Source organism: Babylonia areolata, chromosome 4 (genome assembly GCF_041734735.1).
Source record: "Babylonia areolata isolate BAREFJ2019XMU chromosome 4, ASM4173473v1, whole genome shotgun sequence".
Classification (NCBI taxonomy): domain Eukaryota; kingdom Metazoa; phylum Mollusca; class Gastropoda; order Neogastropoda; family Buccinidae; genus Babylonia; species Babylonia areolata.
The window spans coordinates 35,697,547-35,769,635 of NC_134879.1; the positions used below are offsets into that span (position 1 = coordinate 35,697,547).

The 72,089-nt window shown below is 40.4% G+C and overlaps 1 protein-coding gene across 2 annotated transcripts; it reads right to left on the bottom strand.

Moving 5' to 3' along the window:
* Window positions 1-12,648: 12,648 nt before the first annotated feature.
* LOC143281119 (regulator of G-protein signaling 7-like) lies at window positions 12,649-57,635 on the bottom strand. 2 transcript variants are annotated; one of them, XM_076586098.1, is made up of 16 exons: window positions 57,180-57,635; window positions 53,317-53,413; window positions 52,796-52,846; window positions 51,041-51,147; window positions 50,473-50,524; window positions 48,384-48,525; window positions 47,920-48,001; window positions 47,425-47,499; window positions 46,846-46,932; window positions 45,582-45,643; window positions 38,432-38,545; window positions 32,354-32,485; window positions 32,081-32,155; window positions 31,478-31,592; window positions 27,626-27,718; window positions 12,649-14,882 (listed from the first exon to the last, which is right to left on the bottom strand). In XM_076586098.1, the coding sequence occupies exons 1-16, from the start codon at window positions 57,318-57,320 to the stop codon at window positions 14,850-14,852; spliced, it is 1,458 nt and encodes a 485-aa protein (XP_076442213.1). In that variant the 5' UTR covers window positions 57,321-57,635; the 3' UTR covers window positions 12,649-14,849. The 2 variants fall into 2 exon arrangements, with proteins under 2 accessions (XP_076442213.1, XP_076442212.1); XM_076586097.1 differs by lacking the exon at window positions 12,649-14,882 and having other exon boundaries at window positions 18,573-27,718.
* Window positions 57,636-72,089: the final 14,454 nt, after the last annotated feature.

Below are 72,089 nucleotides of genomic sequence, written 5' to 3' on the forward strand. Positions count from 1 at the left end.
AAAAAATCAAAACAAAATATATATGATAAATGAGTCAGAACTTTTGCATAAACTATTTTGGGGACAATCTAGAGGGAACCTCTGTGTGTTGAAACATCCTGGGTGGATGGCTAGCCAGTATGCTACAATGACAACATATTGAAGCATTTATGGTAAACTTTTCTTGGTCATCAGCTCTGACTTGATATTCAATTACTGACCTGTAGGTCTGCAACCCTCCCAGTGGGTGCAACCTTGCCGCGGTTGGGGGGCTTGCGTGTCTCAATAACCCTGAGAGCTATGCTGGCGGGAGATTCGTCTCCTGGTAGGGCCACCCAAGTCAGACAGGTCAAAGGGTAGAGACCAGACGAATAGTACCCACTGGTCCTCCAGGTTGGGGGTTTGAATTAGGCTAACAACCCGGTTCTGTAAAAAGAAGACTGTTACAGAAACTGCAACAACAAACTCTGAGAACTGCTTGGTCCAGGAGGAGTACTCTCTGGTAGAGCCCATGACGCGAGCTGGTGAAAGCCCTTGGGAAGCCAGTGCGCCGACAACTCTTCTGACGACCAAGGCCAAAACCAGGATAGGGACCTGGAACATCAGAACCCTATACGAGACAGGCAAAACAGCTCAAGTCTGTCGTGAGATGCAAAGATACAACTTGAAGATTCTAGGCCTATGTGAGACAAGATGGACAGGATCAGGAAGAACGCAACTAGTGAGTGGAGACACCATCATCCACTCTGGACAGGAAGAAGGCCAACCCCACACCCACGGAGTAGCGTTGCTGATGACACCCGAAGCAACACGAGCACTGCTGTCCTGGGAGCCTATGTCACCAAGGATCCTCACGGCACGCTTCAATTCAAAGGGCAGGAAAGTTACCATCATTCAGTGCTACGCCCCTACCAATGTGGCAGTCATCGAAGAGAAGGATGATTTTTACCAACAAGTCCAAGCAGTCATAGACAAGACACCCAAAAGAGATATGAAGATCCTCATGGGAGACCTGAATGCCAAGGTAGGCGCCGACAACACAAATAGAGAGCTCATCATGGGCAGACACGGCACTGGAGTGCAGAATGAGAATGGAGAACTTTTCATGGAGTTCTGCACCTTCAATGACCTGGTCATTGGAGGCACCTTGTTTCCCCACAAGACCATCCATAAGACCACGTGGGTTTCCCCTGACGGCAAGACCGAGAACCAGATCGACCACATCACCATCGGTCGTAAGTGGAGACGAAGCCTGCACGACGTCAGGGTAAAGCGCGGCGCAGACGCAGCATCGGATCACCACCTGGTTGTGGCAGCACTCAAAACCAAGCTGAAGGCCTACAACGACCAGGCTGCAAGACCATCGCACAAGTACAACGTGCACAGCTTGAAGGAGAAACCCAAAGCAGAAGAGTTCAAGATTGAATTGAGGAACAAGTTCAGTGTGCTTTCCCAACTCCCAGAGGACTCAATAGAAGAACATTGGCACAGCCTTCGAGAGACCTGGACAACAACTTGCAAAACAGTCCTGGGCAAGAAAACGAGGAAGCACAAAGAGTGGCTATCAACAGACACCTGGACACTCATCACTGAGAGGAAGCATTTGAAAGACCAGATCAACTGCACGCAAGATCAAGCCGAGAGACATGAGCTACAAGCACAGTACTGGGAGATGAACCGACAAGTAAAGCGAAGTGCGAGAAAAGATAAAAGAACCTACATCGAGGAACTGACAGCAGAAGCTGAGAGTGCAGCAGGTCAGCGGAACATGAAGCGCCTGTATGAGATCACCAGGACACTCTCCGGGAAAAACAGCAACCCAAGCCGGCCCGTCAAGGACAAAGACGGAAACACCATCCTTGGCGAAGAACAGCAGAGAGCAAGATGGGCGGAGCATTTCAAAGAAACGCTCAACCGACCAGCACCACCCGCCCCACCAGACATCCCGCCACCTACCAAGCTCCTCGACATCAACACCAACCCTCCCAGCAAGACCGAGATCGTCAAGGCCATCAAGTCCCTCAAGTCAGGAAAGGCAGCTGGCCCAGATGGAATTCCACCTGAAGCTCTGAAGGCCGACATCCAGACTTCAACTGAGATGCTGCACCCTCTCCTTTGCAAGATCTGGGAACAGGAGCGAGTGCCAAAAGACTGGAAAAGAGGACATCTTGTAAAGCTGCCAAAGAAAGGGGACCTTTCATCCTGCAACAGCTGGCGGGGAATCATGCTGTTGTCTATTCCGGGCAAGGTACTGAGCAGAATCATCCTTGAGAGACTGGAGAACGCTTTGGACAAGACACTTCGGGACGAACAAGCAGGCTTCCGACAAGATCGCTCGTGCACGGATCACATCGCAACCATGCGCATCATCATCGAGCAGTCCCTGGAGTGGCAGACCCCCCTGTACACAGTCTTCGTCGACTTTCAAAAAGCTTTTGACAGTGTCGACCGAGATGTCATCTGGAGACTGATGTACCACTATGGATTTCCACCAAAGTTTGTAACCATCATCCAGCAGATGTACGAAGACGCCACCTGTCAAGTGATCCATGATGGGAAACTGACGGAACCTTTCAGTGTGCAAACCGGCGTCCGTCAGGGTTGTTTGCTCTCACCGACCATTTTCCTGATGGTGGTTGACTGGGTCATGAGGCAGTCTACAGCAGATCGGAGGACAGGCATCCAGTGGACTTTTACTAAACAGCTGGAGGACCTAGACTTCGCAGACGACATAAGTCTTCTCTCCCACAGGCAGCAAGATGCGCAGGAGAAACTATGTCGTGTGGCAGAAGAAGCTGAGAAGACTGGACTCCAAATCAACATTGGGAAAACAGAGGTCATGAGGGTCAACAACAAGAAGCAAGATCCAGTGCAACTACACCAAGAGAACATCAAGGAGGTTGACAAGTTTGTCTACTTAGGCAGTGTTGTCAGCAAAGACAGGGGGACGGACGAAGACATCAAGAGCCGTATCAACAAAGCAAGACACGCCTTCAACACCCTTCGACCAATCTGGAGATCGACAGCCCTCTCAATCCGCAACAAGATCCGGATTTTTAACACCAACGTGAAGTCGGTTCTACTCTATGGCTCAGAGACGTGGAGAGTGACAAAGACCAGCACCCACAAGCTTCAGACATTCACCAACAGATGTCTAAGAAACATCCTGAACATCAGATGGCCAGAGGTTGTCTCCAATGAAGAACTTTGGAACATAACAAAACAGGCCCCACTGGAGACGGAAATCAAGAAACGGAAATGGGGATGGATAGGCCATACACTACGCAAGCCTGCAACAAACATCACAAGACAGGCTCTTGATTGGAACCCTCAGGGGAAAAGGAAAGTTGGCCGTCCGAAGCAGAACTGGCGGAGAAGCATTGAGGCAGAGACAAGGGCGGCCGGAATGACGTGGGCCGAACTGAAGAGGACCAGCCAGAGCCGGGTGCGTTGGAGGAGTGTTGTTGCGGCCCTATGTTCCCCACGGAATCAAGAGGAATAAGTCAAGTAAGTCAAGGTCTGCAACGGTCCATGTAGTGCCATCATCCAAATAAGGCACCAACATGTGCAGGGTCACTGGAGCCCAAATACAGCAAGTTTGGTTTCATATTTTCAAGTTTAGACCTTTTTGGTGCTCTATGGTTCTGGCCACAACTGATTACCTCTAGGTATCTACATTTGTGATGTGTGGCAGTACAATGAAATCTGATTTAAAAAATGAAAAGGAAAAAAATGATCTGGCAGGGGAAATAACTGTGAAAGAAAGAAGTTAGATGACAACCCTTCCATCATCCACCATTTACTGTCAACCCACAGGACATGTCTTGCTTCTGGATGTCAGAAAATCACTCTCTTTTTGTCAAATGATCACCTGAAGAGGAATCTGAAGGATTATGATGACTAAAACACCAAAGACTGCCAGGTTATCAAGTTTTCTTTTTTTCCTGTTAACATCAATCATCACTTTTGCCAAATGAACGGATCAACTAATTCTAATGTCACTAACAATGATGAAATGATGAATGATGGTTGTCAAATGTAACGAGATCATTTCTTTCAAGGAATAAAAGGAACAAAACACATTTTGTGTCATAGGCCAGTCACGCGCGAGACAAAACATGGAGGAAAATATTGTTTCAACATGTACACTTTCTCCTAAAAAAAACAACAACAGTTTACATTTATCTTCAATAGAGTGCTTGTGCTTTCATTGTAACATTGAACAACAAGCAACACCAGGAACTGTCAGAACAAAAACTTGAAACAACACAGTTGACCAGAGGGTTGAAAGTCCACACAAAGTAATCCGCACTCACTTCAGCACACTTGTTCACTTCACTTACAAACACACTCTTTAACTGAACACCAACAGCACTGATAAATTACTAACAGGCAATGTAACAGTCAGCCCAGCAACTTAACTTTCAAGTTTCTAACAGAACAATTCCTTTATAGTATGGATCATCCAACCCTCAAAAGTTTGATCCAGTCATTACCCCCCCCTCCCCCCCCAACCAGTATGGGACTGATTTGTCTTAGATCTGTTATTATAGTTAATAAATCCATCAATTCAGAGCTAAATATCAATAGCTAACTGTCACTCTGATCTTACTCACCAAATGGCGCTGCTAGTTGGTGCAGTAAATTTCGGTACCCTCCCCAAAAAATTGCTGCTGTCTGGGATTCGTTATCTCAGAAATTGTGAGTTGTATCCTAGGCTGGAGCATTTTCCCTCCTCCTTCATATTCATTTTATGGGAATGTTATGACCCCAAGATAATGAACTTTTGCTGCTTGATACTACTTCCACTTCTGTACTTAATGTACAGAAATGTACCAGGGTTGATCAAAAAGGAGTGTTTTGTATGGACAGAACCTGCCATGACCGGCCAGTTTCCCTGGCAATGTTTCTGTTAGACTGCTGTGTTAATGTGAGTGCCTACAAGATGTCCTACCAAAAAATGTTGCCTTTGTGCCTGTAAGACGTCCACTGATGTCCTGCATCTATTCCAATTTTTTCATCATCAGAGTTTGTTTCAATGAGCACAAACAGAATCTGAACAGTTAGTTTTATGTGGACTATAAACATACTAATTAAATGAGCATACGTCAGGTTGAGGACCCCTTTCTTCTCCATTATGTTTAATGAACTGGATTTGATCAAGCATGCCTGAAAAGTGGGTTTGCATCAAATGCAAAAATAATAAAGCTAAGACAGTGGTTCCAGTCAATGGATTTACACAATTGTGTAGGTATGGTAATAATGATGAGAGATACATCTATCTTGTGTGATGATTGGCTATAACTCGAAGGTGATGATAATGACAGTGATGAAACTGACAGCAATGTTGGGCGCTTTGTCCAGTCCATCTATCTAATCAAACAACAATTTATAGCAGGTCACAATGACTGACGATAAGGGTGCAGTACTTTTGCTTTATTTGAGAAGAGGGGGGAGGTGAGAGAGTGGAGTGGTGAAAGACAGCATGGCTAATCGGCGTGTCCATGACTTTAGTAAACTGTCTTTCAAAGTGTTCATTTGGCAGGAACTGGACAACAGCAAATCATAAATGATTTTCATGAAACCTACGAGTTGACAGATAGTGGACAGGAATCTCATAATTTTATTTGTTCACAATTTTGTCACTGATTTGTTGAGCAAACACTTTAAGGCTCAACTGCAACCAGGAAGGAGAAAGTATCATCATGGAGCCTCTTTCTCAAAACGGGCAACACTCTTTGGTGTTAAAAAAAAAAAAAAGAAAAAAAAAAAAGCTTGACTGTTCATTATCTTGACGGAACCCTCATTTGTCATTGTTCAGTTATTCACATACAATGTTTACAAGCATTGCATTTGTTATCATAAGCATATTACCTGTTTTATTTTCTTCTGAAATTCAAATCAAACTATAAACCAGTTATCCTGTTGTATTTTGTTTGTCTTCTTTTTGGATGTCATTCTATGGAGGTGGAATTAGACTTTTTGGGGTGCATAAAATTATTAACATCCCTTTGAAATACCTGAATAGTTATCTACAATAAAAAATAAATGGAAAAAAAGCTCAGATTCAGAATCCATATTTATTTTCCATCACAAAAACGTTTACTTTGTTTCTGTATCTTGTATAGTTTTTGCACAAGAATTTTTTTTTATTTTAAAAAGAGTATCATTATTGAATCCTCAAAATTTCTGGCAAGGGGATATATATATATATATATATATATATATATACACACACACATACATACACACACACACACACATACATACATACCTTTTTTTTTATACAAAATTCTCTGGTACTAAACAGGTTAACTGTTGCCATTGCTTTAAATGTAGCACTGGAATTTGTCCTTCAAGACTGTGGGTATCTTCATTTCATGCCAGAAAAAGATGTCATTCTCAGAGATGGATTCTGGTATTTTCATCCTCTTCTTCTGAAAAGGGCATGCTTGAACTTGAGACTTTAACACACACCATCAGCAAAAATTAAAAAAAGAAGTCACAACAGTCTCCACCTGTGATAGTAAATGCGCTTTTGCTTTCATGTTCAACAATGAGAGATGATCAGTTATCAACAAAAAACACCTTATATTCCCGCACACAAGCGTGAAGATTCATGGTATGATCAATTCAGTCAACAGATATGCACATGTACTCATCAACAACAACACAGGCAAACACAACAAAAACAATAACACAAAGTATGTCGCAGCTAGCCCACCAATGATATCACAACTACCCTTTTGCATTCAAACATATGGTAAATACCAAACTTTTTTTTTCTTTTGTCATCAACGGACGAGCAAAAAAAGAAAAGTCAACAACCATGTTTTTTTGTTGTTTGCAGTATCAAGTCTGTACACTAAAAAAGACCAACACAGCAAGCATAATTATCAAAGTGAAAGACCTCTTTCTGGGCCAGCAGACATTTCTGTGCAACACGGAGTCATCAGAGCGCAAGCAAGAACTCACTCGGCCTTACTGTGTTAAGAAAAGTATCGGTGAACCGTGCCATGGATACCAGGTGTACCAAAGTGCTTCATGGATCATGTGGAATGCTATCAATGAAGTACCTGCGCGTCTGAGTCTTTAACATAAATAAATAAAAACAAGTCTACAACAAGAGATCAGCTCAGGACAGAAACAACAGAACACTTACAAGTATATGTTATATATGCCATCTCTCTGTTTATATATATATATATATATATATATATATAAAAGAAAAAGAGACACTGGATATGAAAATTTGAGCAATACTGTGCATTCTTACAATATGGTTACTTACACCTATACACAATTTGTTTTACTATATCAGTTTGAACATCAAAACAAATTATGCTCCTCTTCTTACCAGTATTTTAAGCATACTGATTGTATCAATGGAAGGACTCCACACATGGGCTTCAAAGACAAAAGAAAGAATATTTTCTGGATTCCTTGAGTTCTGAAGTGAAATATGTTGAGTCTGATATTGGCGGCTGCATAATCTATCATGTATAATAGACTTTAAAAAAAAAAAAAAATATATATATATAAGCATTTCAAACTGTGTCTCTAAAAAGCTCCAGGCGTAAGTCAGACATTGTAAACAGGTACGCGAGTGTGGAAACCTGTAGGGAATATGGCCGTACATTTCACCGAAATGTTTAACTGTGCCGCATGCCATTCCAAATATTGTTGATGTTATCTGAGTCATATCGCTAACTGCACTGACACTGAACCGAGTAATCAATACACAATCAAGAATGACATCCTCCACCGGTGCTGATTATTAATAAATTACAAACTATTATCAAAAACAACCACTTTCACAATACAAATTCATAACTGACCAGCACAACTGTAGTCAATATTAACTGAAAATAGTGGTTTAAGTAATAGTAAATCCTTCTACAAAGATGGATTACATGAAAGAAAGAAACAAGTATGCCAAATAACAGTTCTAATATGTTCATAATCAATCAGCAATGATACACGACTTCTGCTGCTATGTAAACACTAAATTGAGAAGCATTGTCCCTTATCAATTCCATCTAAAATGTAGCTGCTACCAACCCACTTAAATACATGTGCCACAAAAAACAGATTCCTGAGCAGTTAACACTTACTATCTCTAAGCCTCGCACACTATGAATAACCAAGTGCATCACTGATCAGCTCTGCTTTGTGAAGCAAACTTTTAAATGCAGCACTTATATAACACCTCAGAAATAAACAAATAACAAAAAAAAAAAAAAAAAAATGGATCCACTGGTGAATTTAAACCAAGCTGATTTTCTGTCTAACATGCTAAATCCAGCAACCGGATTATAATACTATGCACTAAGTGTCCTGACCTAGTTTGACTCTGCTCTCTTCTGTACACAGACACACAATATCCAGATTGTTGACATATTACACCATCGTCAAAGGTCTAAATATCACAACAGGATGATCAAGTAGCTGGCACAGTTTCCCAAATTCATTTATTCTACATAAATGCAAAATAAATAATAATAAAAAGTAAAGAGAAATCATTCACATCGTGAATTGACCTAAATCACATGAAAAAAAGAATCATGTCAATGTGACGAAAGAGTAGTGACAATCTGCTGATGGAATTTCTATGCCAGAGTTGAAACTGTGAAATGATTAAACTAGTTTCTTTTAGTGCACTTATCTAATTGATCTGTCATAACTTTGGATGTCTGTTGGTACAGCATCTGTTGCTGTCAAGTTAAATCAGTCAGTCATAATAGTCATTAAGAAAAAAAAACCTGAAAGAAAAAGCTTTTTTAAAAAATTTTTATATTTTGTATGTGTTGAATTTGTGATGTTGAATCAAGGAAAAAAAATAAAGGAGATAAACTGTGTGTGTGTGTGTGTGTGTGTGTGCGTGTGCGCGCGTATGCAAAGACAGCAGTTTTTAATCACACTGGGCACACTGACATCAATGCAGCTTGGGAACTGGTCTGTGCATACACAATTTCCTTTGCAATGCAAATGATCAAACTGTCATTTTTGTGTTATACCATCAATGGAATCAGGTCCACAGAATCAAACTGGCTAAAAAATTATTTGTTTTAAAACAAACAACAAAGAAAAAGAAAAAAAAAAAGGAAAGCTGACCGATGAGGTTGAAAAACCACAAACAGCTCTAGCTCCTAGCATCCCAAAACGACAAGAGGTCAAGACCTTATTGGAGATAATTCTCTGCAAAACAGAGAGCAGTTTCTCATACACTTCAAGGACAAGATGTGTGAATGTTTCAAATTCAATTAATTTGCCTCTTTAACTCTATCAGATCATGGTTGATGGTAAGAATCAATAATATTAACAATAAAACAGCACTGGTAGGCTGTGCTTATGTCTCTGAAATCCTGTGACTGATTTCAATGTGGCAACACACAGCTTCAGTGCCAAGACTTCTTTTAAAACAGAAACAGCAAACAAACAATCAAAATGCACTCTTGCAGCTTTCATCATAATACACCTAACTAAAGTCACCTAAATGAACCAGCTTGGATGCAATTTATGGATTACGGTATAAAGATTAACAAACATGCATAAAAATGTGAATACACTGAAATGACACCTCATTCTGCCTAAATTTCTTCTTTCTTTATAACTCATAAGAAAAAGACAAAGTGAGTGAGTGAGTGAGTGTGTGAGTGAGTGAGTGAGAGAGAGAGAGAGAGAGAGAGAGAGAGAGAGACAGAGAGAGAGAGAACGTATTAAGAAAAAAATCACACTACACCTATCATTTCTTCATCTTATGTTATTTCCAGCTCAAAACAACAAAATAACAAAAACAAAACAAACAAGAAAAAGCAAAAAAGAAGAAGACAAAAACAAAAACAACAAAAAATACAACTCACCCTGACTCAAAATTATCATCATCATCTGACTCTCACTGTGATAAACCAAAAAGTTAAATAATGAAAAACACACCCCAACAACAAATAAACAAAAATGAAACATAACAAAACCCATAACACAAAGCATGTATCTTTAAAAAAACAAAACAACACAAAAAAACAATGGCACCATCACAAACATAACAAAACCACTGACACTATAGTGTAGTTTGATGAGAGACGTGCATGTCACTTCACATTCGATACTCACATGTTTCTATTCATATGCTTGTCCTTTTCTCTCATGGACACAAAAATGCGTGCTACACGGAGTGACCAACATTACTATGATGAAATATGCATTGTTGTTCTTGCTGTTGCTGTGGCAGTGTGTTATGTACAATGGCACACCATGCATTAATCCTCTAGTCCATTCAAGAGGTTGCTTCATTTGTAACTTGGGTAAAAAAAGAAAAAAAAGAAGAAAAGATATATACATATAAACGAAACCAACCATTTGGAAAAAGAAAAGAAAAAAGTCCAAACCTAGTTTTCAATTCCAACACTGCCATTAAAAAAAGATCTAAGTCCAATCTGATTTTTTTTCTTCTTCATTTCTCATTTTTCTTCTTCTGCAGCCTTTGGGACTGCAGGGCAGATAAGAGATTGATTTTTTTTTTTTTTGCATATCAAAAAGAAAAAATTAAAAAGTCACACATGTTTTGACTTGATAACACAGGCAGCTAACTTTTTGGAGGAACTAAACGTGGCACTTAATTAACTGACAGCCATGTACTCTTGTGTCTTGAAAGCGCTAAATGAAATGAGTGTGAAGCTAGCTGCAGGAATGTACACAAAAAAATCATGCATGGGCAAAACTATACACCCTGCTTGAGACCTAACTTGCAGTGTTTCCTGTTTGATGGATACGGTACATGGTATTCTCTAGCAATAGCATCCTGTTAGGAATCATTTATAGACCATAGCAATACACACTATTCACAGATTGGCTCAGCAGTATTCTGAGTATAAAAAAAAATCAAACTCAGGATTTTAAAAGAAGATAAAAGGTTATGAATCAACGGAAAACGATTGAATCATCCACTGATGGAAAAACAACAACCAAAAAAATGCACCATCGGTCTTGCCATTCAAAAGTGTAGCATCAAAACATTACACGGAGACAAGAGAAGTCAACATGACACTGAAACATTTACATAAATTTATACAATAAACATGACCCGTGTTAAGATATGATTGCAGGAGTTCGTTTTGAGGGAGAATGACTTGACAAAGATTCAATCCTGTTTGAACCACCAATCGCGTTTGTTGTATGGCAGAATGTGAATCAACAGTCAAGTTCGACATTTTTCCACAAGACAAAAAGCCGCCTGTCAATTTCGTATCGATTTAAAAAATAACTGGCTGGTCTCCAGTGTACATTCCCAAACTGAGCCACCTCAACACAACAAACTATCACTGCGTCCACAGTTCCAAACAGAACCATCTCAATGCAACCCCCAAGAAAAACAACACACAACTGTATCCATCACGATACAGTTTCAGTTTGAACCATCTTGACGCAACCAATAGTCACTGCAATCACCCACGTCGTTTCAGTGGATTGCACACACCACAGGATCATCATGCTGCCATTTAGCTACAGTGCTAATACTGAGGGTTCAGAGGATGGGAGTTTGTCTGGGCAAAGGGTCTCTGGTGGATGTGTACACAGTGTGTTGCATTTTAGCCTGTGCACGATGCAAAACAACACACACTGTGCAGCACTGTTTGCCCTTCTTCTTTTAAAAATTTTTTAACACTAACATTCTACCAGACTTCACTGTGAATCATTTTCAAATATCCATCACAAGACATCAGAAAACACACTCATGGATAAATAGAAGGAATATAATGGGGGTGGGAAGTGTGGTGGGCGTGGTGGTTGGGTGGGCAGGGGGAGATAAGAGAATACACAAGGAATGGGTTGGGTAGACATGGAGATAGAAGGGATGATTTTTTTTTTTAATGTACGCTATTTCAACACATATTTTGCAACCAAGTATTATCATCATCATTATACATTTTTTTTCTTTAATATAAAAGGAATATTCCAATATTCAAAACAGCAAAAACTGGTTCTGTCCACGAATGTGACATTTTCCAACCACGTTTCTAACTACACCATAAGAGTTACCAAACATACAAAGCCCTAGGCTGTGAGCAGAGGAGCAACACAGGTTCATGTTACAACAGCATCAAGGGCACTACGGCCTAGGGGATTTTTTTTATTTAAAAAGAAGGGAAAAAAAAGAAAGAAAAAAAAAGAGACAATGAATAAAGAGTGGCCGAGTGGTCATAGACACCACAGCCGTGGTGAACGTGTACAGTACCCGTGTGGAGATATTCCATGCCGCAGCGGTCAGCCAAGAGTCGATGAGGCAGATCGAGCACATGAACATATAAGTTTCTTGCAAAACGTGGCTGGGTCCACTATAGCACCACCAGTCTCTTTGTGCCACAACTGGAGGAGATGGGACGATCCAGGGACAAAAATTCCTTCTCCGTACCAAAGTCACAGCAGGTTGACTTTGAGGGCTTTATAAGCACTGGGTCCTCAATGAGACAGAACTTGTGCCACATCCTCCTTGTCAAGGTAGGGGAAAACGCTCTTTGTACACAAGGACAGCCGTCAGTCCATACCATGGGAGCTCGACACACATCTTCCTATTCTCCCTCTCTTGGGAAGAACAAGGAAAGAGACACATCACTGCCAAGGGATAAGTCTGATACTTTCTAGTAATCTTATCACAAAAAGCCAGCTTCCTGTGTTTTTTGTCTCCCTCTTAAAACATTTTTACCCCCAAGCGTTTGCTATGTTCTTTGTAGCATTGTTCCAGAGCGCGAAAGAATTTCCACAACACTGTACTCACGTTATTCACACATGGTAGTGTCATCAGCACCATATTTCACTTCAGAACCTTCATACAGCACAGTTTCTGTTGACTCCCTGCACACACAGGGGTCTAATACTGGTTTGGAGACCACATCACAATAGGACCCACTTCAGACTTGAATGTCTGTCTGCTTCAACAGACCCACACCAGACTTGCAATCTGTTTTTCATCTCTCTGGTTGAGTATGTGCACATGTTACAATGGGCACAGATGCACTACATGCACACACACACACATTACCAGTAAAACCCCCCACAAATAACAAGAGATGAAGCCTTCATGACTGACGTGCGATGTTTAATAATTCCATCACAAGAAATACAGAGAGGGGTGGGGGGCCAAAGCACCGAAACCATTTTGGTGATTGTAGAATTAGCAAAGTGTAACTTCAGAAGTTTCCACTTCTTTGTAACTTCACTTGAGTGACACTGACAATATAATAGACATGTATATAGAAACAGGATGTGATACCCGTTGTTACTTGTGCATAACAAATAAAATATTTCGGCAGACCAGACTATTTTCCCCCATAATCTTCATGCATATATGTGCCAATTATTAGGCTTTGGCTGACCATCTTAGTTCCAGTTGAGCTGATTGTCCAAGCTGTCTGCAGATTTTGTGAAAAGCATCGTCTGTCAATAGGGATATCAAACTGGAACATAATTCTTCCAGATTTAAAATACATTTATGTATCATTCTTTTCTTATTGCAAAAATTTAGAATTCTAAACCAAGCCACTTGTTACTGTGTCTCACTCGCAACAGAAATACCACTGTCAGATTATCTATGTTGTGTCCTAAAAGATTGGAATCTAATAGGATTACTGGCAACTGTATAGTTTTAATCAGTGCATGGTAGGGTTTTAGCTTAAAACATTTAACCTAAACAATACATAATTAAAGGGAAAAAAATAGAGAAGAAAATCAAGCCATTTCTGTTTTTGTATGTTTTGAAGATTATCCAAAACAAAATTCTATGCATTAAAAATTGCTGTGTGATATTCATAGCACAAATTTTATGTACTGGTAGTATCATTTTGAGAATTTTTTCAGGGTTCTCATCAGTAGTAATTAACATAGGATGAATAAAAAAGCAAACGCACACGCACATACACCTATATATACAACATTCCTATTCTTGACAAAATTCCCATTAGATGTTTCCTTGTATGCATTGTCTTTATAAGAGGATAGCTGGCTAAAAGACCTGATCAATGTATACCGTCCTACAAAGTTTGGTTTGTCTGCAACGTGCAGTTGGTGACAAGATGCTGATTTTTACCAAGGGCGCAGCCACACACGCAGACAAACATATGGGTAAATGAATGCGAGAAATTACACAACTTACTGTGTTTATACACTCCAGTCAACAGTGCGATGATTTGCCATTTATCCATTTGCTATGTGCCCCCTCACCTCCAAATGATATTTACACAATCCAAGGAAGAAAAAAAAAAAAAAAAACCAGAAAAAAACAAAAAAACAAACAATCCAAAACGAATCCATATTTCCGGCACTTTTCACTTGCAAAACACAGTGAATACACACCACTGTGACATCCCTCTGCAGTAATCAGTCCCATCCATCCACACCTGCTGTTGTTGCTAGTCTTGGATTGTTCTTCAAAGCACAAAAATGCTACCAAACACAAACAAGTGTCCCATGCACAAAGTATTTCACAAAATCCCAAGTCGGTGCTTCACAGAGGGGTGGTGGGGTGGGGGTGTGTGGGAGTCACACATGAAATCACAACCTCTTAACTTTCTGTGCCTGTATTCCTCCTGGTACAAAACACTGAAGACTCTTGACAACTCAAGTAACGTTTAAAAAAACCAAACAAAAAAAAACCCAAAAAAAACCACCACCACCACCACAGGAGTGCAAAAAGGTCTCCATACAGAAGACTTTCACATCTGAAGACTGAACTGTTGACACACGCCTTTCCTGTCTGGAGTCCAAAGAACCTTGGGTCTTTCACACATGACGGCTGATAGGTAGAAAGCTCACTTTGCAAATCCCGCAAAACCTTGAAGTGCCTCAGAGATCCAGGAAAGCCCCAATAGTTCATACTATACCTTTCTTATCTCCAGCCTCTTGCGGCTCTGCACAAGGCAATGAGTACACAAGGCAAAAGATTAATAATGAGTTCAAGAACTGTGCTTTGCTTCCAATTACTAATCAAATAAGAACAGAAATGTCTCCTTTGAGATTGTTTTCAAATCACTATACTCATGCGAACAAGTTTATATTTGCTGCAACCGTTTAATTTTTGCCACTGCATGCCTGTGACAGAATATCACTGACCCCTTCAAAGCTAGTTGCAAAGTGTTCTATTATTGCTCCAGTGATACTCTCAATTGGTACATGATACTTGAGTAACCTAAACCAATTATTCCTTTTCTAAAGCTTTTTCCTATCATCCTAAATCACTCTCTCCTGCTGTAGACTCACTCCTCTTGGTACAGTTCCACTGAAGTACATAGAGTAAAACTGGTCACAGTTCCAAAAGAATGCCAGTGAAATGTACGATTATGGCTTGTTTCTTTTAGTTAAATGGTGACAACTGTGTTGCACAATTTTAATTTATCATCTCAATAATTAAAAGGTAATTAAAAGGTAGTTATCAAAGTAGCTTACTTTAATGGGAATATGACCAGCCATTTAACCAATCACAGCAAAATGCTTTTGTCTGAAGAATCGCTAGTCAGTACTGGAGGTAATTTCAGAAACAATTTAAAAAAAGTACTTTCCAATAGCATTATCAAAAGGAAGAAGAGGAAGACTTGCAAACAGCAACAGAGAAAGGAAGTTACTTAAGAAGGAAGAGAAGGGGGCAGATATCCATACAAATAGGTATCAGAAGAAAAGCAAGATACATTGGTGAATAAAAGTCAAAAAAGATGTGTACCTGTTAACATTAACACACAGAGAAAAAGCAAATGAAGCAAGTGTCGCATTGTCTGGCATACAGGTCTGTGGTGGAGTTGGATAGTACTTCACAGAAGACATTCAAACCGTGGCTTGCCAATTGACCTGCTCACAGCACACAACAGGAGAGTGCCAGTAGATATGACAAAACAGGAATCACGTGCTCTTGACAGGCGCGCTTCAGCCATAGCCTCCCCAAGGAGCTTGCAGAGACTAGGGTGGTGGAGAAACAGTAAAGTGCACTCATATACAAACACTTAAATTTTTTTTTTTTTTTTTTTAGTAAATAAACGAGGAACTTGCAGAGAGACTATTAAGGTCAGTGCACAACACACACAGCTTTTCAAGTCAGTGACAAGGAGTTTGCAGGGACTAGAAGGAACAGCGAGTGTACACGCATTAAAAAAAATAATTCTTTTTTTAAGAGTCAACGACTTCACACAGCCGGCGTCACTGTCGAAGAGTGGTATTGCAAGCAATCTAGGTGGCTGAAAGTTCAGCCCCACCCACCACCTGCTCAGCCTGTTTCTTAAGTTTCTTCGCCTCCCTCTGCGGGCCTGGCCTTTTACATTCCTGTGCCACCACCACCGATGCTTAAACTGGGCAGCTTGGGAATGATTGATCTCGTCAGCTGTGGAAAGTCAACAACCGTGCTCAGAAACAGATGAAGCAAACACATACACACACTGTATGATTACAACACTTTTTTCCCCTTTCAAATAAAAAAAAAGCAAGCGCATAGATTACATTTAAAATATTTAGTCCAGAGGAAATGTGCATGAACACGAGGTATTCACTGTTATCATGTGCACAAACAGCAGATATTAAAGAACCTGTGACATGGCAGATAGGCAAAGGAGATTTTAAGCATGAAGCAGTGCATTGAGGTTTAAAGGTTTTGCAAAAGACAGTGCTCAGGAGCCACCACCAACATGCATTATCATCAAACAATGACAAGACAGATAGCTGTAAAAAAAAAAAATGTAGATTTACAATAAAGCACAAGACTGCCAAGTCTTCTAACAGAACTAGCAACTTAGAAAAAAAAAAGAAAAAAAGTGAAGGCTTTTTAATGCAAACAGGTCACACTCTATTTGACTCAACTTGTTCTGTAAGGTAACACTCATTAAAGTACTATCTATATTAATCATAATGTAAGTTTATAATACATATATGATGGCACAATTTTGAAATTTTTTTCATAATCTAATTTTGTCACTGTGTTATAATTTTTCTTTTGATATATGCTTCAGAACACACGCAAATGATTAAAAAAAAAAAAAAAAAAAAAAAAAAAGCAAGCAAGCATAATTTTTCCATGGGAAATTACACAGAAGATTAAAAGAAATTAAGAAACTGAGGTAAATCCATATTTGCAGTTCTAAATGTTCTAGGTTTTGCATGTATTGTGGCTAAAACCTTGGAAAAGAAACTGAAACCTGACATTGTGAAAATTGCATGAAATATGAGAGAGGGAGAAAGTGATGATGGGAGCAGGTGAGGAGTAAAGGAGAGTGTGAGGAAAAAAAAGAAGAAGAAAAGATGTGAAGAGAGAGAAAAAGAAAAGCCATCCTGGGGCAGAGGCAGAGAAAAACAGAGAGAGACGACTGTTCTCAATCAAAAAAATATAAAAAAAAAGAGTGAAGATGGCTCTAAACCCAAATTAATCAACCAGTGTGACAAATCTCTAGAACGGTTTCAATCCACAACACACCAATGATTACATAAAAAATTAAGGCTGAAAACCACAGTGCAAATTGTGGGGCATTTTTTCTGGAAAGTGACCATAGCTGTGACAGCACGAAATACAGAGTGCATCATGTTTGGAAGCTCTGACAACAAGAAAAAGTCCTGAAATAATTGTGTGAAGTGTTCAGTTGAGTTGGATGAGAAAATGAGAAGCAGAAGCAATAGACCAGTGACAGAAGAAAGACATGAAAGTCTGGAAAAAATTTTTTTACAGCAAATTGTGAAAAATGTCCAGCTGAGAAGAATGAAGAAAGAAAAAAAGCAGAAGCAAAAGAGACCACTAATAGAAGGAAAAAAAAACAAAAAACTAAAAACAAACGTTTAGTGAGATGTTGTGATGTCTTGTTGAGCAAAATCTGTCGCTTTGCAAATACCTGCCAGTGGAAAGATGCATTGGTTTTCCTTTCCTAAAACAATAAAGAACAACAAATTGGCAAGAAACCAAGACAAAATAATCAGTAATCCTCAGTTCTTTTAAATTTTTTTATTTATTTATTTATTTATTTTTTTACTGCAAGCAATGAACATCCTGCAAGTAAAAACTACTGTCAACTGTTCCTGTCCAATGGGATATAAAGAGGGGAGAGTCGTTCATATCATTTCCTTATCCTCTTTAGCTTTCATCAATGACCTTATAGCTCATTTGTCCCAAGCATCATTGTTCCTTCATCTCATTGTTTCAACAGCATTCAGGGGTGGCAGTGTTAAATGAGCGTACAGGTACATAAATAAATATGCGTTTCAGACAATATACATGCATAACTCATCACTGCATGTGTGCTTGGAATGAAGTTCACTAAGTGGTTGAATAAGTAATGAATTGCGCATATACTCATGATTTAAAAGAATTATTTGTTTGTATTTTTGATTCATGTTTTATAAATTGAGAAATTCAAACAACATACCTGTTTACTGGCATTCCCTTCAGTACTAACTACTATCAGCTAGTAGTGAGGGAACATTACTCGTCACTGTGACTGCTGCTTTTTCCCCCATCCTTACTATACAGGTACTAGGAATGCCTTCAATTCTCAAAATTACACCCAAACACATGAAACAAAAAAATCACAGAACAGAACATAGAACAGATAAACACGACTTTATTATCTGTCAATAGCAAACACTTTGTAAAATATACTAGGAACAGGAAGGGGGGAAAAAAAGGTACAAACTACACTATTACTGGAGTCTGACAAAAGTCAAGAATAGCACTGGGTCTTATACAGGGAAACAATAGTCAAAATAAACAATTGCAAAACTTAAAATACATACAGTCACAAAATATGGCATTGATAAACCAAATCCACAGAATACTTCATAGGCTGAAAAACAAGGCAACTTGGTAAGACAGGAGCAATCATCACATACATATACACAAAACAAGCAGTCTAAGTCACACAGGTATCTAAAACAAAAAAGAGATGTCAGAGAGAGGGAGAGAGAGATGAAGGAAAGAAGCATCAATTACACTTTGTTGACTAATCAACGAAAAAATATCTCACTTTTTTTCCCTTCTTAACATCACATTCCTTCTCTGCATAATAAACTTGCAAAGTATACAAAAATAAAAGCGTACCAGTTTTGAATCCTGCCAATAGTATCATTTTTCAAGTTTCAGTACATAGCACTGTTCACCAGTACTTGTAGGGGGAGTGGGAGAATCATTTCAGCTGTCTTTCCCTCCTCTTACATGCCTTTCAGGCCATAAAAGTCTGAAAATTAAAGTTTTTTTGTTGTTTAATTTTTTTTTTTTTTTTTTTTGAATATTCAGTAGTGTAATTTTTCACTCTGTCATTGGCTTAACTGAGATTTTATATCACTGGCTGTGGTGTATTCACAATATTAAATAAATTAAAGGAATTGCGAATTCTGAAGATTCAGTCACTTTGCTAACAGTTTGTCAGTAGCTTGAACAGAATTTCACATGACTGTAATGTACACGCTATTCCGTGTTCATGTTCACTGGATGTGGTCCATTCTAGTGTGCACTCTGGTATGAACCTTTGTGGCCTACAGCCCATCTCACCACTCAAGGCCACACCAGACCGTGTCTTAGGGTCCGAATGCAGCATTTGGAATGAATCGGGTAAAAGAGTACCTGCACTGAAATAAATCCAGGGGCATATAAACTTGTCTTCTCTGCTTTGTGAAAGATTCATCTAACACGAATAAAAATGGTACAAGATGTGCTGAAATAAAAGGGGGATCAAGCTATGCTATGACAGTAAAGCAAACTGAACGGAGTTAATGTATGGTGACCAAGTGGAAAAGTAAGTTGATGCCTGCATTGAGCACTTTGTAGATGGAATGTGGGCATAAGGTCAGATCAGAAGTTTTTTCTTCTTCCAAAAGAGGAATTTAGTTTTTACATTTAAATAGTAATATAAAATCAAAGAAAATAGAGAGAGGATATGACCCAGTTAAAAAAAAATTTAAAAAAATCTTAATTTGTTCTGCATACTGTAAGTCCATACTAGAAAACTAAACGCACCAAAAAACCCCATTATTATGCTGATTTACTGTCAGACAGTAACAATAAAAACATAGAGAACTAGCCAATGATTTGAGAACCAAACTGTACCTTGCATACAAACCAAGCACAACACTAGCAACAAGTAGACATGCTTCCAACAAACATGTCCTTAAATCCTGGTGGTGGTCAGCAATCATTTTACAGACCAATATCAAGACTTAAAAATATGTCAAGAACTGCTGAAATGACTACTGAGTCAACAGGGATGAACAAAACAACAACAAAAACTGCTGCAGTGGCATGCAGTAGAAAAAAAAGAAGAAATATCACAGTAGTGGCTGGCAAACAATGTCTAAGTATTCAAATTACTGGCCTACAGAGGCTTGACTATTATGAGTTACGTGCAGTACCAACAGGTTTCTGAATGGTAAAACTCAAGTTCCTGACATAAAATAAATATGTCAAAACAATCCTCCCCAAAATTCATCACTAACCAGATATTTTAAAGGGGACACAAGTGGAATACCATCATGCCCTAAAAACCTGACAAATGGATTAACTTGCATAAAACTGAACATGACTGTGCATTTATGCAAATATACTGATTTGCACAAATAGCTTGGCACAACATAGAAGCCACCATATTGGGTTTAGCTCTCTAGACAGGAAACAGAAAGATGTCATATTGTGAGGTCACAATGACTGCTCAAAGCAAACCTTCAGGATCGCTGGGTTTAAAACAACTGTGGGACAGCATGGGTGTTCTGTGATATCAAACCGAAGGCACATCACATTCTACTGTTTTCAAAAGCTCTGACAGTCAGATTATTGTCTCTGCAACAAGTGCTTTCTTCAGGTACAACGGAGTTGGCGAACACGCAGTTTCCACATCGGCACTCAAAATTTTAATCTGTTTCAATATTTCAGCAGCTTATCTGAACTTTTCTTCTGTAAATTCAGGTTCAAACTTATATTGAACTAAACTAAAATCCATTCCAACATAGTCCTTGTACAGTGTTTTTTTGTTTTTTTTTGTAATCAAATTTGTTTCGATCTGCTTCACAAGTTAGCCAAAAGCGAAAAAGTCTTTATATTTGTGAAATCAGAACATCATGGAAAATAGCAGCCTCCACGCCTGTTGGAAGCATCACATTCAAATATTTTTCTCTCTCCAAAGATACACATTTATTTGCTTTGAAATATATTGGACAGTATCAGTATCAGTGTTTTATCTTAAGCTCAAGGAGGCATCACTGCGTTTGGACAAATCCATATATACACCACATCTGCTAAGCAGATGCCTGACCAGCAGCATAATCCAAAGTGCTTGGACAAGCCATAACTACCTAAAATCCATCTATATAAGCCATAAAGCCAAACGACTTAGTGTCCCCTTTAATGTACATTCTAAAATTAATCAACATTCTGACTGACTAACTCTTTGATAACACTTCGAGGTCAATTTCTTTTAAATAAGTTGTGTGCTTGAGGTAGTAAAAACAACAACAAAAACCAGAGAAAATGAACAGATCTGAGCATTTAAATGCGTGAGTGATTAACTCTTTGATAACACTTCAAGATCAATATCTTTCAAATAAGTTGTGTGCTTGAGGTAGTAAAAACAACAACAAAAACCTGAGAAACTGAATAGATCTGGGCATTTGAATGTGTGAGTAATACAACTGACATTGTGATTTTCATCCTTTTCATGAAAATAGTTATCAAACTGCCATTCACACATATGCACTAATACCTACATGTCATACATCATTTATATTTTATCCAACTTCATAATCAAATGCAGTTAGAAGTTCATATTGTACAAGTATGCAAATACCAAAAGGGGTTAAACAAATTTCTTATTGAGTAATGGATGCAGTATGATGGTGGATTTTAACTTCATAAGGGTGGACAGACACCTGGTGCCAAGTGGGTTCAGCCACTGGAAATTCTGAAACTGCATTCTGCTTTCTTTGCTTCAAAACCACGACCAACACCCCAGAAACCACACTAAATTTCATTTTTTCCAATGGCACGATGACTGTAAACTGTGAAACTCTCTCAAAATCTTGTGTTGTGGTGGATCTGTTTATAGAAAAGGAAGTGTTAAAGGAGTTGTATGTATTGTAAAGTCTGACACCAGAACAGTAGCTGGGCAATCAGAGTGAATGGGAAATGCTCATTTTCAACTAACAGGTCTGAATGAGCAACATCTTCATGCTGAACAACATACAACAGTAACTGTAGATGAGGAACTAATAACATTCGTGCAGAAAATGTCAATGAAACACGTCTCAATAAACTCTTCCTCAATGATGAATGACCTCTGCTGCTTGTGAGGTCTACAACTTAACCTTTCAAAATACTGACAAACAAAACACATATATATGTATGAATAAATACATGCACCAAACAAACACTAAAATGAACACCAGGATAGTGATATTTGGAAATGCATGGATGACTTCAAAAGATGAATTTCTGAGAAGACAGATATACTTTACAATGTAACAATTGTGATGCATCTTGTCAAGTTATACAACGTTGGTGATATGATCATGCGTTTTCTGTTCTACTAAAACCTCAGCCTGATGCACAGTTGGCAAGAAAATATCATTATTTTTCACATTCTACATCACTGCATTACAATTTAACTGCAGGCAGGACGTTCTGTTATTTAAAAAAAAAAAAAAAAAAAAAAATCTAAGTCAATTACAGTACATAACACAGACAACACTGATTTACACATAACTTAAACACAATAAATATGCATTAAGAAAAAAACCATAAACCCCCAAAGAAACACAGAAATCCAAACCATCCACTAAACCATCACACACAACACAATCACAGAAAAAATGAGGAAAGAATCAAACAAGTGCACAAGTAACAAGACATGCCATAAACTCAGCTCAGTCTTTTTGATATTGCTGCTGTTGATAAAGTGTTTAACAATAAACAAAGAAAGTAAAAGTAAAGGAAAGAACACCTGGCATAAACAAGAAATGCATAACAAAGAATTAAGGAAAGAACACACACCCACCCTCCAAAATCGAACTGAACCAAACCAAAAATACTGGTTTACTTCTTCAGATAAGCTCCAACACTTTATTGCGGTGTAACTGTGAAAGGAAATGTTCATAAGCTGATTAGCAACAAGAAGAAACTATTTTATCTTTCATAACTGGTTTGCATTTCCTATAAAATGCTAAACAAAACATTCAAAAAACAAACAAAAACAAACATTTGATTAGATTTCCTGCAACAACAGAAACTAATCATACCAACTTTTAAATCAAACCCCACATTAACACTGTAGTAACTGTTATTCTGATGCACTAATGGTGGCCAGTTACATTACTGACAGGAATTCACTTACAACATATTTCAGATTTGTATCTGACACTGGCAGAAGCTACGCCACACAGTTTATCAGCATGACCATTACCTTCCTGAGATATACTCTTATACAAGTTTTGCTTATGTCTTTTAGTGAATTTGTGTTATATGAGGGAATATTTCAAAGTGAACAGGATGAGCATGCTGCATTTGTGCTCAAGAATATGTGCGGTGGTCAAATGGGTAGAGTGCTAGATTCTTGGGAGAGTTTCCGGAGTTTGATCCTTGTTGCACCTGGTGGGTTCAGGGTGGAGATTTTTCCAATCTTCCAGGTCAACATTGGTGCAGACCTGCTAGTGCCTGAACCCTCATTGTATGTAAATGCAGGCATATCAAATACGTCCATTCCTGTAATCAATGTCACTGTTTGGTGGGTTATGGAAACAAGAACATACCCAGTATACACACCCCTGAAAATGAAGTATGGTTGCCTACATGGCAGGGTAAATAATGAAAATGGTCATACATGTAAAATGTTACATGTGTGTGTGAGTGTACATGACTGAAATCTGATTGAATGACACAGGAAACGAATGATAAGCGCCCAATGGCAGCTGTCAGTTGGCTCAACCCAGGAGGTAGCCTGTTGTGCAAATGACTCGTGTTTAAAAGCGTTTAAAGTTTGGTCTCTAACAGAGGAAGTGCTCTATATAATTATATGCATCATCATCATCATATTTGTTTATTCATCTGGGTCTATATACATGTATAGGTGTGAAACAGAAATGGAATCTTATTTCATTATCACATTATTCTTGTATATATTTGTATTTTTGCTGGTTTATTTAAAAAAATTATTTTAAATTTTGTTCATAAATAGCTGATGTGAAAAAGCAGTGTTGTTTATTCAGTTTACAATCTTGAAAGGAAATTGTGACTTTAACTTATGCCTCGTGATCATTATGACCTAACTTTTAAAAACTTTTTATCAGGCATAATCATACAGCTGCTTATACCTCATGATCATTACAACCTTTTTCTTCAATTTTATCTTTTTTTAAAATTTTTATATATATAATTTTTTTTTATAATATCAAACACTCTTTTGCTCGATATTACCTACTGGCACCTGCCCTGAAAATATCAATCCAAATACACTTACCAGTGTGTAAAGAAATATAACTGTAAACAATAATTGTCAGAGAGAAATGAGATCAAATGAAATGATATTCATTCAGAAGACCATCGGCCCATTCTGAAGGGACCTGAACAAGCAAGTTACAATCGTAATCGTATACAAAGAAAACATCTCACCAAGCAATACATATTACTAACTGACAGCAACTGCACGTCTTTTTTAAGGCTTTGTATAAATATAGTAATACATTCCATATTATCTCTTTGTTGGATGATGAAAACAAAAGGCTCAGCCGAAATATAAATAGATCATGATAATATTTTCTTGGAATAAATTCTTCTCTAAGGTCACTATAATCAGGGCAAAGAAATACAAAATGTAATCCATTCTCTTCAGCTGACTTACATAATGGACATACCAGCTGCAGTGCAGGACTTCTATATCTGAGAGAATGCTTACACACTGATGAAACTCTGAATCTAAACTTAGTTAAATAATCCTTTATAAACCTGTTTATATTCATAGAAAGATACCACTCTCTGACAGCCCATATTTAAAAATTGAAAGCTTTCACTAGTTTGAATGTGATTATCCCAGTCTTGCCATCTACAATAACAGGGATCAGGTTCGACATCGGTCATTGACGCATTTAATTTTGAAATGACCTGTTGTTTTTCAAGTTGCCAGGTCACATGACTTATTGTTTTTATGACCAGTCGGTCAACCAAAGTAACCATCTCTCTCTCTCTCTCTCTTTAACGATCGCGATCGCTTTGTCGTCTGCTCCTACAGGAAATGACTATAAACTGGTTTATTAAAATACGGATCCGTGATGAAACGAAATCCGAAACAAATCTTTATCGCTGCCTTTGGCGAGCTTCGGCGAGAAGAATTGGCGTTCCCACTTTTGCATTAACCGAGTGCAGTTCCGGGACAGCAGATTGTGAGAGGGGGTTCAGCGCACAGAATCGAATTCTGACAGCCCTCAGAAACAGGCTGAACCCCCTCACACAAAACAAGCTGCTCTCTGTCAAGCTGGGCAAGGTGGCACCCGAAGATGCCCTCGGTGCATGGAAGGCTGCAAAACCAAGGGTTGTCCTTGCGTCATCTTCCCGCAAGGCATAATCGCCTGACAGCAGTAAATGAGCCAGTCGTATATGTTTTCTAGTCAACGCAGAAGACCAGAACATTGCATTTTCTTGTCAGAAATCAATGACATTCTTAACTTCTTTTTTTTTTTTTTAGTCAATGAATGACCAGAATGGCCAATATATTACATTTTCCTTTCATTTGTGCATTATTAAAGTTTGAAAAAGCCCGGGACGGGTGATATTTGACCTATTGATTTTCAAAATGACCTATTGATTTTATGTTCTTCTGGTCATATGACCTATTGTCTATTGAACCCAACCTGATCTCTGCAATAATTCTTTGCTTGAACACTTTCATAAAGCCTGAAACAGATACTACACCCTGATTATGCCAAACAAATGAAAACCCATACTTATCTAATGTTGTACATATCTTTGTAACTCATGTGTATTTTCCCCTTTCATCAAGATCATGTAACATTCTATATGCACAGAGAGAGAGAGAGAGAGAGAGAGAGAGAGAGAGAGAGAGAGAGGGGTCCTACACAGACATAAAAATTTGTGCACCACATAAAAGTAGCAGTTAATAAACCTAAAAACAAAACAAAAGGGGGAAGTAGCCACTGAAAAAGTGTGCTGATCCATTTCACACTTAGCCTAAGGCTTTCATTATGAAGTATGAACAAGCCTGGCACAGCAGCTTCTTATTCCTCCCTTACTGCACCCAAATGCCAAACGATATTGTTTGCCTTTGATAAGCACTGTACACAATAGTTTATCACAATTATCACAGTTTCAAACAGGTACACAACACTTGTTTAAATTTTTAAAAAAGAAAGAAAAGAAAAACCAAATGATCATCACACAACATTAAATGCAACAAGGAGAACGGGGGCAGGTAAGAAAAACAAGAGACAATATCGAAATCCATAACATATTTTGAAAAATGGTAACAAAGCAACTGCTATAAACATAGTAAAAAAATGTCCTGTCCAATTAAAAAACTGCTCCATTTCCCAAATGCACAACAACAAACAAATCAGAGCACATCCATTCCAAAGAGTATCACTATTCAATTGTATAATAAACAGTATAAATAAAATCTATAAAACATTTTAAAATTAAATACAAAGAATATGATGCATTGCACCTGTTTAGCTAAGAAACTATTGCACGAATATATTGAGCACTGAAGCCGAGCACTGCTCAAGCACCATTGAAAAAATATATAAATATACATATATATATATGTTTTTTTTTTTCCACTTATGCATGAACAATTAGGAAAGGGACACTTTCCTGATCAGTTGGAGAACCGTTTAAGCAATTAAAGTGATCTTTTGCCATTCTGTTTTGCGGTTGTGGCCTAAGGGCTAAACTCAGTCAACAGTATATATAATCTGTTCAACAATTCAGGGAATGATTTCCACCCATAAAAATCAACAGTTCAGAACAACAATCATAATCAACAAGGACTGTAAGAGGTGTGAGAAATGTGTAAAGAATCAACTGACTCACTGATGCCAAGTAAAATCCACCTAAAACTTTTCCTTTCAAGAAAAAAACACCCAGACAAAGAAAGCTACCTACATGACAAATTTCACTGAAAATTCATTCCCCTACTTTAACCAATAAAATATTAAAAGGTTTCAGTGTTTTTTCTTGTTTTCTGCACTTGGAGTAGAAGAAAAAAATCCAGACTTTCTTTACATCTCGTGTAATGGTAAACATATTTTCAGCTCACATACCGAGAGAATAAATATCTGCTTCTGATGATTCAAAAACTTCACAGTGCACAACTTTTCACCTATGCCCTGAAAATCATGACATCTTACATCAACATTTATCAAAACAACAAAAAAGAAACCAAGATCACAACGTTAAGTCTGACACAGTGACAACAAACTAAGGAACTGTCCAAGAAACTGCAGCATGTACATAAAGACACGATACAGTCAATGCTGACTGCTTGAAATCAGAAAGAAAAATATGCCACAGAAAGCAAACAAAAAGTGCAAAAAGACACTATTCTGTGTCGAACTGAATAAAACCAAGACGGTGAACACCAAGCACAGTTCAATGTTTAAATAAAGCCCACTCGCTGGGCAGGCCATGAAGATGCCTCACTTTTTTGCGTGTGCCGCTGAGGTAATCCTTGTACTGGTCTGAGCGCAGGTATCTACTGTAGCTGTCACTTTTCATCAGCTTGAATATATGATCCTGCACACACACACAATCGTCAGAATGTTTGCTTAGGTCATTTGAACAACGAAAATGGCTCCCAACAAACTCCCAGTCAATATAGATGTTTTGCAGAAGCCTTGACCCCTGAAAAGACTGTCACATCCAATCATAAACTGATGTGAACCAGGCACATTCAAAATCATTTTCTTAAAAAAAAAAAAATATATATCTCCTTTATATCTTATGGCTGTAAAGACAAGAGGTTTGTGAAGGAAAAATGAGCAGCAGATTCTGCCAGAGATTTTTTTTTTTGGTCTCATTTACTTATTCATTCTTTATTTTGACTGTTCATCATTTATTCTTTATTCATATTGTTTGTCATCAAAACAGAGTTATAAACCGCATGACTGATGGTACCTGAATCATATATTCAGGGGTTTTCTGTGTTTAATGGTGATATCCCAAAGTTTTCAACTTCTCATGACATGACTGATCACTGAAAGACATGCAGTGGTCTGTACCAGATCTTCTCATATTAATCAAACATGAATCTTCTTACATGATTTTTTTTTCTTCTTCAAAGCCTTCCCAGGTTCCCCCCACAAACATATATGAAATTTTCCTCAAAGCTCATAACCATTGTTAAGAAGACCTTTAGTGTCCGACTGAAAGACATACAGTGGTCTGTACCTAATCTTCTCATATTAATCACATGCACACAGGTATTCTCCTACTGTACTGAGACCACTGTTTTACTGTAGTTTGTCTTTTATTCATGTCATTGGCTATTCAAAATTTTACTTTCCCTGCTGTGATCGTGAGTAATGATGTGCATGTTAAATATTACATGTATTATGTGACTGAGTGGGAAGTGTGATTAAATTATTACTGCATATGCTTATCACATATTTCTAAATTGGTTACTTTTATGTGAAGGTATGTGATGTTTTATCTTACTCAAAGTAGATGAATATGAATATGAAATTTTCTTCCTAAAATTACGTTTAAGTAACATACTTACCGTGGCCCACTAGTGCAGACTCCGGCAGGGGTCTGATTCCTGTCCTGTGCAAACTACTACCCGCTTATGCGGAGAAAGCCAAAGTAGCTATGGCCAATAACCTCCCGAAGTAGGTTACCTCCCCTTTGCATCCCTGACCAGCGCCCTCTTTTGACGGCAATTCGCCACAACCAGCACAGCGTGCAGGGAGAACAGAAAGTGGGGAGGAATGGGAGGGTTTTAAATGTGGGTCACGGTAAGTATGTTACTTAAATGTAATTTTAGCAAGAAAATTTCCTTTTAATTACACATACTTAACCATGACCAACTAGTGCAGAATGGCACGACAAGGTGGGGGGCTCACCTGTTCTGTCTGTGCACTGCAATGGCCTGTTGTGCGACCACTGCAGAGGCGATGGCTCTTGAGCCATCATCCCTTAAGCAAGAGACGTCCCTCAAGTAGAATTAAATGAAGATAGCAGGGTTTTTCCAGAAAGCAGCCTCCATGATGTCTTATAGCCGTGCTGAGTGGGCACAGACAAAGGAAGAGGACCATGCTCGGACTTTGTGAGCTCTGGCTGAGGGGGCATGTGCTAAGGGGTCTGTTTGAGTAGGTGAGTTGGTGATACCACTCGCCAGGGGCAATGCGGATTGGAGATAGGGTGTACTGCATCAGCTACGGATGCTGGTGCAGGCAAAGAAGACTGAGGCCTGCAGCTGTATAGTGGGAGTGGTCTGTGGACCACAGCTGTGCTTATAAATGTAGCGCAAAGAGAATCAGGTCAGTATGTTGAATCCACACTTTGCTGAGAGGCCTTCCAATCAAAGGAAGGGAAAGAAACATGTACCCTGTGGGGTTGTCTCACCTGAGTGCGATTGAGCCTCAATGCAAGGACGTGCACATGTGGCTTGATCTGATGATTCTACATCAGTTATGGGCTGATTGGGAAAGTGATATATGTGTTTGAAGGAAACTGTGGCATCAGATAGAGGTAGCCCACCACGCAGTGGAGAAGGCAGAGGGTTAGCGTTGTAGATGGAGCCTGAGGTAGAGGCCCCAGTGTCATATCATATCACATCAATGTGAAGGCCTTCAGGCCTGTAAGGCCCCCCACCCGCTTGAAATGGGGGGAAGTGACAGCCCCCATAATTGTATAGAGAGATTTTCATAATCTAATAGTGCACAAGGCTTATTAAAGATTAATGAAATGAGTTTTGTATTTTAATTTTTGAAAGTGAGTGTCAACACGATTTTTATAAGTATTCACTGTGTCCGCCGGTCAATTGTGATCGTGCCTTAATATGAGCTCGATCGCCCAATCGGGCCAAGTAGTTTTGTGACCTGTTGTGATTCATCACTGGACACAAAACGAGAGCACCAAAGAATGCATAGACAAAAAATAGGAAAAAAATTAACCGTATGCAGAGCACAGGAGCAGGAGTCAAGATAGCTGCCAGAAAAAGACGGCGCTAGTCAGGGATACAAACAGAAGGTAACCTACTTCGGGAGGTTATTGGCCGTAGCTACTTTTGTTTTCTCTGCACAGGCAGGTACTAGTTTGCACAGGACAGGAATCGGACCCCTGCTGGAGTTTGCACTAGTGGGTCATGGTTAAGTATGTGTAATTAAATTTGTTATGTGTACAATGTGTAACTACATCAAAACTTTACTTTTGTTTGTGTATCTCTATTGATTTTCTGCATTGTTTTTAGCTTTAGGTAGATTTATTAGTGTGTGTGTGTGTGTGTGTGTGTGTGTGTGTGTGTGTGTGTGTGTGTGTGTGTATGTGTGATGTACCTTTTTTGTTCTGTGAATGGGTAGTGAACGGTTTTATCTCATTTTCATTATCTTTAAAATGTACATATCTGGGTTTTTTTCAGTAAAGTATGGTGAGCCTGCTCTTGAAATTCAAGAGAGGAACTGCGCTATGTAAGCTTCCACATTATTATTAATCAAAGATGAATCTTCTTGCATGATTTTTTTTCTTCAAAACCTTTCTCCCACAAAGATATATAAAAATTTTCCTCAGAGGTCATAACCATTGTCAGAAGACTTACAGGTGACTGAATGTTCTACACAAAACTATTTTCCTGACTTCCTGCATAGCTTCAAATTCAATGGATGGCACACATGGTTTCATCATGCAAAGAAAAAACAAAACAAAACAGAGGACACAGATCCTCTTTTCCTTTAAAGGATCTATCTTCCAGGACAATGAGCAGCACAGGATTTTTGGCCCATAAACTTAATAATAAACTGGTCACTTTATAATAATAATAAAAGCATTTTCTGGTGCAAACTCTCATTAGAATGGGCTTTAAACACTTTACATAAAACAAAACATACACAATAGTGCACAATAATAGACCTCTGCACATGAAAAAACAACACATATATGCGCATCTCTTCACCAAAACAATACTACATATTGCAGATTTGAACAATCACTCACAGACACACACACACACACACACACAGTGACACGCTTAATCGATGTTACGAGACAAATCAAAGTGCTTTCACACCAGTCACTCACCCACACGCATAACTGATTCAGAGGGATGAGAGACAACATGTAAACAGAAAGCTGGAGAAACAGTAGACCAGGAAGAGGGAGGGGAGAGGTACTATTTAGGAGAAAAGGTAGGTTTTAAGGCCAAGATTTGAAAAGAGTTGAATGTCAACTTTGAACGCTTGTGCAAAACACCATTCATCTTAGTAGGTTTTAAGGCCAAGATTTGAAAAGAGTTGAATGTAAACTTCCAACGTTTGTGCAAACACCATTCATCATTACCTTTGCCTCCTCAAAACAGTAACGGTTGGGGTTGGTGTCCATTCTCCGTCGCACCAGCTCCATGATCTGACAGTCTACATTCACAGGGTTATGTGCTCCCGGTGCAAGGAATTCTCTGTTGAACCACAGTGACTCAGAGACCAGGTATGTATTGAATGACCGTGATTTATGGATAAAATGTTTATCAAATAGCACAATGACACACAGATGATTCAGTTTTAGTTTTTCTCTGTGTTATGACTCAGCTAACATTTGGTTATGAATTTGTTCATTCACCAGACAGACTTGTCTATATGTCCGTTATGTTTCAGAAAAGATATGTAACTTTTCTCTCACTCACTTTCTCTCTCTATATATGTAAGCATGTGTTCATTTGTAAGAGCATGGATAAAATAGCAGTTGTGATTTCATTTATTGTGTGTGTATATATCAACAAAATATTCTCTTGTTTGATTAACCTGCCTTAACCTCTGCCTCTATTCCCCACAGCAGACATCATGGCACACATCTTGATGATGACCCTCCCCAACCCCTCCTCCGCCCCCCCCACTCCTATAAAAAAAACACACAAAAACAACACACATGTGAAACAACAATACTTACGAGAATATCTCATGTACTTTTTTGTTGATTTCCCTCATTGGTAATCCTTTCAGCTCTTGACATGCCAGCCAGAATCTGTTCAAGGAAACAAAACAAAAAAAACAAAAACAACAACCACTGAAGTGATGATGCTTCTTTATAACAAACTGTAATCAACTGGAACAAACTGGATTTGTCAGAACCATGCAAAATTAGTTCACCCAACACCTGGAAAAAAAATGCAAGTGTTTACGTGTTTTCCATGTAAATGAAATCCCAAGGCTGGCAGCTTACTTGAGGTTTTCCCCGCTGAACTCTTTGTCCAGGAATCTGGAGAACTGGTCCTGACCCACAGGATCTTGAAGGAGCTCTTCTATGGAGAAAGCCCATCGCTTGACTCGCCTCTGAGGGATCTCCCGTATATTTCTGGAAACCACAGATGGGGAAAAAATATAAACAACAAGAAGACTGCCATAACACTGGCTGAACCAAAAGTGGCTAAGCTTTTGTGGCTCATGAACAAAAATAAATAAGCAAAAATGCTAAAATCTACCACCACCACCACCAAAAGCAAGGAATAAATCATCTGATTATCTTTTCTATCAGTTCTAAATATTTCAATATACACATTCCTAAAAATACTGGTACAAGCTGACCCTTTCAATGCCTATTTCAGCTGACGTCCTGCACAGTTTTCAGTTTCAGTAGCTCAAGGAGGCGTCACTGCGTTCAGACAAATCCATATACGCTACACCACATCTGCCAAGCAGATGCCTGACCAGCAGCGTAACCCAATGCGCTTAGTCAGGCCTTGAAAACCCCCCAAAAAACAACAAACAAAAAAACAAAACAACAACTACTACTATTAATAATATGTATAAGGTGCAAAAACTTGATGAAGTCAACTTTTAGCGTATTAAAAAAAAAAAAAAAAAGAAACAAAGAAAAAAAGAAGAAGAAATTTTCTATCTAAAATTACGTTTAAATAACATACTTACCGTGACCCAACTAGTGCAGACTCCGGTAGGGGTCTGACATTCCTGTCCAGTGCAAACTACTATTCGCCTATGCGGAGAAAATGAAAGCAACTACGGCCGATAATCTCCCGGAAGTAGGTAACCTCCCCTTTGTCCCGCTGGCTAGCGCCCTCTTTTGACGGCAATATGCCATCACCGGCGCAGCGAGCAGGGAGAACAGGAAGCAGGAAGGACGGGAGGGTCTTAAATTTGGGTCACGGTAAGTATGTTATTTAAGGTGGACCACGGCATAGGTTTTTCACCAAAAATCATTAAAAAACGTGTTTTGGGATTATACTTGTATTTGGTCAAACAATGTCTCTTCTTTGCATTTCTGTCAACCATTTTGCTCAATTTGACCGATTTCATTGCAAATAAAATCATTTTCTGACCTGGGTGTGTGTGAAGTTTGAGCGAATGTGACAAAAAACTCGAAGTTTGCATCGATTTGGACAGCCTGGTGCTCGCGATCTGGTTTGGAAACCCCATCTTGTTTGGTATCAGTGTGAAGGTCATTCACCGGTCTGTCTTCTCATTGCCATTTCCTGTGGAAAATTCCACTCACGGAAACACACGAAGAGCAAATCCGAAGGAACCCGAGAGGCATTTTTTAGGGGTTGTGGCTGAGTCGAGGTTTCTGATTGGCTTGTTGGAGTAAAAAAATAGCCCATTGGCCCAATCGGTCATGTGACTTTTTCCAAGATGGCGTCTGTTTTCATCACGGTTTCAATCGACACACCAGTTGCCTAAGATTTTGATCGAAATTTTCTACTAAAAGTCACGGACAATGCCAAGACACGCTGGAAAGAAGTTTAGGACTGTCTTTGCATTCGGCAAAAAGAAGAGAAAGCGAAAGATTACAACACAAGCTGAAAAAAAGTCTGCCGAAACAGCGACCGACTTAGCGGTGCCTTCGACATCGACCGGCGTCAGTGAAAGCACACCGCTTCTCAGTTCGAAGAGAAAATTGGACGTTTTCACAAGAAAACGTGTGTACGGGTGACAGTGACTCCAGTTCAGACGAAGAACCACCGTCAAAAAAAAGTGCATCAGTTCCCGAAGTACAACTTCGCTCGGGACAGCCACAGTCCTCACAGAACATCATCGTTGATGTGTCAACATTGGACTGCTTGGTGTCGTCAGTTCATTGTGGAAAATGCATATCAAAGGTTTGTGGAAAATAATATAATAGTCTACAGATATATAATATTTAATAAATATAATATAGTATTCTATTTTATTTCAGGAGTTTTTGTTTTGTTTCATAGCAAAAAAAAAAAAAAAAAAAAGAAGAAAAAAAGCCATCTGAATACCTTTCTTCTTTTTTTGTGAGCCCATTGATTTACTTCTTTTTTTTTTCATCTTTTTTTTTCAAGTTCTTTGATTTTTGTTTTCAGAGGCAGTTTTTATTTTTCTCAAGTATTGAAATACTTTTCCAAGTAATATTTCTGTGGATTTTTACTGAGTCTGACATACTGTCAGTGTGTGTGTATGTGTGTGTGTGTAAAAAAAACTGTCAGTCTGAGTCTCTTTATTCTCTCTATTTCTCTCTCTCTCTCATTCTTTCTCTTGTACCTTCAATTCTCACACATTTGATTTTTTTTTCCAGGTCTCTGTATTTGAAGATGAGACAAAGAGGATGGGGTCAGCATGCAGTCTGGAGGTGAGGTGTGTTTCCTGTGGCGCTGTGATTCCAGGGACACAGACCATGACATCGCTGAAGACGGGGACTGTCTACACAGGTTTTGACATCAACCGTCGCCTTGTTGCTGCTGCTTCTGCAACTGGGATTGGCTACACCCAGCTATGCCGTTTTTTTGGTATGGTGAATATGCCACGACCCATGCACCATAAAACATGGCTTCACTGCCTCCGTACAGTCCACTCTGCTGTGGCAGTCTGCGTTCAGCGATACAATAAGGGATCTACCGCCCTTCTGGATGTGCTTGCTGAACTGGATCTTGTGGCTGGGAGCAATGCAGAGATGTTTGCAGAGAAATCAGATATGCTCAGGGTCAAAACAGCAACCAGAAAATCCTCTGACAGAGCAAAACAAAAGAGGAAAAAAATTGAAACTGTGAGACGTCAGGAACGTGAACATCGACGGGCAGATGAGGGAGAAGTATACGCCCCAGGAGCATTTTGAACAATCAAGTAACTGAAAAAAACCTCTCTCTCACCACTTAGTGATATTGGCCAAGTGCTATTTTCCTGTGTATTATTTTTTTAATGTGTAACTATGGGTTGCAGTTTGTGAGTTCTCAACACAATCTTTGAAGGCGTTTTTCTCAAAAGTTGATTTTCTGCTGCAGGTGCATCAGTGGCCCACGTGTAACAATTGATACAGTGAAAATATTATCATAAAATTAGGCACACTGATGTAAAAATGTGTGCTGAGTGCAATGAACATAGTTAGAACTCTCTACCTCTAGTAGTTTTTTTCATAGCAAGTGACTAAAGCATACAAACGTGAATGCATAATTTTATGCGTTTTTGACAAGACAGAGAACAATGCTTGTGGGACAATGGGCATCTGCTTTTGTGATCATTGCACTAAATGATGTCAAAACAAACTGTGGAAATGATGAGAATCATTATGTAATGCATGTGTTCAGTGCTGCAAATGGGCCAAATAACCGTGTGTATTTTTATGATAAAATTATCATATCTTCATATCTGTTTGACTTATAATCTTCAAACTTAGCACAGATGTCTATATTAACATCCTGAGTATGTGTACCAAATTTCATGCAGATATCTTTAGTAGTTCCTGAGAAACAAAAATTAGCTAAAAATGACGCAGTGGTCCACCTTAAACGTAATTTTAGATAGAAAATTTCCTTTTAATCACACATACTTAACCGTGACCCAACTAGTGCAGAATAGCAGGACAAGGTGGAGGGCTTGCCTGTTCTACTGTCTGTGTGCTGTGATGGTCTGTTGTGCAACTACCACAGAAGCGATGCCTCTTGAGCCATCATCCCGCAAGCATGCGACGTCTCTCAGGTAGAAGTCAATGAAGGTGGCAGGGTTTTTGCAGTAGGCAGCATCCATGTCTTGCAGCCGTGTTGAGTGCGCTAAGGCAAGAGAAGAGGACCATGCTCTGACTTCATGTGCTCTGGCTGAGGAGGCATCAAGTTTCAATCCTTCTGTTCTATCGCCAGTGCGCTGCAATGACCTGTTGTGTGACCACTGCAGAGGCAACGCCTGTTGAGTCATCATCCCTAAAGCGACAGATGTCCCTCAAGTAGAATCTGATGAAGGTAGAGTGTACTGTGTCACATGAGGATACTGGTGCGGGCAAAGAAAACAGGTCCGCAGCTGTATTGTGGGAGAGGTCTGTAGACCACAGCTGTGCTGATAAATGTAGCGCAAAGAAAATCGGGTCGGTGTGTTGAATCCACACTTTACTGGGAGCCCTTCGAATCAAAGGAAGGGAAGGAAACACTTACCCTATTGAGTTGTCTCACTTGAGCGCGGTTGAGCGTCAATGCAAGGAGGTGCACATGTGGTTTGATCTGATGATTCAACATCGGTTGTGGGCCAATAGTGGAAGTGATATATGTGTTTGAAGGGAACTGGGGCACGAGACAGAGGTAGGCCACCATGTTGGGCTTGCCTTAGGCATGACAGCCAGATGTGTAGAGCTCCTCCATGAGTGCTGACAGACGATGGGCGCTCCCCCCACCACTTTTCTGTCATTGCCAAAAAAAGACAGCACTGGTATGTTGCCTATGCATAGAAAGGCAGACATTTGGCAACAAGAGACTTGATGTCCCTGGCGTCTCTGGGACAGGGTTGTGTAATTGCCCAGGTAGGTACCATCATGAAGGGGCATATGGAAGGCTTGGTGGCTTCTCTACCTGAGTGTGGCATGTTGGAGCAACCTGCAGAAATTTGTCGGCAGTCAATGGCTGGGTTGGATCAGGCTGTGGAAGTGCACTTCATGTGCCCGCAGGTCACTGAGTCATTCTGTGGTGGAATTCCTAATGGAAGAGGGTTTCCATGGGGAAAATTTTTGCTGAAGGTTCTTTAGTGAGAAAGGGGACCGGATCCATGACAGGCCTCTGGCTGTGTGTGGTGCGCACTAAGTCTGGGATGGAGCAGGGCAGGGGCAGGGAGGAAAGTGGCTCTAGATGTGTTGTATTGGCCATTTACATCAATCACTGACATGCGTTTTCAGTATGGCCAACAGTAAAGTGAGAGCTGTATTATCAGCGGTTTCTGAATTGCAAAGGGAAATCATTTGCAGCTTAGTCTTTCATGAAGGAGTATGTCTCTCAGACCAGAAGTCAAATTGCACTGGGACTTAGTGCTGTAGCCTTGACTATGTCTCCCAGACTAGGGGGCTAACTAGCCTTTGGGATCCGTCCCTGTGGTGAATCCTAAGGCCCTCTTGATCGAGGGACTGGGGATGCAACTTGGGCAAAACACTCTCTACTATAAATTGTATAATAAAATTCCAGCCCGAATAATCGGGGCAGCAGTTGCCTCCTCTGCTGATCTGATGGTCAATGTCGTACACGACTGATTATCATATACTGGTCCTAGGAGGACACCAGTCAGCATGGGTAAATCAGGAAACAGCTGCTGTGTGCTTGAGGGATGAAGGTGCCCACCATGGAGGTTATGTTGAAATATAAGGAAGCCGGAAGGAGTTGACGGGGTCTTGTGGTGCAACCATGTGTCTGAAAGACGTGGTGCTTGCTTCCGAAGTGACAACAAAGTCATCCACTGACAGGCCCTTGACTGAAGGCTGGGGCTCCATGATGGGATAGTAAAAATAAATAAATAAAAAAAAGAAAAGAAAAAAAAGAAGACAATGATGATAAATAAGCAAATAAATGTAAAAGTCCTGCACAAAGTATTGTCAAAGTGCCTATTAGACGTCCACTGACATCTTGTATTTATTCCAATGTTTCCATTATCGGGGTTCTGTTCAATGCATATAAACATGCTCAGAGCAGTTTGATGTGTCTGCTTTAGAAAAATACTATTCAAATGAGCATGGAAGACCCTTTACTTTTCAATGATTTGCTAACTGAACCTTGTGGAGTGAGTTTGGAAAGGGAGTTTGCCTCATATGCAAAAAGGGCATCAGGAACTTTGTCCAGCAAAGACTGTGGTCCCAGTCAGCAGATTCACACGACTTAGCATTCGGTGCACATGATTATGGATAGAAGTATAATGGAAATATAGAGATGGATCTCTTTTCTCTGATCATTTGTTGGAACACGAATGGTATGACATCAACAATGATGAACATGACAACATTTGACAACTGGTCAGTTTCATCTATCATAGCAGGCATAATTTTTGAGCAGGTGATAGTAACAAACAATGCAAAAACTCTCACAGTGTGCGATCTTGTTCCCAAAGCTCTGTGTTGTCAGCTATCCAAGGACTGCAAGGTTCAGGACTTGTAAAGAAGGCATCATATTCTGCATATTGCTCGAAGTAGGATATGAAACTGAAACACACACATCACTCTGTCATCTTATCAGTGGGGTAGAATCATGTATCTATCAGCACATGCAAACAGCAACATTCTCTGTTTAATCACTGCTAAATTGCAACAGAATATACTTGGACTTGATCGATCAATATATCAATATGACAGCAATACAGCCGATAACAGGACAGACATATTTTTACATATGAAAATGTGCATACATAACAATTAAAATGTCACCACATGAATCCTTGCACAGACAATCCAACAGGTTAGCTTCACACAGACTATAACAATACAGCAGAAGTAAAACAAATGAACAATATTTACTATTACTACTGTTATGACTGTTAGTATTAAACCATCATCATCTTCATGAGCACTTCACGTTTCTATTTAAAAAAAAAAAATTAAAAAAAAGGGAGCCAAACTCACTCAAGAGTTCTAAAAAGAAAAAGAGAAAAAGTGAACAAAAAAGATTAAGTGATAAAGCAAACAAACAGCCAACTAGATATTCTAATTCAAACCCAGCCCTTCCAGATCACAGCTATGACACTGGTACTCAGATCAGCAAATTACAATTACCAAAGCATGTACATGTGATGTCCATGGGTGCAACTCACAGCAAATCAAAACGCCTATGGTTTATAAATAGAATGGATTGAACCATCCTGTAGCCCACCACATCATAGCTTGAGCTGATTGTGACATGCAAGCGGCTATCATTGTACTCCCAAACTTTAGTAAGCAAGAAAGCCAAAAGAGCATCATTCTGTGTTGTACTGCCACTGATTGTTCCAGGAAACCCTCAAAGGCAGAGCGAGAGAAAGGAATCACATTTGATCAGTTATTATGTTTGTTTGTTTTTACAATGTCTGAAGAAGGTGGCAGAATAGATAAGATGCTAATCTGCCAATACAGTGTCCGTGGGGTGTCCATTTGATTCCCACTCTCGCCCTTTCTGCCAAGTTTGACTGGAAAATCAAACCGAGCATATAATAAGGTGATAAACACTTGGCACACTGAAAAGGAACCCATGGCAACAAAAGTGTTGAACTCTGGCAAAATTCTGTAGAAGAAATCCATTCAGATTGGTAACATTTTGTTTTCTTTGCATTCATTTTCTTCTTCTGAGTTCTTTTCTGATCATCATCATAGTTTTAGTATTGCTGCTCTTGAGTTTTATTTGTAGTTGCTCTTGTGTCAGTTTTCATGTTGTCTGCTTTGTGGAGTAAAAGAAAATGTGTTTTCTTTGTCTTATTACTATTATTACTATCATTACAGTGATATCGTTGTTCTTGGGCTTAATAAGTTGTTGCTCTTGTACACTTCCCAAGACTGAAACACATTCAACAAATGTGCAATCAAAAATTTCAACTGGAAAAAACAAGAAGAAAGGATTTCAATGGTGCTTAGTGAATCATTCAATTGGATATCTTATATCCATAAACAGACGCAGATAAACTAAAAAGGAAATTTTCTATCTAAAATTACGTTTAAATAACATACTTACTGTGACCCAACTAGTGCAGACTCCGGCAAGGGTCTGACATTCCTGTCCAGTGCAAACTACTATCCGCCTATGTGGAGAAAATGAAACTACGGCCGATAACTTCCCGGAAGTAGTAACCACCCCTTTGTCGCGCTGGCTAGCGCCCTCTTTTGACAGCAATATGCCATCACCGGCGCAGCGAGCAGGGAGAACAGGAAGCGGTGAGGACAGGAGGGTCTTAAATTTGGGTCACGGTAAGTATGTTATTTAAACGTAATTTTAGATAGAAAATTTCCTTTTAATCACACATACTTAACCATGACCCAACTAGTGCAGAATAGCACGACAAGGTGGAGGGCTCGCCTGTTCTACTGTCTGTGTGCTGTGATGGCCTGTTGTGCAACTACCACAGAAGCGATGCCTCTTGAGCCATCATCCCGCAGGCGTGCGACGTCTCTCTGGTAGAAGTCGATGAGCCATCATCCCTAAAGCGATAGATGTCCCTCAAGTAGAATTCGATGAAAGTAGAGTGTACTGTGTCACCTGAGGATATTGGTGTGGAAAAGAAGACAGAGGTCCACAGCTGTATTGTGGGAGATGTATGTGGACCACAGCTGTGCTGATAAATGTAGCGCAAAGAAAATTGGGTCGGTGTGTTGAATCCACACTTTACTGAGAGCCCTTCGAACCAAAGGAAGGGAAGGAAACAGGTACCCTTACAGGGTTGTCTCATTTGAGCATGACTGAGCGTCGATGCAAGAAGGTGACATGTGGTTTGATCTGATGATTCAACATCAGATGTGGGCCGATAGTGGAAGTGATATATGTGTTTGAAGGAAACTGGGGCATGAGACAGAGGTAAGCCACTATGTTGGGCTTGCCTTAGGCATGACAGCCAGATCTGTAGAGCTTCTCCATGAGAGCTGACAGGCGATGGGCGCTCCCCTCAACACTTTTCTGTCATTGCCAAAAAAATACAGCACTGGTATGTTGCCTATGCATAGAAGGGCAGACATTTGGCAACAAAAGACTTGATGTCCCTGGTGTCTCTGGGACAGGGTTGTGTAATTGCCCAGGTAGGTACCATCACGAAGGGGCATACAGGCTTGGTGGGTTCTCTACCTGAGTGTGGCATGTTGGAGCAACCTGCAGAAATTTGTCGGCAGTCAATGGCTGGGTTGGATCAGGCTGTGGAAGTGCACTTCATGTGCCCGCAGGTCACTGAATTTCATTCTGTGGTGGAATTCCTAATGGAAGAGGGTTTCCATGGGGAAAGTTTTTGCTGAAGGTTCTTTAGTGAGAAAGGGGACCGGATCCATGACAGGCCTCTGGCTGCGTGTGGTGCGCACTGCGTCTGGGATGGAGCGGGGCGGGGCAGTGAGGTAAGTGGCTCAAGATGTGTTGTACTGGCCATTTACATCAAAGCACTGATCTGACATATGTTTTCAGTATGGCCAACTGCAAAGTGAGAGCAGCATTATCAGTGGTTTCTTAATTGCAAAGGGAAATCATGTGCATCTTAGTCTTTCATGAAGGACTATGTCTCTCACACTAGAAGTCAAATTGCACTGGGACTTAGTGCTGTAGCCTTGGGCCTAACTAGCCTTTGGGATCCGTCCCAATGATGAGTCCTAAGGCCCTCTTGATCGAGGGACTGGGGATGCAACTTGGGCAAAACACTCTTTACTATAAATTGTATAATCGAAGTTGCCTCCTCTGCTGTTCTGATGGTGAATGTCGTAAACGACTGATTATCATATACTGGTCCTAGGAGGACCCCGGTCAGCATGGGTAAATCAGGAAACAGCTGCTGTGTGCTTGAGGGATGAAGGTGTCCACCATGCAGGTTATGCTGAAATGTAAGGAAGCCGGAAGGAGATGACGGGGTCTTGTGGTGCAACCGTGTGTCTGAAAGACATGGTGCTTGCTTCCAAAGTGACAACAAAGTCATCTTCTGACAGGCCCTTGACTGAAGGTTGGGGGCTCCATGATGGGATAGCCTGCCTAGGCTAGAAATCCCTGGAAGTGTCTCACTGGAAAGACTGCTTGAGAAGGAATGCCCATCTGTAACCACAGCAGTGGTTGTGTGTTGAGGCTGAAAGGATTGGGCAGGGAAGACCAAGTGCAGAAAGTGCTTTCAAACGCCGATTGTTTGAGACGTCAATGCTGGATCTCTGTTCAAGCAAGGTGATGGGGCGAACTGATGTGCTTGAATGCAGCATCTGCCGTGCTGGTATGAGTGGGCAGAAATGTACGCCCCTGTGGCTAATGGACAGTTCATTGTGCTTTGTGAGACACATCCGTCCTCGTCAATATGCCTTTCTCCCAAATGTAGAGGAAAACAATTATGACCCAGACCTTCTGCTACTAGAGAGGAGTGGAAGAGATGGGCTTAGGGTGATTGTCTCCTGCCCAGTGGGCAGTTTTTGGGTCCGCTAAAACTTGGAAGGCAAAGATAGACACCCCTTCATGGGAGGGCTGGCTAGGATGCAGGGCCCGTGTGGAGCTGTTGTCACAACCACAGTGGTGCAAACCAAGGGTTGTTGTAGGCAAGGGGGGAAGAAGGGATGCCTTACAAACTTGAAAGGAATGAAGGGCATGCGTGTCCAGAGTGGCACCTCTAAGTTGGACTGCCTCATCCCTCCTTGTGCCAAGTTAGGGCATCTCCAGCCCTATGGGTGATTGTTGCAGGCAAATGAGTTGGGTTGCCTTGTCCCTCCTTGCACCAAGAGAGGGCATTCTTAGCCCTGTGGGTGGGAAGGGGGTGTGTGTGGGTCCCTAAGGACCAGCCACTACTAAAATGTGAAGGAGCATACATTCAGGTGTGAATGAGGCAGTTTTGTCTGTGAGTGCAGCCGTCCTCTGAAAGCAAGGTAGGGATGAATTTATGAAAATGAATACATATATCTGCAAAAGGATTATAAACTTCCATCAACTCAAGTGATGATGTCAGAAATATGCCAATGACAAGAGATCGAGACACAAGAAATAAGCGGCTGTATAAGCATACGTGTAGCGTGCACAGATATACCCAAGTAAATGGGTAAGCGTGCATAATCAGTAATGGAAAGGAATCTGTGTATGCACCTATATATGAGATGTACATACACATATGAATAAAGTGCCAGTACATAGACGCAGAGTTCTGGGCACTGTGAACAGAAGGACACAAATACAAGTGTGCCTATATTGCTATGTAGGGAATCTCAATGAATAGATGTCAATGAACAGAGATAGAAATATAATTGTACATGTTAATATGAAAGTCATATGAACCTATCCCATAAGCACACACACATGTGTATACCGAGGGATATGTATACATCTATAAGTGAAAGCAGAAATGTGTATGAATGTAGCAAGATATCTCATAGATATATATATATATATATGTGTGTGTGTGTGTGTGTGTGTATATATATATGTATATATATATATATTTTGTGTGTGTGTGTGTGTGTTATATATATATATATACATACATATATATATATATATATATATATTTCGTGGTTGTTGATTGTGATAATAAATAAAAAAGAATAGAAGGGGAAGTATTGTGATTTATTTCCTGTCATTGTGTATAACAAGAAGAGAATGGTAATAGGACTGGTTGCCTGGCTGTGTGCCTGTGTAGGGGGATGAAGAACCCAAAAGTTCAGTTGCCAATAGCCTGAGAAACAGTAAGAAAGGTGCAGTTGCTGTGCAAAGTTGTGTCAAGTCCATGAATGGGCATCAGGACCCAATGAGAAATCGAAGAAACATCGCTGGTGGACAGCACGGGGGGCAAGAGTGACGTGCTGTGTCAGTTACAAATGTGGAGTTGCCTCCCTTGGCGCCGATATTCAGCGAAAAGGATGGTGTCTTTAGAGCACATATCCCCCTGGTGTGACGTTTCCTCGCTGTAGAGGGAGGTGTGTCATGCTGCGTGTGAGAGTCCGTGATTCGATGCCACCGTAACCGATACAGGTAAATACGGCCACAAGGGGAATAATTATAATGTCCCTTGGTACCGTGGGCATCCCTACCCGAATCGGTTGCCATCGGACGCGAGACGGTCGGGACATGTGGCATGACAGCGCCGCAAGCCAGTGTTATGGACGTAGTGGACAAGGGGGTGGCAAGTCCATCGGCTTGCCGTGGGATATGCATCCCCCTGTAGGTGAACGGCGGTCCAATCTCGCGAATAGTTCCTGCGAGAGGACCGACGTTCAACTGTTGTGTGTTGACGGATAAAGGGATAGACAAGATCGGCCCGAGCACTGCCAAGTGGCAGGATCGAGTTATCAAGAGGCACTCCGATGTGGAATTGTCGATATTAGTCTGGGAAACAGTGGAGATATGCAGTGGGGCAGAAAAAACCGGCACTGCCGAAGTTCAATGGGCTGTGCACACATCTGCTCTGTAGGCAAGGGGCGGAGCAGGCACTAGGTGTGGCACCAGTGCATAATTGCTGCAGCAAGTTAACAATGGGTTGCTGGTTGTTTGGCTGAGCAGCTTGCTGAGACGCCATTAGTGGATGGAAAACAGCAGCAACCGGCGGTGTGGCAGATGGGGTCATCACTGCAAAGCTTGAAGGGACCGTGCGCGCACCCGCACTGTTGGTGAGGGGCCGTGCTGGTAAGGAAGTAACTGTGGCGGTCACCGGCAAGGGTGCTGAAGCAGAAGTTGTCTCCCTTGGATTGGAAAATCGGGACAAGGGGAGGGTGCACGCGCATGGGCGAGCGTGTCCCCCAGTGGTCCACCTTCCTCCCTACCCCTGGGGAGGGCATCCCTAAGCGCCTCAGTAACCATAGGATCCTAGACATAAGAGGCATGCCGCGTGGGGGGCGTGTGAGCCAGTGTCATGGCCGCCGCCACGGATGCATCGCACATAGGGCCCAGTCTAGCGTGCGGATCCAAAGCCAGTGTATGGTGTTGTTTTTCCAAAGGGAAAACAATGCCACAAACAGGAATTTTGAAAAAATATCTTGCATGGTGTACATGCATGTGAATTTTTTTCCAGTGCAAGTCAGAGAGAGAGAGAGAGAGAGAGTTTTCTATTCAGCTTGTGTGTTGAGTGAGAGAAAGAGAAAAGAGAGAGAGAAAAAGGGAAAGAGAGGAGAGAGAGACAGATATACAGAAAGACTGAGAGAGAGAGAGAGGGATGGATTGACTTCAATCAACCATGATTTAATTTTTAGCATTCTGTCAAGCCATTCTCTTCTCAAAGCCTCTTCACTATCGGGTTTACAAATGACGGACATGGACAAACACTTAGGTATTCGGCAAACAACATATAACAGCCAATAAGCTTTTTTTCTCCTCCTTCATAAAACAGACCTCCTTTGATGAAAGTCTAAAAAACAGATTTCCATCTCCAGACAGAAGTGTTGCACCCATGAATGTCAGCAACTAATAATTTGCATAATAATGAGGTTCCAGTCCAGCTCCTAATATTTTCAGTTTCATTTTGAACTGACTGGCATCTGAATTTGTAATGCTTAAGGGTATTTGATTAAAAAAAACCAACACCACCACTTAATGTGACTGCTTATCATAATAAGTAGAAAAGACTCAAACCATTCTGTAACTTTGGATATTTTCACCCGTCGTTTTTCAATCTTTGTCCGTAAATCATCAATCTGAAATTTAAAAACAATGTAAAGCATTCTGTTAGTGAACATCTAATAGATATAACACTAATTAAAAGGAAACAGAAGATGTGGATGAAAAGCAGACCATTGTTACCAACTGAACCACTGAACCACAGTATTATATGTACAAAATACGCATGAAACCTAATGCTATGGGCTGAACTAGTCTATCCTGCTTGCAAATATCAACACTATTTATCACAGGTTAAACTGGCATCATGGTAACGTCCTTTTCAAACAGTTGCCACCAAAATGAAAGTAATTACCATGAAGGCAATTAACCTCACTAATAAAATACTTCATAAATAACCTTTAACATTGGTTTGATTACATCAGTCGGATTCCATTGTAAGATCAGACTGTGGTAACTACAAACAAAGCAATGAACAGGAAATTAAATTTTCCAAATAAACATTTTGTATTCAAACTTATACAACATAAATAACAAAAATCATGTGTTGAATTGGTCTACTTTTCAATCCGTTGGCCATAAATAATACTTCAACAAAAATCACCTTCATCATGTTTGGCCAGATGATGAATAACTAAAAAAAAGCAACATATACTATTGCTAGATCAGACTGGTAACAAGAGTTAACTTGAAGGCAATTAACCTGATTCATAAAATACAATATAAATCACCTCTAACATTAGTTAAATTGGTCTGGGTACCACTGCAAGACCAGATTGTGGTAACATAAGAGAAAGCAATGAACATGGAAATTAAATTTTCAAAACAGTTTGTAAACAAACTCACATAACATAAATCACCTGAATCATGTGCTGAATTGGTTTAGTTTATAATTCTTAGGCCAGAAAACAATATTGAAACAAATCATCTTCATCATGTTAGACCAGATGATGGCAACTAAAAGAAAAGCGATAAATACAAAATCGAATGTTATGAACTACTGACTAGTGACAATTGTACCTAAGAAAATAAAACATGAACTGCCTTTTCCAGGGGTTAAATGGGGTTTCCTCACCATTGTTAGCCCAGACAATGGCAACTAAACATACACACACCACACAAGAAAAAGAAAAAAAGAAAAAGAAAAAGCAGCAATAGGGTTCCCCTGACCCCACCGCTGTCCATTGTGAAGCCTCACATAAGGCTATAACTTATTCATGTTTGTGAACTGGAAGCCAGAGTACAAACAGAAAAGGCTGCAACTGCCAGTGGCACTCACCTCAAGTTTTAAAAGCTCAATCGGGTTGTGAAGGTCTGCCTCTGATACACTGGGGCTTATTCTTCCACCTGGCACAGCGTAGCTGGGCTGCAAAGTACCAGCAATTTCCCCATTGTATTTTCTTTTTCTTCCCTCATCTCCTCTCAAAACACTGTAACACTTACCATGAGAAAAATGTCAAAATGATTTGCAGCCTAAAATTAGTTGCAACTTTTATACAGGTAGCCTCTATGAGACATGGGGCAGGGGATGGGGAAAGGAAGGGTCCCCTTGGTGACTGAGCGTCATATCCAATCAATGACTGTTGAAAGCGTACAGCCATGTTTGTTTGGATTAACAGGTCTTGCTTTCCTTTCCCTTTCTTTCTGCCTCCAAAAGCACAAAGTAGAAAAGGAAAGCAGCAAACCATGATATGACTGCTCTGAACATATGCAGTCTCACTTTGCAAGGCATTACAATTAAGTGGAATTAACACACCAACGAACATTAGTTTTTTAGTAAAGCCAACAATGAATCGCACACACACAAAAAATACTCTAGTTTCTAAAATGACAAGTTTATACCATGCACTACACCTACCCTGCTCATCTTTGAATGTCTGTTCATCCGACATGCCTTTTTGATGTCCACCTCTGTTGTATTGACACAGCCTGGCTGTAAGAAGTAGGTGACATAACAATACCATCATTAGTACACACTACATTCACAGCCAGAAAAGCTTCCAACAATTTTTTTTAAGCACAACGCACATTTGAAAATGACAGAGAGAGAGAGAGACAGAGACAGAGAGAGAGCAGATCAGCTCTTCCAGCTTTATGATTGCATAATATATCAGAATCAGAATAATTCTATCTCACTAAGAAAAATTAAAAAGTGTGGTGAAGTCTGTGATAAGTACAGATTATAAGCAGATCAATCAAATTTGGCAAACAACATACAACATAACACACACAACAATATTATAGCAAAACAAACCTGATAAAATGCCTTTCCACAATTCAATCAACACACAAACATACATAGTATGTGTGTATATGTATGACAGCTTTCAACCAGGAAATCAAAGTTACTTACCACAGGCCTATGCACATCCCAGAATGCTCGCTCTTGACTGTCTAGCACCTTGCGTTCCAGTTTGTCACGCTTTTTGTCCACCCTGCAATTTGTGATTAAGGTGAGAGGACAAGTGGTTATTTCTAAAGTGGAAGTCCTATTATAAAGCTTACAATAATTTCCAGCACACAAGGCAATACAGCGCATAAAGTGCACACCCTGAATTTAAAGAAAAAAATTATTCTGAATACGTGTAAGGTGCACACATCCAAGAAGCTTCATCTGCCAATTATCCTGAAAACTGAAAGAAGTAGTGCAGAATAAAGCCTCCACAACCTCACCCAGGGTTACAAGACCAATGACTATGAATAATAATGGATACTAAAGTAGTACACTATCCAGAAATCTGCTATAGGTTATAAAACAGATGGTTTTATACACAACACATTACATCAATGTCTACATATTAAAAATGTGACACTTACTTTGCTTGGGCCTCTGCCTGCATGAAGATGAATTCCCACTTGCGAGAGAACATCTTCTGCAACCGTGCCAAGTTCTCAGCTTCATAGTCCGCCAGTTCCAGCCGCTGCTTGTTCTGCATTGTCCGCTTGCACAAGTACACCGCTTTGAGAAAGACAAACAAGCTCAAATAAAATAATTCGAAAAAGTGCATAACAGTTTTTAATCTGTACAGCCTCAAGATTCTTCTTCATATTCTTCAAGTGGTCTGACAATACTGTGCTCCTGACCAACTGACATACAAGTGTGTGGTTCATCCGTCGGGATCGACGAGGACCATCTAGTCATCCTGGGGGTGGGTGGGTTGGGCTCTGTGGGTGCGCAGATGACTGGTCAGGCCAATCCGCACCCAGGAGGTTCTGACGCAGTGTGGACAGGGGATGGTGGCAGCTGTCGGGGACTTGCTGGCACTGCTTTTCCTGGCCTGTCTGCGTTGCTCTGCTGCAGCGATTCTGTTGGCCTCACAGGATTTGGCGCCTTTGTGGACTGCTGAACGCCACTTTGTTCTGTCCGTTGCATTCAGCTCCCATGTGTCGTGGCTGATGTTGAAGGCCTTCAGAGAAGCTTTCAGAGTGTCTTTGAAGCGCTTCTTTTGGCCTCCATGGGAGCGCTTGCCATGTTGGAGTTCGCCGTACAGCAGTTTCTTGGGGAGCCGGTGGTCTGGCATGTGAACTACATGGCCTGCCCAGCGCAGCTGGGCCTGCATCAAGATGGTGTAGATGCTGGGCAAGTTTGCACGAGAGAGCACATCTGTGTCAGGGATCTTCTCCAGTCGTCTTGACCTCGACATACAAGTACACAAGTTTCAGACCAGTTCCTAGTTTGTTTTCTTCAGAATGCTAATGAACAACAGGACTGAGACATATTGGGGTTACTGTAATTAAACTGCTGAATCTTTGAATACACTCAATCAATCTTGCTGATAATTTCTTTTATATTAATGAAAAGAAATTGTAACATATTTCGTGCAGTTCTTTTGAAAATCGATTATCATCTTCAGTTTATATTTGTTGACTGATTACAAGCAGTGACACATTGATTTGTCCATGTACAGCTTCGTTCCTCTTCCTCAGTGCTGCTGATCTCAGTTTTGTTATTTTGATAACGGTTAGCCACAAACTGAGAGTTCACCCATAATAGCATTTAGTGCTACCTAAAGTAAACCTAAAATTCCATTCTAAGTATTGGGTGATGATCATCCATTGTGATTACTGAGTGATCATAGTTCAGCCTGCTTCTTTTGCTATGAAAGAAACAATGTGAAAACAACATTTCTGGTTCAAAGACAAGATATCAATGCTATAGGTGAAGGACTGAACTTTCACCTTATGTAAATATTCGGACTTGGGAGGAGACTTCTGAGGAGAGAAGCGCCTGACTGAAAGTTACTCTAGCAGTCTGGTTGAAAAGTATAGCCTGCAATAATACTAATAAGCAGTTGACTAGTTTTGCATCCTGTGGTAAACCTGTGCTGTCAGTGTTTGACACATGAAGTGGCACAGGGGTTGAGCTTTATACTGGTTGCTACTGGTCAAGGGTTTTATTAAAATTCAGAACCTGAAGGGCATAACACTTTTTCACAAGATTTCTCCTGCCCTAGAAATGTGGCTTGTTTTCCCAAGACTTTTCCAGACTTTCATGACTGTACAAACCCTGTAATCAAACCACAGATCAGTACTGAAAGGGATGATACTAGGAGGGTGTCAAAGGCTCTTAAGAAAAGGTGCAACACACAGTCCAAATGTTGTATTTTCCCCTTCCCCTTCTTCATAATCTGTACATAACTTTAGTTATCCATGCCTATGAACTCTGTCAATGGATCTGATTTTAAATAATGTAAAAAATGATCAATTAGTTTAATATGATACATTAAACATGACAGATTCATTCTCATCCAGCAACTTAATCCTTCCAGGTAACAGGTAAGAGCAGACAGTTGGTAGGGGTTAGGCTCTGAGACTGAGATGGACTGGTACATGTATACAGCACCCATCCAACTTCCACAGTTGTTACTTGTCAAGTTGTGTATGACCAGGTGTTTCCCTCACTTACCATAATCTGTATTTTCTGGCTCTCCTGATCTTGATGGCCAAAAACATGGGGTCTGAAACATAACATGTAACGAGGAGATCAACTTTAGGGTAATGAGATCAACTTTAGGGTGAAAAAAATCATCAGGAATAAACAACGACAAAAACAACAAAAAACAAAACAACAACACCCTTTTTATCCGCTGGCCGCTAAATTTCCCCCCCCTTCTTCTTGGTGTGTGTCCATATTATGTTAAAATACTGTGTCTTCAAATGTTGCAACATTTTCTATTATTTGTACAAAAAAAAAAAGAAGAAAAAAAAAAGAAAAAAAAAAAGAAGTATGTTTATACACACATACATATAATCACCTCCCTCCAACCACCAAAACTTTTACGTGTTTAAGTCTTGTACCAACCACTCCATGGCTGCTTGCCTGTGACTTCTTTCATGTCTTGCTTTATCAGAATATTTCAGCATGGATACCAACTAGCCAGCCTATTCAATTTACAGTACTGGTCCTGATCCACCATGGGAGAAAAAAAAAAAAATCTCAAGAATTTTCTACCCTTGCATGTGAAAAGGCCTACCTGGAACCTGTAGTATGTGCTGTCATTTTTGACAGTGAGCATGTGGTCATCGATGGGAAAAAAGTAGCCATGGGAAGCTATCAGCTGAGCAAGATGCAGTGCCTCTCCTGCACACACATTCACAACATGCAAGATAAGGACATCAGTTTTAACCCTTTCATTTGTGAAAGCAATTAAAGTTCTGTTAAAGACATAAACATGAATAGTAGGGCATAAGTATTATTGCTGAAAGCAATAAATCTGTTCAGTTCCTGTAAGTGGTCAGCTGACATACAGCACAAACTGTTGCCATGGTGCCTGTAAGCTGTGTCCACTGATGTCCTGTATATTTACATGTAGCAAGAGTTTTGACTGTAATCAAGACTAATCTTAGTAATAACCTGTTTTATTTTTATCTGTAAACAAGCATGTCATTTCCAGCTGTTTTTTGATTGCTTCGGTTTTGGATGCCATCCTGTGGTGGTAGAAATAAAACTTTTTTGTTGAAAAACAAAACAAAACAACAACAAAAAAATAAAAATCAAGTCTTCACTTTGAGAAGCCTGAATAGTTATAAACTTTGTATCCAAAGTAATTGTGAAACAAGCCCCCATTCAGAATCCTCATTCATTTTCCTTTACAAAAACATTAACTTTCTTCCTATATCTCTATAGTTTTTGTGCTTGAAATTTTTAAAATATTTATTGATTACCCCTGACTCCTCAAAATTCCACAGCAAAGAGAAAGCACTTTTTAAATTAAAAAACAAAACAATATTCTCTGGTACAAAACAGTAATAAACTTATGAACACATAAGCATAAATAGGGAAATCAGTTTAACCATTTAACCACCATCATTATTGAAAGCAATATGTTCCTCTTCTGAAGCGTATGATAATGATTTAAACACGAATGCCATGGCATCAATCTAACCATGATTGTTCTAAATAAAATCAATAAGTTTTCTCTTTTGAAAACATAAACATGAATAGCAGGATATCAGTTTATCCAGTATCATTCTTAAAAGCAATCAGTTCTCTCTTTTGAAGACAATAAACATGAACACTGAAAGGTACATAAAAAGAGAGACAGCAGCCTGAGGATGCATATATATCAGGACTTCTGATTATACATAAATATCTGTCGCTGATGGTTAGAAAACAGAAGACAAATTTATGCATATTAAATGATCAGGTTTCTATGACGATGAGTATGACATTCTAGTTGGGGTTTTTTCTCAGGAATATATACATAAACAGAGTAAAAATCATGCACCTGATGCAGGGATATTTGCTTCACAGAACAGTTGTTTCCCTTCACTTTCAGTATGTACCTCTTTCCCTCTCTTTCCACAGTCCTGTTGTCTTTGTTCTTTTTTTTTTTTCCCCTCTACCTTTTTATTGCAGTTTCCACTAAAACTCTAGTGTTCACTTCCTGGCCCAGAAACCTAGATAATTATGACTAGAAGGTATGCATGCCTTTGAATGTCTAGCAATACAGACTTGTTTATAATGTGCAGCATTGGACTTGGAGTGATCCTTGGATTTACAATACACCACTTTTAAAGAATTTCTTTCAATCTTTCATCAGTGCAGACAAAACCCATTTCTCTCTTTCTTTTCCCTTTTCTCTCACTATCTTCTTCACTATTGTGCTGTATTGTCTCTCACTCTTGATAAGGATTCAAGAAGACTGTCTTTACATCTTTCCAAATACAGGGTTTTTGATAAACTTATCAGCAGATACAGATGACACCAAGATAAGACTTCAGCTTACCAGGCTCCTTCACATCCAAGTTACGCATCATCCAAATGATGAGATCAGCCCCTGCAAAGGGATACCAATAACACAATCATGTCAACAATTAAACAAGAACAATTTTAACTGATAATAATAATAAAATAAAAAAAATAAAAAAATGGGGGTGTGGGTGTGGGGGGAAGACTATCTGAAATAAAACAAAAGGTCAAACTCTTCCTTTTAGTGAATGAATGTGTGGATGAGTACACATGTGTGCAATGTTAATTTCATGCATGTATTTAATCATTAGTATTTTACAACTTTTCAAAAGTCTTGTAGTTGTAATACAATACTCATACTTGCCACAAACAGACTGGAAAAGATTACAAAACAATGAGCAAACACACACACCAAAAAACAAAAACAAAACACCACACATAATTTCATTAAAATATGAACATGTGCATCAGCACATTAAGTGATGATGTAATACTCTATCATGTTAATTCAAAAGAAAAAGAAAAGAAAAAATATATAATATATAAAAAGGGACTGACCTGTAAAAACACTGGGCACTTTGGACATGAAGCTCTTGACTGTGCGCACTGGCACCCCTGTGCTCTCATCCTGCATCCGCTCAATTATACTCTCCATCTGCAACATTTTCAATTTGGAAAACTGTTTCAGAATCAACTGAAACCATCGGAAAAGGGTTACAGCTTATCTGCTTTGAATCGTCAATTTTCAGAGTTTAAAACAAACTGAAAATGATTTTAAGTAACTTGTTTCATCACATTGTCAGTTTTATCACTATTGTTAATGATAAACAAAAGAAAATTCTTTCAATAAGATAAAATAAATGCACTCAGTTGACAAATTTTAGGTGCAGCAGCACAAAAAACTTTTAACAGAAATAACAAAAGCATATTCAATATTGATATTGTTTAATTTTATTCTGAGCAAAGCATTTAATTTTCAACACAAATATAACACTTACAGCTCTTAATGTAAAACATTAATTATACAAATATGTAGATCTATGTCTTCAGAACAGAAACATTAACACCATTCACTGTTTGGAGCACTGACACAGAACACTAATTGGTTTCCCTACCCACCCACAAAAAAACAATATTTCTATGCAGTAATAAAGTTAAAACAAAATCCCCAAACTAAACACTTTAACAGTTACCCTCCCTGCACATCCCAAAACAAAACCAATAATTTTCATTCTCCCGATGCCCCTTCTTAGTTCCATGCAGTTTCAATGGAAATACTGTGTCTCAAGCTGCACATTCTCAATACCCCATTGATACAGAGCCACACCCACACACAGCACTAGCAGTCCATATGGTAAGGACTATTTAAAGTCTCCACAATCAATGTTATGATGAGCTATCACAAAGCCTTCAGAAAGGCCCTGCACTGTTGCTGGGTCACTTTGGTAATATTCAATGCTGCCTGTTCTGATTCCACATATGCCAGAGTTCAGGTTTAATTCAGGACATATTGTTTGGCTAGTTCTCTACAAAACCAATGGATTGGGAAAAACAACCTCTAATTTCCACTCCTGACATTCCCATTGGGCCATCCCACACTCCCCAAATTAGTATTCTGTCCATCACACTCACTGCCATGTGAAAATATATACTTCAAAAAGTTTAAGTATAAATTTAATAAGTGTGTGTTTGTGTGCGCATGTGTGGTGGTATGCAGAGACTGTGCTGATGTTTGCTGTGTCATGATGAACACGGAAAACAGTCATTACTATACTCTGCAATGCTGAGGAACTGATGAATGTTGACTGCTCTGGATAGTAAATATTCACATTGAGTCCAATTAATAGAAAGGAAAAAGTAGAAACAACAGCATTAGAAACAAAAGCAATGCAGTGTATCAGAAAAGTGAAAAACAACAGAGGCAGGTTTCTTACATGCTAGTCAGGCAAGGTTCTCACCAGACAAGCAAGGAAGGATCGTTTCTTTTTTCCACCTCATGGCAAGAGTGGCTAGGTTCTCGTGAGTCAAGGCTAGGTAGCCTTCACAGCAACTTTGTCAATAGGTAAGTATCTACATCCTGCCTCATGTCAGTTTCTTTGCGCATGTACTCCTTGCTTTTACCAATCACTCTCACCACTAGCATGTGAGCATGCTCATGAACAGGGAACACATCTCTATCTACAGTGTAACTGTCACTTGCATTGGTTTGTTGCACTGCTTTTGGAAAACATTTTCCTCTGCTTCATGGACATCCAAATCTTCACTGTTATAAAACCAGAAAATGTCTTAAATTTCTAAATTTATTTATAGTAAATACCATAATGTGCACGTAATGTATGGATCTGTTTAATTCTGTTTTTGTGTATTATACGCAGGATGAAGATTAATCTTAAAGGTACTTTAATAAGATTTTATCTTTAAGATAATGTTATCTATATCAGTACATGTAACTAAGTTAGGTAATGGAAAAACAAACATGAAGCATGGCTGCTCAAATGAAAAATTAATAACCACACTTCTGCCTACCATCAACAAAGTAAACGTGTGTATATAAGTTGCCCACAAACTTTGAAGTAATCTATCAGATTGAGATTCATTTTCTCTAGATGCTTGCAGAATGGAAGATACTGCAACTGTTAATCAACATGCATTTAATCTTTTTTGACATCAGACAGCCTCTTGTGGCAGCATGCTCCCGTGTGCCAATGATGATTTCTTAGGGTCAGATGTTCTACATCAGTACATGCATTACATCAAATTCATCCTCAACTGAGGAGACTTACGGGCAAGTAAAAAGCTGAACTAGCACTATATAACTCTGCAGTTCACACTATGCAAACACTGATGTCTTTGTGTAAACATAACTCAGTTACGTTTTGACCCCACCCCCACCTTGTTTGTCTACTCGATCAGTCGATATCGAACTGCAGGGCAACAACAGTAACATTTATGTTTGAATATATGCTTTTGAGAGATTCAAACTGCACTCGCGATTGTTTTGCAGGAGAACAAGAGAAATGAACAACAGTCCGTTAAGCATGACCAATTTTACAATAAATTAACAAGTCAGGTGACTGATTGTCTGCCACATCAATGGGTCATTTAAAAACTATGCGCCAATGACCATCATGACATCTAAATGTTGATATTTATGTGCAGAACATCATCAAACTCCCCTTCACAACAATAATTGTTTTGTTTTTTTACAGTTACTCATGGAGCCTTTCACTTTCAGTCAGTGAGTTACACAGTGCTTCTCTCTCCCCAGTCTCCTGGAGATTGATGGCACATTCTCAGAGCAACAGATCCCAAGAACCTGCGTCACACATGTTAAGACTTTTGACATCCTAACCACATGCATGCCAGTGAATGGGAAATGAAAACAGGTTACAGGGCATGAAAAGTCACAAAACATGTGACAAATATTTTTATTAAGGAGGAAAATGAGGCTATTGCAACAGAAATAAGTTTGAAACTATATGACCACGCTGTAATCTATTCTTCTTCTTCTTCTTCTGCGTTCGTGAGCTGCAACTCCCATGTTCACTCGTATGCACACGAGTGGGCTTTTACGTGTATGACCGTTTTTACCCCGCCATGTAGGCAGCCATACTCCGTTTTCGGGGGTGTAATCTATTCAATGCCTTCTTTTCAGTTCATAACTCTACAATTTGAAGTAAATCTGGCCCAAGAGGTGTTGACCCCTATAATTTGTACAAATATAAAAAGTTCACGAAACATTATCGAACAAAAATTCGAAAGACAAGAATCTGTGAAGAGCACTCCACCATGATTGTATTTTCAGTTCCAGCCAAGAACTGAGCTCATAGCAGCCATCTTGGATCTTGTGCATGCGCATCAAACTTTCACCTGAAATTTGAGCAATGCCAAAGGCGACTGACAGACAAACAGTAAACATGTGCTGTCCTCCATTTCTTCAGTTGATAGCCTCCATTGCTACAACCAAACTCTGGTCAATGAAGTGCCATCATATGGACACACATACACAAAAATCAAACAAAGAAGTCTTTTTCACACAATCTGCCTCTCTCAATCAATCGCCTTTGTTCTGTGATGGGTTTTGTTGTTACAATATCATTACTATAATGTCCAAGCATCTATTTCTTAAAACCTCTCACTGTTCCACTTCCTTTGACAAAATCTCCCCCCTCCCGCTCCCCTAACACATGCAAGTTGTTAAATGTTATGCTTGTCAAAATCTTCATCTGATCTTAATTTGAGAGAGAGAGAGAGAGAGAGAGAGTGAGGAGAGAGAGAGAGAGAGAGAGAGAGAGAGAGAGAGAGAGAGAGAGAGAGAGAGAGAGAGAATTGCTAGCAAAATGTGATCACCATGTAAATTTTCAGTTCAAGGGTATTTCTAAAAAAAAACCAAAAAAAAACCCAATGAGATACCCACTTACCTTTTTGTAGACCAAAATATTGGGACTCTCATCGTAGTGCTGACCATTTGCTGGAAGAGAACTTGACTGAGTATCTGATTTTTTGCTGAGCCGGTGGGCCATGTTCGGCTTCTCCACCGTAATGGAGGCCTGGCGTTCCATTCAGACAATTTGCAAGACAACCAACATTGTGAAACTGATGACACCAACAGTACACTTGGACTCCATCCCTGGGTGCCAGATTGCTTTCTGTTTGGAGATAGCCTACTACATTGTTTCGTCCCTTGCAGGCAGTACATGTGAGTTCAACAGCTGTTCTTTTGTTTATGCACTATCTCTGTGGGCAGCTGGCATGACAGTCCAGCCAGCTGTCTGAAAAGTAATCATCATCATTCAACAGATTGTTTTGCCTCAAGTATGTCAAGGTTTAAGAGTGTGAAAATGGCAATTGCTGCTTGTTCGAACTGATCTGGTAAAAACTAACATCTGAAGCAATGATAAACAAATGAAGGTATTTTCAAATAATTCTGCACAACTTTCAACCCTCATTTTAGGGCAATTGAAACTTGTGATAGGGTGAAGACTGGCCAAAGTGAACCCATTCTTTTCACGCTGATTTCAAAAGGATGTAAGTATGCTAAAACTACAATGCACCAACTAAACAGTAACATGCTGAAACTAGCTTTTCTAATCAGTGAATATTACGGTAACAGGAATTTTGTGATTTACTGTTGTGTTCATCCAGATAAAAATGAAACGATCGGCCAGTTGTGTCTAAACAGATCACTCGCGTTCTGCCTTCAACTTGAAGACATTCTGGTTTTGCACATATATCTACGTTATCCTCAATTATACACTTAACGAGAAAAGCATGCACCATTTGCAATGAAGCGGTAGCTGACTGAAAGACGGAGCAGATTGCATCACAAGTATTATTAAACAACCAAACGGCAGCTCTAATCAATGCAGAGCCAAGGTGTACAGCGGTTCCGCAGGCACCCTGATTGACAGCTGCACCAACAAAAACACTCAGTTCATCGGAATCTGGGCCAGCAAACCCCTGTGAAATCGAGCTGCCTATTAATCTAAAAGGTGCTTCTGCCACTGAAAATCAATTTCACAATCTGCATACAAATTAATGGCCCTCGCCAGCGGACAGTCTTTCGTGCCTGCAGTCGACCTGGACTCAGCAAAGTGAAAGCCGAACATTTTTTTCTTCAGTTCTTGTTGTTATTGCATTCACTGACAATACCCGGGAGCCTAGATTACTTGAATGTATGAGTTCATAATGCACATCACGACGATTAATTAGTCAAAGCACGATCGCATTTCACATAAAAACAAGAATGGCGGAGAAACACAACCAATGCTAATTTTACATCATAAATCATTTGCAGTTACCTCCATGTTGAATACGATTTGCGCGAAATTGATAATGCAACAGCTGATTGGTCAATGTCCCAGAAGCGTCATCTGGCAGAAACAGAAAGAACTAAAAATAGTACATAAAGGGAACATAATGCAGGTTTATTTTCTTAAAAAACGTGTTGTATGGGTTAACTCCCATACAGTTGAACAATGCATTTGCTATCGATGATCTAATCGCCGAAACTGCTTGTAATTTCCCGTAATACAACAAACTGCTTTCGCCCTTAATTTTCTTTCATGCCTTGTTTGTATTTTTGTTTGAAGAATCGGAAGAAACTGGTTGCAATAAAGCTTAATTGCAACAATCTTATTTCGGAATGTTTATCAACAGTTCAACTGTCCGTGTGTAGCACGCACTTGGCGCACTGAAAAAGAACCCATGGCAACGAGAGTGTTGTCCTCTGGCGAAATTACGTAAAATGAAATCCCCTTTCATAGGTACACAAATATGTAAGCATGCACTCAAGGCCTGACTAAGCGCGTTGGGTTATGCTGCTGGTCAGGCATCTGCTCAACAGATGTGGTGTAGCGTGTATGGATTTGTCCGAACGCAGTGACGCCTCCTTGAGAAAGTGAAACTGAAACTGAAACTATCAACAGTTGATTTTCATGGAGGAGTAGCCGCAATCATACTAAACAAAAATCTAATAAAACAAAGTGTCCACCATAAATCTAGAGAAATGGTGTAGCAACTCATGTGAACTAGTGGGTGTGCGTACAAAGTGTCCACCATAAATCCAGAGAAATGGTGTAGCAACTCATGTCAGTGAACTAGTGGGTGTGCGTCTTGAAAACTGACCTGGCGGAAATCACAAAAGCGTATCATTCTCATCAATGCCTATGTTCACCCAGGAACCTGCACAACAAAAGTGGATTCGGCCTCTTCAGAGGAAACAGAGAACGAATTTGGAGACTCTGTCATTATCTGTGGAGACCGTAATGCAAGATCGAAGTTATGGGACCAGCGGAACACCATTGAGCCCACTGACAAGGACTCGCACTTGAAGGAATGATAGGGGAAATTCTTCTTAGCCGGGCCATTAACAACCACATCCCCAACTCGCCTTGCGGAACAAGACAAGGGGACAGTGACAGTGTGATCGACATCGGTTTAACATCTCCAAAATTCTGAGCAGGAATCAGTGAATGCAGAGATGCTTCCGACACCAAGGCAGTGATCACCTCCCGGTAGTTTTCAGTCTCAGTACAGAAACTACGATTTAGATAAACCCTGTATGAAACCGCGTAATCCATTTCAGTATGAAACCAACGAGACAACCATCATCGAAAAATTAAGACGCAGAAGAAAAAAAAAAGCACAAAAAACAAAAACTGAACAACAACAACAACAAAAACGGCGCTGAACCGAAAGCAAACTATTCAGCCCCCATGGTGGAATACTGACACCGGCAGAGACAGCCTGGACAGAAAAACATGCGGCTGTCAAACTTTGGCAAAAAGAAAGAACAAAAATTTCTCTGGACAAAGATATCAGAATGACACAAAAATGAAAGAAAAAACAAAACAGAACCGTGAGCAAATAACCACCACCTGCCGTGTTATTTGACGCCGGGATTCAGATTGAGAAAACCGAATGCCTACGCTATCTAGGAATACAGTTCGACAGGATGCTGACCTTCAGAAAACATGCGGAAAATACTGTTCTCAAATGCAAAAAGGGTCTTTCAGTCTTAAAAGCAATGGCAACCAAAGGAATCGAACAACGCCACCTCTTCCTGCTATATCAATCACTCGTTCTCAGTGTGAGCGACTACGGACTTGGGCTAACAACACCGTCACAAAGCAGCCTCCTAAAATTAGAAAGAGTTCAAAATGAAGCCATGGGGCTGATCCCTGGAACAACAAAAGACACGCCTATGGAAACCATGCGACACCTGCTTGACCTTAATGTCCCTGAGCGGCCAGAGCAGACTCCCAAGGTCTTTGTTGACGGTTGTAATTAAGTAACCCTGCGCATGCGCCAGGAAGGGGACATAACTCTACATCTCCCTTAGCAGAAAGCATGCATTAGATTTAACAGGTACAGGTAGGTACAGGTACAGAATTTGGGACTTTTTAAAAAAAATTTAAATTTTTTTAAAAGCCTTTTTGGCTTTTCAACGCCCCTTCTTAATATAGAAATAGTTTAGGGTTGCGTACATGCGTATGAAATTTTTTAAATGTTCATTCATCAAAATCGAATGGTTTTATTAATGATTTAGAGTCATTGTCTGGAAGATTCTTGAACTGGTCAATAGTTTTTGCTGTTTTTGTTGAATTTTTCAGTGCATTCCATCCTTTAACTGCTCTAAAGCTAAAAGAAAACTTACGAATATTTGTTCTGCAAAATTTTGTGAAAAGGTTAGTATTTGAACTTCTGGTAATATTGAGTTTGTTAGTAGAAAAGAATTGTTTGTTTTTCCCAAGGTCTTTGTTGACGGTTGTCTTCGTAACTAAGTAACCCTGCGCATGCGCCAGGAAGGGGACATAACTCTACAGACCTTCCTTCAGTGCAGACCAGAAACAAGATAGAACAGGTAAAGACCTACTTCAGAGCATCAGTAGAAAACCCTCAAAACCCATTGCATGATGCAGTCAAGGAACCAAAAGGCGGCCGTCTAGGACGAGGAAGATCATGGATGGGGCAAGCAGAAGACATAATACAGCTAGTATGCCGACTACAAAACCTGAAAGAAACAAAAGAATGGGAGGAAAACCCCGAAAACCTCAACCATCTATTCAACACAGCCATTTCACCCACTCTAGGAAGACATTGTCGTGAATGGCTAGAGGGCAAAACTGATGCAGAAGTGAAGCTATTCATAGAAGAAAACAGTAAAGAAGAGGACATCATCATATACACAGATGGCTCAGTCACCAAAGACCAATCCGGTTGGGGATTCACTGCGAAACAAAATGGAAAAACAGGGAAAGGAATACTGCCTACAAAGTCATGACCTCCAGTCTAACGATGGAAGTTGAAGCTGTGACACATGCTCTCCAGTGGCTATCATCTATCCATATGCCTGGAAGCCAACATGCTATGATTCAAACTGACTCAATGAACCTCATACCGGCAGAAATTTGAAAGTGGAACGGGAAGCCCAGAGTGGCATGAGGCATTGGATTCAAAAACTTACATGGTCATACTGCCCGGGACATGCAGGTGTTCAGGAAAATGAACGATCTGACAGACTTGCTGGTAATGCAACAACAACGAGCGGCCTACATCTAGGAACATCGGAAATCATCAGAAAGGTAAAAAAAAACCCCAAAAAGAACAGGTTCAAGGCCATCACACCATCGGTCGCCTCAAAGAAATAAAGGTAGAGAGAGGGAGCGGCTGTAAATCTAGCATGAAAGGTAGAGCACGATGCTTTGCAAATCAAACGAATATCAGCATCAGTTCTAAACCAACATTGCGCTAACTTCTTCGGAACGGAACAGGGTCTCTGTGGGCTTTTGCAAATACAATAGACTGAGCAACACGATTGACACCACATTCCTGGCATCAGAGATCTCTTACCACCCCTCTTGTGGTCAATCAGTACTGAGCAGCCTCTGTGCGCGCGTGTGTATGTGTGCGTGTGTGTGTGTCTGTCAGTGTGTTTGTGTGCGTGTGTGCGTGCGCGAGTGTGTAAGTGTACATATATGTCAGGAGAGCTCTGTGCACGTGTGTGTGTGTGTGTGTGTGTGTGTGTAGACGATGAGGTATGTGTGTGTATGCATATCTGTACTGTGGGAGCAACGGAATATTGGAATGTGCGGGTGTGCATATATATATATATTTGTATATATGTGTGTGGTGTTGGGGGTGGGGGATATCGGCGTATGTGTGTGTGCTTGTACAAGTACGTGTGTGTGTGTGGGGGGGGGGGGGGGGAATTTCCGATACGTAGCCTAGAAATGAGTGTGTGAAGAAGGGGGAAGGGGGTGGTGGGTGCAGGGTAATTTGTGTGTGTGTGTGTGTGTGTGTGTGTGTGTGTGTGTGTGTGAGGGCTCATGTACGTTTATGTGTATTTGTTTGTGCTTTCATATCTGTGAAACTGCATGTTTGTTGCATATCTGTTATGCATGTTTGTGTGTGGATGTGTGAATGTGTGTCTGCATGTTTTACATTTATTTGCTTATTTGCTTATTTATCATCATTATTGTCTTTGCTTATTTATCACCATTATTGTTTTTTTAAATTTTTTATTGTTATTATTATCATTGTTATTATTATCATCTTTTAAAAAAAATACTTTTTTCTTCATCATTGTTATTATTATCATCTTTTTAAAAAATACTTTTTTCTTTATCATTGTTATTATTATTATCTTTTTTGTGACCAAGGGCTATGCTTGCTCCGAAACTTGTCTCCAACACGAGCTACAGCAGACGACGTTTTCGCAACTAACCCGTGCACAGAATGTGTGACGTCACTCCCAGTTTGAATGCAAAGCTGCTTACATCATTTTGTCCTCCTTGCCAGACAACCTACTCACGGCTCGACCAGTGTCACGTCGCGGTATGCTATTGGCTGAGCTGGAATCTGTGTTTCTGCTCCACCTTAGTTAATTAATATCTCTATTGTCGGATTAGTAAACTACAAGTATTATATACTGGCAGAATCGTCGCGATTCCATCTTTAAGTCTATTGTATTTATGTTTGCCTATGTTAAACTGATTTAATGCAGTTTGTAATTTTCATTGACGAGCTCGTTAAAACTGACCCTGTTTAGGTGACTTAAATTAAGATTATAAATTTAGCATAAATAATCAACACTTCATTTTATACTCATTATAACGTAGGTGTTGAGCTCTTTCTTTTGCAACTTATTCGACGTAAATCGGTTCAGGAATCATTTAGAAATCTGTCACTGAACACCTTGTAAGAAACTAAAGTTGTTCTTGGATTTGGCTTGATTTGAGCCGATCTGTGTCGCAGCACACGTGACTGTCTTTGCAGTCCGCTTAACTTGCATAAATTGGCACAGTGAGTGATGAGTGGTCACTTCATACCTGGTCAGTCATCTGACCAGAGCTGCTCTCTCTCTCTTGCTGCGTCGCGAGCAGTGTGTGTCGTGTGTGCTCCCACAATGGCTGACATCTCGCTACGTATCGCTGTAAGTACTATTGTGTAGAATGTGCTGATGATTTGTAAATTGTATTGTTCGACACAGTACTTGTGTTCATATGAGTATGTTAAGTTATTGCTTTGTTCAGTTATTGCTTTGACATGTTAGTCACAGCTCAGCTATGATTGATTTAGAAAATTGCCATGTAGTCATATGCTTGGAGCAGTGTTCCATTTGATTCTTCTTAACGTCACAGTCAGTGACGTCTCGGGACACAGATAGTTTGTTCCAGAATATTCTAGTGAGTACATATGACACGTTCTTTCTCATTTGCTGTCACTGAAGGTTACAGTGTTTCACTGATTCTCATTACTCTAAGACGTGTGTAGTATTCTGCCATTATTACAAGATAGCATTGAATTAATATCAGTTATTGGTTAAAACCACCTGATATGCATCAGTTTGTTAATTGTAATTTAGTTATCATGCCCTCTCCTATATGGCTTACTCCAGTATAGTGCTACATGATAAACTGATTCATTTGAGTCACTTTGACACAGTATAAGCTTTACCTAATCTATACTGTCAGTGTGCTTTCACTAAATCAGCATAACTTAAATCACTTTAACTGCACTATTTAAATGTATTAGAAATGTCATCTGATATCAGTGTTTGGTCTTCACACATATGCATTACCAAGTGGTAGTCTTTCCATGTAATAAGTATACATGTGCTTTACTATTCACTTGTGCTGACATGTTGTGCTAATGACATTTATTTGTGTCATTCCAGGCACTGTCTTCTCTTCTTAGTCTTCTCTTTTTTTTCTCAAGGCCTGACCAAGCGCGTTGGGTTACGCTGCTGGTCAGGCATCTGCTTGGCAGATGTGGTGTAGCGTATATAGATTTGTCCAAACGCAGTGACGCCTCCTTGAGCTACTGATACTGATAGTGATACTTTCATGTTACTGACACTGTTTTAAGTTCGCACTGGATGCAGGGAAACCGCCGGTTGTCACTGATGAAATGTGATACCACAGCAGAGGGAAGCAAGTGCAGTGTTAATGCGCAGCATCTCTTTTGTCCATATCTTCTCCATCAGTTGTTTCCGCTACTTGACTGAAGCGGGTCTCATCTTTGACTGACCGACAATGTGTTGACATGTTATCAACATTTTGCAGAGATGCTTTCAATTAAAACTAAAAAGTAGGATTGGGTAGTGTAGAACTCTTCAACGAGGGCGGCAACAGCAAGAAATAGTTTCTGGCAGTCTGTAGGGGAAGAAAAAAAAAAAAAAAAAAGGAACTGATCCTTAGTGGTATAACAGATCAGGCATGTAATTTCATCAGTATTAATTAAAAAAAGAAAAAAAGAAACGTGTCAACGACTATGTCGACAATTTCTGCGGATTTGTGATTAATTCGTTTGACTGCAGAACTATGATGATACTTTGCACTAGTCAATATTTACATTTATGCCCCTCTATGGGAAAAAACAACAACCCCGGAAAACAACAACAACAACAAACAAACCGTACACGAAAAACACATAGACATATGCCGAGAAACTACAATAAAACTAAAATATTGTATCTGGCAGCTGTGAAATTTTGCTGGCACAGACGAAAAGTGCATGATGGTCGAAGGGAGATAAATCTTTAGAAGAAATTGTGTTCCACGACAGCTCACGTGTACTGTCAATGGTGACGTTGATCCAAAATATTTCCAACGAATCACTTTTCCATACCTTAATTTTACACCACCTCAATCTACTAGCATTCTCCCAGTCGTATTAATCAATCTATCATTTATCTAAGTGGATGACAACACAGCAAAACAACCAGTTTATGATTAGCCAACGAAAATAATTTGTGGGGGCCAAGGAAATGGGAAGTAACTGTACTTTGCCGAAAGGAGATTTGTATTTTACAAGTGGCTTCCCTTGGACCGAAAGCGCATGCCGTCTGCATTCCTCGCTTCTTGATGGTGAAGAAGGAGTAGTCCCGCCAGCCTTTGCTAACAGTCCAGGAAAGGGCTGGCTAAAAACATATATATATATATAGATTTATTGAGTGGTTTGGGCAGGCCTTGATGGTGATCCACTGTGCGCTGATGGTGCTGCACTGGCAGGGCCTGCTATGATGGCTTCATCAGATAGCTGATTCCACTCTGCTACTGTTCTAACAAAATAGGTGTTCCTGTGCTGTTCTGTGTTGCTGTGTGGAATACTGAAGCCTCTGGTGTTCACTACATGTCGCTCGATGATGTTGCTACTGCTGCAGCCTGTGTACCTCGTTGGGTGGATCCTCCCGCTGCCTGCGTTGACGGGTTTGAGGAACTCTCCTGGTGGTAGAGCTGGGATTCGTCCTTCACCAATCTTATGTAGTAGGCTAAGACGCTGTTGTCTGCGGCGCTCTTCCAGGAGGAAAGGGGGAGAGAAGGGGGGAAGTTCTTCCAGCATCTTCGTGACGCAGCCCGGGTTCCTGGACTTGTAGTCCCTCGATTCCCACTCTCGGCCCTTTCTCCGAAGTTTGACTGGAAAATCAGAATGAACTTCGTCACTGAGTCATTCGGATGAAACGACTTACCTGAGGTCCCCGCCGTGAAAGCACGCGCATGGCGCACTGAAAAAGAAATCATGGCAAGAGTTACTTGTCTCCTGGCAAAATTCTTTCGAAGAAATCCACTCTGACAGGTACACAAAGTTGATATACATGCATGCACTCAAGGCGCTACAGAAACACGTCAAGCATCTCCGACATCATTAACCAGCTCAAGTGGCCCACTCTCCAATCGCCGGCGACGTCTAATGGCACAAATTGTACAAACTGCAGCATGACAAGGTAAACATGCCCTCCCTGAAGCAGAAACTCATCATTCTCACCACCGCTGCGACAACGACCAGCTCACCCAGAACAGCTGTTCCAGATCTTCTGTAGGACACTATACACACAGGCAGGATTCCTCCCAAGAACAATTCGGGACTGGAACGCCCTGCCCCTGACAGCTGTGGAGGCCAATACCGCTGACACTTTTGTATCGAAGGTGTCGCAGCGGCTGCTAAACGATAACAACTGACTCTTTTTTCTCCCCTTGTGAACATCCACCGAAGATTTAGGTAATATTTTTAATTCTTAGTGAAGGGATCGTGGATCAAGGTAGCGGTAAATAACGGGCTGGAACTGTGCCTGTCGGGGTTTATCTCCAGGGAGCGCTTCGCTCGCTGGCCTAGGTCCAGCACAGATACTGCGAAATAAAGGTCCTTTTATTTCATTTCATTATTATCATTATTTTTTTTTTTTTTTAATTAAAAAAAGAAAAAAGACTTAGTGCCTTTGCCTGCAGATCCCTCATTCAGTGACAGAGTATTCAACATGTGATTGTGGTCATTATACTGAAGGAAGGAAGAAGGAAGGCCTGACTAGCGCGTTGTGTAATGCTGCTGTCTGACATCTGCATAGCAGATGTGGATATGGATTTGTCCAAACGCAGTGACTCCTCCTCGAGAAACTGAAACTGAATTGTCTTCAGGTTCTACAGGTTCCTTTCACCTTCGTGTGTTTGTCTCTCCCTCTCTCCGTACTTCATTTCTCTGTCTCTCCCTCTCTCTGTACTTCTTTTCTCTGTCTCTCCCTCTCTCCGTACTTCATTTCTCTGTCTCTCCCTCTCTCCGTACTTCATTTCTCTGTCTCTCCCTCTCTCTGTACTTCTTTTCTCTGTCTCTGTCTCTCTCTGTACTTCTTTTCTCTGTCTCTCTCTGTACTTCTTTTCTCTGTCTCTCCCTCTCTCTGTACTTCTTTTCTCTGTCTCTCTCTGTACTTCATTTCTCTGTCTCTCTCTGTACTTCTTTTCTCTGTCTCTCCCTCTCTCTGTACTTCTTTTCTCTGTCTCTCTCTGTACTTCTTTTCTCTGTCTCTCCCTCTCTCTGTACTTCTTTTCTCTGTCTCTGTCTCTCTCTGTACTTCTTTTCTCTGTCTCTGTCTCTCTCTGTACTTCTTTTCTCTGTCTCTGTCTCTCTCTGTACTTCTTTTCTCTGTCTCTGTCTCTGTACTTCTTTTCTGTCTCTGTCTCTCTCTGTACTTCATTTCTCTGTCTCTATCTCTCTCTGTACTTCTTTTCTCTGTCTCTGTCTCTCTCTGTACTTCATTTCTCTGTCTCTGTCTGTACTTCTTTTCTCTGTCTCTGTCTCTCTCTGTACTTCTTTTCTCTGTCTCTCTCTGTACTTCATTTCTCTGTCTCTGTCTCTCTCTGTACTTCATTTCTCTGTCTCTGTCTCTCTCTGTACTTCTTTTCTCTGTCTCTCCCGCTCTCTGTACTTCTTTTCTCTGTCTCTGTCTCTCTCCGTACTTCATTTCTCTGTCTCTGTCTCTCTCTGTACTTCTTTTCTCTGTCTCTCTCTGTACTTCTTTTCTCTGTCTCTCTCTGTACTTCATTTCTCTGTCTCTCCCTCTCTCTGTACTTCTGTTCTCTGTCTCTCTCTGTACTTCTTTTCTCTGTCTCTGTCTCTCTCTGTACTTCTTTTCTCTGTCTCTCTCTGTACTTCTTTTCTCTGTCTCTCCCTCTCTCTGTACTTCATTTCTCTGTCTCTCCCTCTCTCTGTACTTCTTTTCTCTGTCTCTCCCTCTCTCCGTACTTCTTTTCTCTGTCTCTGTCTCTCTCTGTACTTCTTTTCTCTGTCTCTCCCTCTCTCTGTACTTCTTTTCTCTGTCTCTTCCTCTCTCTGTACTTCTTTTCTCTGTCTCCCCCTCTCTCTGTACTTCTTTTCTCTGTCTCTGTCTCTCTCTGTACTTCTTTTCTCTGTCTCTCTCTGTACTTCATTTCTCTGTCTCTGTCTCTCTCTGTACTTCTTTTCTCTGTCTCTCTCTGTACTTCTTTTCTCTGTCTCTCCCTCTCTCTGTACTTCTTTTCTCTGTCTCTGTCTCTCTCTGTACTTCTTTTCTCTGTCTCTGTCTCTCTCTGTACTTCTTTTCTCTGTCTCTGTCTCTCTCTGTACTTCATTTCTCTGTCTCTCTCTGTACTTCTTTTCTCTGTCTCTCTCTGTACTTCTTTTCTCTGTCTCTGTCTCTCTCTGTACTTCTTTTCTCTGTCTCTCCCTCTCTCTGTACTTCTTTTCTCTGTCTCTCTCTGTACTTCTTTTCTCTGTCTCTCCCTCTCTCTGTACTTCTTTTCTCTGTCTCTCTCTCTCTCTGTACTTCTTTTCTCTGTCTCTCTCTGTACTTCATTTCTCTGTCTCTGTCTCTCTCTGTACTTCTTTTCTCTGTCTCTCTCTGTACTTCATTTCTCTGTCTCTGTCTCTCTCTGTACTTCTTTTCTCTGTCTCTCTCTGTACTTCTTTTCTCTGTCTCTGTCTCTCTCTGTACTTCTTTTCTCTGTCTCTGTCTCTCTCTGTACTTCATTTCTCTGTCTCTGTCTCTCTCTGTACTTCTTTTCTCTGTCTCTGTCTCTCTCTGTACTTCTTCTCTCTGTCTCTCCCTCTCTCTGTACTTCTTCTCTCTGTCTCTCCCTCTCTCTGTACTTCTTTTCTCTGTCTCTGTCTCTCTCTGTACTTCTTTTCTCTGTCTCTGTCTCTCTCTGTACTTCTTTTCTCTGTCTCTGTCTCTCTCTGTACTTCTTCTCTCTGTCTCTCCCTCTCTCTGTACTTCTTCTCTCTGTCTCTCCCTCTCTCTGTACTTCTTTTCTCTGTCTCTGTCTCTCTCTGTACTTCTTTTCTCTGTCTCTGTCTCTCTCTGTACTTCTTCTCTCTGTCTCTCCCTCTCTCTGTACTTCTTCTCTCTGTCTCTCCCTCTCTCTGTACTTCTTTTCTCTGTCTCTCCCTCTCTCCGTACTTCATTTCTCTGTCTCTCCCTCTCTCTGTACTTCTTTTCTCTGTCTCTCCCTCTCTCTGTACTTCTTTTCTCTGTCTCTCCCTCTCTCTGTACTTCTTTTCTCTGTCTCTGTCTCTCTCTGTACTTCATTTCTCTGTCTCTCCCTCTCTCCGTACTTCATTTCTCTGTCTCTCCCTCTCTCATTACTCCATTTCTCTGTCTCTCCCTCTCTCATTACTCCATTTCTCTGTCTCTCCCTCTCTCTGTACTTCTTTTCTCTGTCTCTGTCTCTCTCCGTACTTCAGTTTCTCTGTCTCTCCCTCTCTCATTACTCCTTTTCTCTGTCTCTCCCTCTCTCATTACTCCTTTTCTCTGTCTCTCCCTCTGTCCGTTACTCATTTTCTCTGTCTCTCCCTCTCTACTCCATTTCTCTTCTCTCCCTCTCTCATTACTCCATTTCTCTGTCTCTCCCTCTCTCCGTACTTCATTTCTCTGTCTCTCCCTCTCTCATTACTCCATTTCTCTGTCTCTCCCTCTCTCATTACTCCATTTCTCTGTCTCTCCCTCTCTCATTACTCCATTTCTCTGTCTCTCCCTCTCTCATTACTCAGTTTCTCTGTCTCTCCCTCTCTCATTACTCAGTTTCTCTGTCTCTCCGTCTCTCGTTACTTCATTTCTCTGTCTCTCCCTCTGTCCGTTACTCCATTTCTCTGTCTCTCCCTCTCTCATTACTCAGTTTCTCTGTCTCTCCCTCTCTCATTACTCCATTTCTCAGTCTCTCCGTCCCTCATTACTCCTTTTCTCTGTCTCTCCCTCTGTCCGTTACTCCATTTCTCTATCTCTCCGTCTCACCATTAATCAATTTCTCTGTCTCTCCCTCTCTCATTACTCCTTTTCTCTGTCTCTCCCTCTGTCCGTTACTCCATTTCTCTGTCTCTCCGTCTCACCATTAATCAATTTCTCTGTCTCTCCCTCTCTCATTACTCCTTTTCTCTGTCTCTCCCTCTCTCATTGCTCAATTTCTCTGTCTCTCCCTCTCTCATTGTCTCTCCCTCTCTCATTGCTCAATTTCTCTGTCTCTCCCTCTCTCATTACTCCATTTCTCAGTTTCTCCGTCTCTCATTACTCCATTTCTCCGTCTCTCATTACTCCATTTCTCTGTCTCTCCCTCTGTCCGTTACTCCATTTCTCAGTCTCTCCCTCTCTCATTTCTCCATTTCTCTGTCTCTCCCTCTCTCATTACTCCATTTCTCTTCTCTCCCTCTCTCATTACTCCATTTCTCAGTCTCTCCCTCTCTCATTACTCCATTTCTCAGTCTCTCCCTCTCTCATTACTCCATTTCTCTGTCTCTCCCTCTGTCCGTTACTCAATTTCTCTGTCTCTCCGTCTCTCATTTCTCCCTCTCTCATTACTCCATTTCTCTGTCTCTCCCTCTCTCATTACTCCATTTCTCTGTCTCTCCGTCTCTCATTACTCCATTTCTCAGTCTCTCCGTCTCTCATTACTCCATTTCTCTGTCTCTCCCTCTCTCATTACTCAGTTTCTCTGTCTCTCCCTCTCTCATTACTCAGTTTCTCTGTCTCTCCCTCTCTCATTACTCCATTTCTCTGTCTCTCCCTCTCTCATTACTCAGTTTCTCTGTCTCTCCGTCTCGCCATTACACAGTTTCTCTGTCTCTCCCTCTCTCATTGCTCCATTTCTCTTTCTCTCCCTCTCTCATTACTCAGTTTCTCTGTCTCTCCCTCTCTCATTACTCCATTTCTCTGTCTCTCCCTCTGTCCGTTACTCCATTTCTCAGTCTCTCCGTCTCTCATTACTCCATTTCTCTGTCTCTCCCTCTCTCATTACTCCATTTCTCTGTCTCTCCCTCTCTCATTACTCCATTTCTCTGTCTCTCCCTCTCTCATTACTCCATTTCTCTGTCTCTCCCTCTCTCATTACTCCATTTCTCTGTCTCTCCCTCTGTCCGTTACTCCATTTCTCTGTCTCTCCCTCTCTCATTACTCCATTTCTCTGTCTCTCCCTCTCTCATTACTCCATTTCTCTGTCTCTCCCTCTCTCATTACTCCATTTCTCTGTCTCTCCCTCTCTCATTACTCCATTTCTCCGTCTCTCATTACTCCATTTCTCAGTCTCTCCCTCTCTCATTACTCAGTTTCTCTGTCTCTCCGTCTCTCATTACTCCATTTCTCTTCTCTCCCTCTCTCATTACTCCATTTCTCTGTCTCTCCCCCTGTCCGTTACTCCATTTCTCTGTCTCTCCCTCTCTCATTTCTCCATTTCTCTGTCTCTCCCTCTCTCATTTCTCTGTCTCTCTGTCTGTCATTTCTCTGTCTCTCCCTCTCTCATTACTCCATTTCTCTGTCTCTCCCTCTCTCATTACTCCATTTCTCTGTCTCTCCCTCTCTCATTACTCCATTTCTCTGTCTCTCCGTCTCACCCTGTCTCTTGTATCTCCCTGTCTCTCTGTTTCTTTCTGCCTCTGTTTGTCTGTCTCTCCTTTCTTCCCCCTCCCACTCTCGTTACTTCTTTCTTTCTGCCTCCAGTCTCTCCCTCCCTCTATCATTCCATGCACACACACACCCACACACACACAGAGTGTATACACACACACACACACACACACACACACACACAAAT

What these genes read in the sequence shown, in the direction of transcription:
- LOC143281119 (XM_076586097.1), bottom strand. Translation starts at nt 57,320, where the DNA reads ATGGAACGCCAGGCCTCCATTACGGTGGAGAAGCCGAACATGGCCCAC. An exon ending in CTTGGATGTGAAGGAGCCTG is followed by an intron (nt 51,148 to 52,795) that starts GTAAGCTGAAGT and finishes ATGTGTGTGCAG; the next exon opens with GAGAGGCACTGCATCTTGCT. An exon ending in TTGAGCTTTTAAAACTTGAG is followed by an intron (nt 45,644 to 46,845) that starts GTGAGTGCCACT and finishes TTTAAATTTCAG; the next exon opens with ATTGATGATTTACGGACAAA.